This window comes from Natator depressus, chromosome 21, assembly GCF_965152275.1.
Source record: "Natator depressus isolate rNatDep1 chromosome 21, rNatDep2.hap1, whole genome shotgun sequence".
In the NCBI taxonomy this organism is placed as follows: domain Eukaryota; kingdom Metazoa; phylum Chordata; order Testudines; family Cheloniidae; genus Natator; species Natator depressus.
In genome coordinates, this window is record NC_134254.1 from 8,490,806 (window position 1) to 8,544,631 (window position 53,826).

A 53,826-nucleotide genomic window follows, 5' to 3' on the forward strand; every position below is an offset into this window, starting at 1 on the left:
TGTGTGAAAACTACAACTGCCTTGTTTTCATTAGGATTTCACCTTACGTTAGCTAATTCAAGTTAAGAACACATCTTTTTTCCTAATGAAGCTAATGCCTTAGTTTCTCGGTGCCTCAGTTTCCCATCTGTAAAGTGGGCATAATAGCATTTGCCCAACTCATAACTGTGTTGTGAGGATAAATATATTAAAGATTGCATGGTGCTCAGATCCTATCAGAATGAGGGGTCTTGTATGTACCTCAGCATATGTCCATGCTTGAAAGTTGTTTGGGGTTATGTCGATCTGCGTTAAGTGTTCCTGAACAACTGTATGCGAGCAGCATATCCACACTGCATGATCCCAGGTTAATGTACTTCTCTTTGGGATCATCATGCCCACACACCCCTGCATTGCTCCAAATAAGCACTCAGCCTTCAGGGCAGCAGACATCCCCCAGTGCAATATTCCTCCACTAGGCTTTATGCATTCTGGTATTTTTTTCCACGGTGCCTTGTGGGATAGCTACCCCAAAGCACTGGGATTCTGGAACTCGGGGTCAAACGAATTCATTCCCAACCAATTAGTTCCTCTCACTACATCCCATCATTCTTCTGGCGTTTATGAGCCAGCTCCCTTTTCCAAGCACTGTCACACAGCGTAGCGGAAACACTACTGAGGGCTGTGCCCCTGACGGTCATCACTACAGACAGGTTGCTTCCCATGTGTCTCAAACTGTGGGCAACGGTTTCTGGGGCAGCACAATACAGGCACCTGGAGAGGAGGCGGCTGAAATCAAGCTGTCGCTTCTGCATGAATTTTTCCTGGAGCGGCTTCCCATGGTGGGCTGCTGTTTTGGGGCATGGCCAACGAGCTGTGATGGGCGGGGCAGGACAGAGATGCAGACCTGGGAGACCAGCAGAGGTGGCTCACCCCACAGCTGCAGCGCTGGACCCAGGTACGTGGTGAGTGGTATCTGGAAGCTTGCCCCACCCTGATTGCTACCGGTCAGCAACTGCCCAGTGCGGTGTTGCTGGATCAGCCGTTGGGGCTATTGTCATGGAGGTGCAGTGGTGCTATCCGGAATGTGCTGTTGCCCTAGGTCATAAAGCTTGGAGATGCTCAGGGGTTTATTGCTGGAGTTGCATAGTTGGGGTTCTCAAATTGTATATGGGCTAGTGATGGGAACCACATGCTTCTTTTTGTCCCACCCCCAGGACTCAGAATTCATCAACAGTAAGGGGTATCTCTGCACGGTGCTGCAAGGTCTGGCTGATCACCATAGAAGGTTCATCGGTATTAATGGAGGGTGGTCTGAGAAGGTCCATGATGACAAGACCACTAGAAACTCTGCACCTCATTCTGCAATAATAAATGGAACTGTTGCTTGGAGGACCACGATGGACCTTAATGGTGTTGGATTCCTCATGTCATGTCTGCAACTGCTCAGTGAATGCCAACGACAACCTTGAATTGGTTCTTACTGTGTCCCACAGCACGCTAACCTCCAAGGAACTTCCATGTTCCCCGCGGCTCATCTGGCGGCTCTGCAAATACTGCAGGGTCAGGCGCTCTGTGCTCGCAACGCTCGTCACAGTAGTGCACAGCTGTGCAAGATCCATGCTTACAGAGATGGCGGATGTGTGGGTTGGAGGGGCTTTTGAAAAGAGGCATGAAACATTATTGGTTGCAGATAAAATTATGGGCTGGAGAAAACTGCATCATGAGACATAGAAATCATGTTCCCAGTCCTCCTGTACAACGCATTTGCTCCCATGAGGCATTGCAAACCCTTCCCCAAACAGCCTGCGCTCGATGGTGGCAAGTTGCACAGTGGCATAGCTACCCACGGTGCACTGCTTTCCGCATCAGTGCAAGTGCTAGTAGTGAGGACGTGCACCACCAACCCATGGAGCATAGTGTGGACATGCAAAAGCGATTTAATTACTGTGGCGCCTGTATGTCGACATAACTTAGGTCGACATAATTTTGTGATGTAAACTTGCCTCAATGACGGGTGGAAGGAAAAGGTGGACAGGCAAGCTGAACATTATGAACAGCCAGAGAGGTGGCTTCTATGAAATGCTTCAACTGGTCAAGGACACAGGGTCAGGGATGTGTTATGCCCCTGCTGTGAGGCCAAGGTAGTCTTGCGGACAACCCATCTACTTTAGTGTAAGGCTATGTCAACACTATGAAATTAGGTTGATTTTATAGAAGGCTTTTCTCATGATTGCGTGCAGGGACCAGTGATGCATGGTGCAAGGCTCATAGCAAGCTTCACGTGGGGATTTTATCCTGCTTCGGGCAAGGCTTTCGTGAAATTTCTCAACAACCTCATGACATTTCCAATGACATTCCATGTAATAAGAAATCCTCCACCCAGTTGTGTGTTAAACACTATTGCCTAGGCATTACACAGAGCCAACTTACAAGCCCGTGCCAAAAACCACGGGGCTGGGGGAGCACAAGTTTGTGCTTTCAAGATCACCAATTTGCACACGTGGGGGAAATGCTCTCTGCATCTTGTGGGCTAGGATGCGGGGGAGAGAGAAAGGCCTGTCCCTTGTGGGTGTGGGAGTTGAAGGATTCTCCTGCTCTCCACTGTTCTCCACGTTGTCTTGGGGGGTGGATGGTTGAGGAACGGGGTTGGGGGAGTGAAGGCCGTAGCCCGGTTTGCAGAGTTCTCAAAAGCAGAGGGCTTCAGGACATGGCTACGTTGGGGCGGATAGTGCCACTGATCTGCAATATCCACCTGGGGTTCACGGGGAGCCCGGGAATCCGTCAATGGTTGGGCCTTGGGGTTTAGAGGGTTGACAAGAACCTGAATTTCAGGGAGTTGTCTGTGGTGGAGTTGACAACATGCCATGAGGCAGTGGGGGCATCTCTGCCAAAAATACGGTCCAGCTTCTCACAGTAGCTGCAGACCAGGCCAGCTCTTTCAGGATATGAGTACACTGCAGTTAAACACCCGTGGCTGGCTGGGTCAACTCACTCAGGCTCATGGGGCTCGGGCTATGGGGCTGATTAATTGCTGTGTAGACCTTTAGGCTCAGGCTGGAGTCCAACTCTGGGATCTTCTGCCCTCCCAGAGCCTGGGCTCCAGCCTGAGCCCGGACGCCTACACTGAAATTGGATAGCCCCGCAGCCCGGGCTCTGCGAACCCAAATCAGCTAACTCAGGCCAGCTGCAGGTGTTTTACTGCGGTGTGGAGAAAGCTGTAGCAGGCAGGACGCTGCTCCGAACAGCATTCATATTGCTACAGAAAGCGTGACCCTTTGATCTCTCCAGCCATACCCTGCCCAAATAAATAGCAGCTGCTCTGTAGGACAATGATTCCATACAACCAGCCCCTTTCCTAATAACTTCCATGAATCCGCCTCCCATTCTTTCCAGCTACAAAGAGAGCTCCTACTAGCAATTCGTTACAAGTTATTAGGGTCACTGCAAGCATCCCAAAAAGCAGTGATAGTTTAGGCTGGGATTTTCAAAGGAATCTACATAAAGACAACCCCCTAAGGGAGTTTGGCATCCATTGCCTGTTGAATTTAACTAATTTACTCCAGGCTCCTTCAGAAACCCTAGCCCCGGTGCCCTGACTGCTGCTGTACTTAGGGGTTATTAGCGGCTGGATGAGGATCTATTGGTTGTTCTTTTGTGAGGGGAGCGGGAGGAAATGTTTGAATAACTAATAATTATGTCTTGAAGTTTGAAAAATACCATGTGTGTCGAGAGCTGGTGAAAGCGGATAGCCCCGGAATTACAAAGGCCTCTTGCTTCTCCAGAGGCAAGTTGGCAGGGAATAATGTGGAATCTGGAAGCAGCTTGGACTGCCCTGGCCCGTGTGGTGGATAAATAATAATATTTAAGCCCTTGTATAGGCCTATTTGATCTCGAAGCGCTTTACAAAGCTGGGTCAGTAGCGTTAGCTTCATAACACAGATGGGGAAGCTGGCACTGAGACGCGAAGCGACTTGCATAAGTTGAGCGACTAGCTGTGGCAGAACTGGGAGCAGAGCCCCCAAGGCAGGAAGGCTGGGGCTGTAGATAGCATGTGACTCTGGAAGGCTCCGGTCCAATTCCTTTGGCTGTGTGAATCTTGGCAAGTGCCTTCGGGCTTGTCTACAGGGGAGTTATTCCACTTTGCACGTGGAATAAGGGCATCCACATGTGGAGTTAATCAAGAACAGTGAATCCACTTTAAATTAGCAGCTTACCTTGTTCCAGATTAATGTTCAAGTGGAGACAAGTCCTAAATGTCTCTGGGCCTCAGGTCCCCCATCTGTAAAATGGGGACGGTAGCGCGGCCCTGCTGCACAGGCATGTGATAAAGATTAAAGATGGTAAGATGCCCAGATATTACAGTAATGGGATCATAAAAGGATGGATAGAAACCCAGGACTCCCAAGTCCTGGTCTATGTGCTGTGTGTCTTAGATACTTCTCGGGCATCCTTCCCCACAGTATCTAAGCAAGAAACTATGTTGCTTCTCATGTGGCTTGACAGAGGACTCCAGCTAGCAGGACTGTCAACCTGGCACCTTTCAGCAGCAGGTGAAAACAAATTCTTAGGGTTACATTAGGTTTTTGGTATGGAGCTTATGTACCTTGGATGCTGCTTCATTAGAATAAATATTTCTATGATACATTCCTATTTAATAGTAGAAAAATAAAATATCAAGGTTCGCTGGTGACCCAGAGCCAAGGGATGCAGCCTGTGTGCCATTCTGCCAGCTCTCCCCACCCGCAGTGAAAACGTGAAAGATGCTTTGTTTCGAAGCCGTTCATCCTCAGCGTCTCCCCCCACCCAAAGCCCGTTTTTTTTTTAAAGCGGCCTCATCGTCTCTGTTTGATGAGAAATGCAGGAGACCTAGGAAAAGTCTTTTACAAAACAACACCCACAGTTCCACTAACTTGTTAAACAGAGAGAGGCTGGAAACTGCCAACGCCTCTCCAAGGAAAGACACGAGAGTGAGAGAGAGGAGAGAGAAAAAGCAGGTTATTTATAAAGTCAGGCAGTGGTAGGGTATCTTCACTCGAGTCTGCAAACTGTCTGCTGCTGGGAGGTCACTCCAGAAGAAAAACCTTGCAGTGCCCATGACCTGCAAGCACACTATTTGATCAGGACTGCGGGGCGGGCACCAACCCTGGCAAATTGAGACACACACATGCTCTTTAATACACAGGAGATCAGGCAGACGAACACTGAGGCTTTGGAAAAGGGACTCTGGGTCTGGTAAGTTGATTTCTGTATTTATCATGGGTTATGCTGCCTTTTTTTTTTTATTATTTGTTTGCATACCTGCACCGCAGAGGGAATGCAACCCCCTCGCCATGCCGGTGGCACGATGCTGACACAGGGAGCCCTGTGAATCACACGCCAATGACATGGATGGCACAGGTCTGAGCCTCAAGGGCTGCTTTGGTTACTACTGGGGGAGCTTTCGCCCTTATTAACAATGCCATTTTTCATTGGTGACTTGTTAGGGAGGGGTGAGACAAGCTAGACAGACAGATTCATGCCAGACTCCAGCCTCCAGACCCCCAACCACCACCTACTCCACCCAGCACAACATCTACCTGGCTCTGCATTGGGTTCTAGATGAAGGATATTACCGGGTTAACAGGGTGAGAAGGTGGCAATGATGGGGATGGATGAAGCTCATGCTGTCCGACTCTGGTTGTTCCAGCAAGGTGCCCTATGCAGCACAATCCCAGTTAGACTAGCAGTCAGTGGAATGGGACCAGCTTATTCATGCTGACAGATGAAGATGTTAAACTTGTTTTATCCTACACATGAAAGGGATACAGACCCCACTGTAGAAATGGAGTTGGACAGTGGAAAGCTCCCTAAAGGAAGGGGGCTGTAGGTTGAGAGCCAAACTCTGTGGACTTGGCATTGGACAGAGGGAAACTGTGCTGTATATGCAAGAGAGACTCCTTAGGAGCGGGTAGATTGGGGAAAAGACCATCTCAGAATGGTGTGTACTTGCAGGAAGGTACCCCTAGGAACAATAGTGTATAGTGGAGATTCCCCCTTAGGAAAAGTTCCACATAGTGGGAGAGACCTAGGAATTGGGGCAGACCCCCTAGGAATTGTGCCAAATAAGGGGGGACAGAACCCCTAGGAATTGTGCCAAATAGGGGGGACAGACCCCCGAGGAATGGTGCTGTACAGTGGGAAAGATGGCCTTTATTGGGGGTGGAGGAAGCCCATTTATTGGGAAGCAGGAGTAGTATTTTACCAGTCAAGGTACCCCTGGAATGGGAGGAGGAGGAGAGCTGCTCTCTGAAGCAGCCTGCATGCCAAGCTCCTGCACCGCACACAGACTCAGTAATGCACCACGTTTCACTGGCCCCATCGGCTGCAGGAACTCCTGTAGGTATGGAAAATGGAAGAAACCCAAGAGCCCAGCCACGGAGTGTTTCAATCCCTCTTTTCTTCCCACACGAGCAGCCTGCCAGCCAGCAGTGTGCCTAGGTGGCGATGCGCAGTCTGGCTCAGAGCAGGACTGTACCCTCTTTGTCTGGAGTGCCGGGATTCCTCATTAGGGCTGGAGCTATAAATATCCCCCCCTTCCTGTAGCTCTGTTCTGTATGTATGTCTGAGTCAGGGCTATGGATGCTGTGAGGCCTGCTACAAGTAACCCAGAGGCCTCCTGTGATAATTAGTCTGGGGACGCCCCTGCCAAAGCCGCAGTTTGGACAGGCTGTCTGCACTGCAGGGGCAGCAAATCCAGATCAGAATGTCCAGCAGGCACCAATTTCACAGCTTTGCAAGGGCCTGGGCATGCCTGCAAGGGGACCTCTGATCTTCCACCCTTACTTGGATTATAGTAGCACCGGCCAAGAGCGCAGCCCAATTGCGCTAGGTGCTGTACATACGGGCAGTGACGGTCCTTGTCCCACAAAGCTTACAGTCTAAATACTCCAGACAGAGAAAGAATGGGAAGTGTTATTGCTATCCCCATTTCCAGATAGGGAACTGAGGCCCAGAGCGAGATAAGGTGACGCAGGAAGACGGTGGCAGAGATGGGAGTTGAAGCCCGGTCTCCTAAAGCCCAGGCCAGTGCTGTAAGCAAAAGGGCAGCCTTCTCCCTCCGCAGAACAGACCTTAACATTAAGTTGGACTCCCAATGCTCAGAGTAGCTGGAAGCCTCTGGGAGCAGCCCACTCTCCATCACGCTGGTCACTCTGAGACAATAAGGCCAGGCCGTTGAGTGTTGATGAAGTGGTACGTACTGGAAGATGCCTCCGTCTCCAGGGTCATTCTCCCCTCCCCTCTGGGTGGGTGAGCCCAGTCCTGCCCCCACTGGGAGTTTGCTCGCTGATTTGAGGGACTCAGCCTGCTCCCATTGTGTTACCACTGCCCCGAGGTCCTGGCGTGTAAGAGAAGGAGGTGAAGGACTGAACCTGCTCTCATCCCTTTAACCTCCCCTGCTCAGTGCAGCCTGGGGTATTTCCCAGATGCTTTCCAAACTCTTCCTTGCATGCTGTTCTATGCATGCAGAATTAAGGAAAGAGTGTAAATCACTGTGTGGGTGGTTATATGGCCCTCATGGCCATGGTGTGCCAAAACCTACTGTCGTTAATGGCAAGGTAGGGCAGTATTATGTAGGTAGGGCTTGTTTAGTTTGCAGAAGAGAAGAGTGAGGGAGGATTTGATAGCAGCCTTCAACTACCTGAGGGGGGGTTGCAAAGAGGATGGAGCTTGGCTGTTCTCAGTAGTGGTAGCAGATGACAGAACAAGGAGCAATGGTCTCAAGTTGCAGTGGGGGAGCTCTAGGTTGGATATTGGGAAACACTGTTTCACGAGGAGGGTGGTGAAGCACTGGAATGGGTTATCTAGGGAGGTGGTGGAATCTCCATCCTTAGAGGTTTTTAAGGCCCGGCTTGACAAAGCTCTGGCTGGGACGATTTAGTAGGGGTTGGTCCTGCTCTGAGCAGGGGGTGGGACTAGATGACCTCCTGAGGCCTCTTCCAACCCTAATCTTCTAGGAATCTATGATTCCATTAACCCCATTTTACAGATGTGGAACTGAGGCACGGGACAGATTAAGTCACTTCCCCAAGTCACGAAAGTCGCCTGTGACAAAGCCAGGAATGCCAGGTTTCCTGAGTCTCGATCCAAAGCCCTCTCCAGTAGGTCACCCCTCCTCCCCAGCCAAACAGGCTTTGTCTCATTGCGTCCAGGTGCCTGGGTCTGTGACTGCAGCCTGATGAAATATTAAGAGCAACAATTTCATGCCACTAATTTAGCCCCTTTTCTTCTGCTTGTAAATTATCCATGAATAGACTTTGATCTTAGTAAATGTGTTTGCGATGCAAAAGTCGATGATGAATGGTTACTTCAGCCTCTGGGTTTCATCGTGACTATTTGTCACTTCAGACAATTGCTATTCATGGGGTCTAATTGGTCACTTAAGTCACAAGGTATTGTTTCTGCTTCCTGAGTGGGTGACGCCTAAAGAGCTTCCAAGCAACCACTCATAATGCAAATCTTTATACAGGTCCATGTGCATTAAATATATTTGCAATGTCAGGAGACTTGGGTTCTCTTCTCAGCTCCTCACTGACCTGCTGTCTCTGTCTCTCCTCCGTCCTGTGTACTTCTTGTCTATATATACTAGGATCAGGAACTCTTACAATGTACAGCTCTGAGCACAATGGGGCTCCAATCTCATTTGTAGCATCTATAGACACTATTGTAATAATAAAATAATAATAATAATAATAATTAATAATAAATAAGTTATCATGATCAAAATGTCACTGGCATGAATGTTCACAAAAAGCAAATGAAAGGGTGGTGAATTGGATCCAGCTCTCTCTATTACTGCCGCTCAAGGGCCCCCACCCACAATGGTATGATAATAACACCTGGCTCTTATACAGCACTTGTCATTAGCAGACCTCAAAGCACTTTACAAAGGAGGTCAGTGTCATTATCCCCATTTGTACTGAAATGCCAAGAAGGGAAGTGACTTGTCCAAGGTCACTCAGAAAACCAGTGACAGAGTCAGGAATAGAACCCAGGTCGCCTTGTTCCCTCTCCAATGCTCCAGGCCCCATGATAAACACCCGCCTGCTTCCTATTTCTAGTCACTTGTGCCTGACCTAAAGTTGCTCATATTTTTCCCACTTCTATACAGGTTCCATGAGGTTCTGCACAATGCACTGGGCTTCTGTCCTGATAGTAGCTGGGCTGTGTGGGGTCTCCCTGGGCCAGTATGAAGACGAAGAAGATATGTACTGGATGCATCAGTACCGTCGCAGCCAGGCGTTGTCCTATAACTACATGCCGTACTACGAGGATGAGGTCCCCCCTTACTCTTATGTCCCGCCTGGGTCCTCCTTTGCGGAGCCCAACCCTGAACCCATTTCCCGGGAATGCCCCCAGGAGTGCGACTGCCCCCCCAACTTCTCCACAGCATTGTACTGCGACAGCCGCAACCTGAGGTACCTTCCCTTTGTGCCTTCCAGAATGAAGTACGTCTACTTCCAGAGCAACCAGATCACCACCGTCCAAGAGGGGGCTTTCGACAACGCCACGACGCTGGAATGGATTGCGCTGCATGGCAACCAGATAACCAGTGAGAAGATGGGCAAGAAGGTCTTTGCCAAGCTCAAGAACCTGGAGAGGCTGTATCTGGATAACAACAACCTGACTAAGATGCCCAGCCCCCTGCCCAGGTCCCTGAGAGAACTCCACCTGGCTTACAATCAGATCACCAGGATCCCATCCAATGCTCTGGAGGGGTTGGAGAACCTCACTGCCCTGTATCTCAGCCACAACCAGATCCATGATATAGGAGCATCTTTCAAAGGGTTAAAGTCCTTGATCCTTGTTGACCTGAGCTACAATCACCTCAGGAAGCTCCCTGATGGCCTCCCAAGCTCTCTTGAGCAGCTCTACCTAGAGCACAACTACATCTACACCATCCCCGATGAGTATTTCAAGGTGTCCCCCAAGCTGCTCTATATCAGGCTGTCCCATAACAGCCTGACCAATGAAGGGCTCTCCTCCAACACCTTCAACACCAGCAGCATCCTAGAGCTCGATCTGTCTTATAACAGGCTCCAGAAGATCCCCCGGGTTAGCACCAACCTCGAGAACCTCTATCTCCAAGGGAACCAAATCAATGGTGAGCAGCATCCCAACCGCAACCTCTTGATGCTAGGGGGTCCCATTGTCAATGGTCAGGACAAGGGGTAGGGAGATGGGGAGCCAGGTTCTGGCACTATTTGTTGGACGCGGCCTGGTCTAATGGCCTGAGCAGAGGGACCAGAACTCAGAAAACCTGAATTCCATTGCGGTCTATACCACTGATTTCTTATGTGGCCTTAGGACAGTCACTTCCCTACTCTGTGCCCCTGTTTGCCCCATCTACATGGTACTTTTGTGAAGTGCTCTGAGATGCTGGGATGCACGGTGCTCTGGTAAGTGCAAGGTGTTATCCTTTTGCTCAGTGGAAGTCTTTCTCATGTCTGTGAGATTATCTTTTTAAATTCTGCAAGATGAGGTAGAACTCCACAGGGAATTTAAAGGTGAAGAACTAACGAGATTGAGATACATTAATGATTAAAAAAAAATACTAGCTGAATTAAATTATCAGAGATCAGGTGACAAAGGTCATTTTAGGTACAAATGATGTGGCTGCACGGAGGATGGGGGATGCCACCGAGAGAAGAGGACACCAGAAAGTATAGTGTATCCGAATAGGATCGTATCACTTTAAATGTTTTGAGAACCCTGTCCTGGCACTCACTGTGTCCTCCATATTAGAAGCCAGTGAGAGCAGCAGCGTGTAGGTGGCTAAGACTGGCGTGTTTGTGTATATCGAGTAAACACAGTTATTTGGGACCCAGCTGTGCGCCCATGTGGTTTCTTTATATGAACTTTTGTTGTGAAAAGAGTAAAAAAGCACAACAGAAAAGTTGTGAAAAGAAGAGAAAGAAACTCATCCTTTGTATGGCAGGTGAAAGACAATATTCTGTCCTCCCCCCTCACGCTGGTGCACAGATGAATAACCCTAGAGACCTACATTTGGTTCCCTGCACTGGGATGTAACTGTGGTGCAAGTGATGCACCTGATTCCATTCTCACTTACGTGGGTGTAAATGGGGAGTGACTCCACTGAAGTCAATGGTGTGGGTGGGAGCAGAATTGGGTCCAGAGGACATAGATTTGATCAGGAAGGAGGGGTAAGTGGCAAAGTGGTGTAACTTATGCCACGCTTTGGCACTCAGTGGGCGTGCAAGTCTGCAGGGCCCAGATTCAGACCAGAAGAGTAAGCACAACTCCTATTAAACCTAATGGAGACTGTGTCTGCTTACACCAGACCTGAAGCTAACTCTGGGAATATGGGTAATGGTATAGGTGCACCTACCCATTTACGTGCATGGGCAAAGGCTGCTTTCTGAATGCCAGATCAGCGCAAGGTTTGCTACTTTGCACTTACATGCACCTCGTAACATACTCTGTCATTTACACCAAGACTGATTTGACCCATGGGAGTTGCACCAACTCACTCCAGCTTGCATTTGGCCCATGCAGTCCACTTGTGTCTATGCATTTGGGCTTCTGCCTAACTTAATCCTGTATCCATTCCTGGCCTGGAGCACTGGCTTCTTGACATTACTGGCTCGGAAGCCAAAAATAGTGATGCTCCTCTCCCTGGGGTGCTAAAGCACCACAGTGCATCTCTTCCGCCCTGCTGCTCCGAGCATGCATCATCATTACAATTAGTGAGAGCTGCTGCCTGGCCTTTCCGGCAGCCTCCTCGGCACAGGGACTAAATCCATCTGCACTGTCCAAGAAACTCCAGTGTGGATTTAGCTGGGGGGGGCCTGGGTAATACTGACACGAAAGCCTGAGCAAATGTCTGAGGGAGGGTCTCCATCAGGGTGGGATGATGGGGTTCGTGCTGGGGTCAGTTGGGGCTGGGGGTAACAGGGTCTGTGTTGTCACAGGGATTCTTGTATCTGCTCACATTGGCAGTCCCTGAGCCATCCTAGATCAGAGATTTGTGCACAGGATAAATAGTCTTTCTTGACCAGCAGTTCTCCAGCAGGACCAGCATCGCCAGGCTTTGATGACTGCTGCTGTAGGCTCCCCCTGCCCTGCTCAATGCTGAGCTTCTGTCTGCTTCCTCTTTACTGGTGCACATTACATTCGAAGGCAGGGGTTCTCAATGTTTTTCTTTCTGAGGCCCCCCTCAACACGCTATAAAAATTCCACGGCCCATCTGTGCCACAGTAACTGGTTTTCTGCATATAAAAGCCAGGGCCAGAGTTAGGGGCAATTTCCTGGGGCCCCACGCCATAGAGGGCCCTGTGAAGCTAAGTTGGTCAGACTTTGGCTTCAGCCCCAGATGGTGGAGCTTTGGCTTTCTACCTCGGGCCCCAGCACGTCTAATGGCGGCCCTGCTTGGCAGACCCCCTGAAACCTGCTCGTGGCCCTGAGGGGGCTCTGGGCCCCTGGTTAAGAACCACTGTTCTAAGGGGCTATGGAGTTTCCAGACACCACTGCAATGTAGCATGGACACAGCTGAATGGGAAGTGACGGAGCCAAGGAATTAGTCTGGTTCACTGGGACAGTGGTGTACCATGTTGCAAGAGACACCAGGTGCTGTGTGAGGTCTCATTCAGAGGACTCCCTCGCACGTGCTGTCTGTGACTTTGATACGGCCATTACACCACTTGTCACTAGCCGCAGCAGAAGTCCCATCTGTAGGGGCAGCATCTCCTGGTTGGAAAGTTGTTGGCCACCTCTCCTTTTCCATTCCTAAAGTCACTTCTTGGTCCCCAGAAACCAACTGCCATTAATGGAAGCTCTGCGGGTCCAGACTGGAGAGGGGATGCAACCCTAAACTGTAGCTTGCATGCTGGCCACTTAGTTAATAATATCTCCAGCTATTCCCAACACACATGGAACAAATACGGGAAGGAGGAAGCCTTCAGTCCGTGACAGCATGTTACTGAAGCAACCCATATCATGGGCTCCAGTAACCAGTACACAAAGGTTACCGTGTTCCACAGATGACTCTTCATTCAGAGGGATCCCAAGAAGACACATAGAAAGGACCAGACAAAACCAAGCATCTTTCTTCTTTCAGTCTGCCTCTCTCTCTCTCCCTCCTTACTGGGATCCACTAAACTTCTGCCATCAGCAGCTCTTTAAAATTTCTCCAATTTGGCAGCACCGGGGAATTCAGCTTTGGGCCTGTTTATTCTAAAACCTTGGATTACCCAAAGCAGCTTGGATGTAATAGGCAGATACTTTCACGTCGGAAAGTCTCATGTCAGCATCTAGATTTCTCTCCAAAATATCCAAGTCACAGGAGCAACGTTCCTGTTCAAAATTTGGTTCCCCCCTAAAAGGCAACTGGAAAAATCTTGTCTGAGATTCTAAATGTGCTATTTTGGGGGGTTCCGGAACCTTTAACCTGACAGTCACCACTTTGAATCCAGCCTAGGTCCGTTGCTGACCATAAGTCATGAATGTTATTTTCTGAAGGATGTTCAGTACACTGAAGAGGTTTCATCTTATTATTTATTATTGTCTTGCTTATAGACCCAACCGAGATCGGGACCCTATTGTACTAGGGGCTGCATAGACTCATGGTAAGAGACAGCCCTGCCCCAAAGAGCTTGCACGCAGATCCTCAAAGATATTTAGGTGCCTAACTCCTATTTATTTCAGTTTACCTCCAAGGTGGATTACGCTAATTCAGAATAAGGCATTCCTATTCCGAAATAAGAACATCCACACATGGAGTGAATCAGGAATAGTTAATCTGCTTTAAATTCATATCCTAACTTTTTCTGGATTATTTTTCATGTCAACAAGCCCTTGGTCTCTTTTGCCTTGCTTTGCCAACTGTTTGATGCAGATAAGAGCATGGCCCTACCTCACGGCAGTGTTGTGAGGGTAAATCCATTTTTTAAGAAATTGGGGGGTTCCAAAGCACTTAAGGCAGGCACCCCAAAAGAGGCCCCACCAGGTTAGTGGAAGCATCATGTGTGGGAAGCTTGCCCTGTCATTTCCTGTGCTGCTGAGGTTCTGTGGTTAAACAGAAGCCTTTCATCTCCAGAACCAATCTGGCATCTTTCACCAGGGCGAAATTCACTGAAATAAGAAAACAAATGGAACATATATTTTTTTAAGCTGAATGCCTGGAAAAATCCATTCCTGCTTCGCTCCCCTGACAAGCCCTGCGATCCGGATGCTCTGTAATATCAGAGAAACCTGAGCAACAAGCCGTGGCTGCCTGGATCACTTACTTAAATTAAGTGTTCGTGATGCCATCAACTGTTTTAAGGGACATGCGTAGCCCTGCACTGGGGAACTGACAGAGATGCAAAACGAGAACAGACTCCCAAATGTTTGCTTTCAACGTGTGCAGTTGTTGAGTCTGCACATAGATGGTGTTAAATCGTGCTGGCGCTCAACCCCTTCTGTTTATTTAGTCATGCATTTTTACGGCTGTTTTTGCAGCTGAACTTGAAAATATTCAGTGGGGTTCTCTGAAGACCTTTATTTCCCTGTAGTGAATGAGGAATGCTGAAGATCGACAGAATCGAGAGGCAGTGTTTTGTTTTAACACAGACCTGGCCTCTGCTGAGCTTTTAAGATAATGATGTTATGATCTCCTGGATGGAAGACGTTCTCCCTGTGACTCATCTCCGATGGACAATATCACTTTGTCTTTAGTGTCATCATCCAAGGATCTCAAAGAACTTTACAAATCCTAATGACTGAAGCTGAGGCAGTGTGGTCCAGTGGATGGGGCATTGAACTAGGTTTCGGGAGAGATTGGTTTGACCCCTGGCTTTGCCACGGACAAGCTGTGTGACTTTTGGGCAAGTCATTTAACCTTCTCACCCACTGACTGTCTTGTCTTCTGAAGCTCTTTAGGGCAAGGGCTGTCTCTCACTATGTGTATGTACGGCACTTAACACAATGGGGCTTGGATCTTGGTTGGAGCCTTTAGATGCTACTGCAGTGTTCCCATGTAGGTAAGTATGTCGGGGTACTCTACATACTAGTACTTAAGTACTTTAACTTTTCTGTACTTAGTACTTGAATTTAAATACATTTTAAAGGTACTTAAAGAATAAATAACTTTTTTTATCTGCAAATACTTTTTCAAAATAGCTGTTTGAAACCATCACATCCCTCCCAACTGTCCCAGAATCTGGCTGGCCCCCAGAACCCATTGTCCCAGCTTAGGGGTTTCAAGCCTTGAGTGCCGGCTACCAGGGCTTTTTTCCGTTGGCCCCGCTGTTGCACTAGCCAGGGAGGGTGGCAGCCTTGCCCCCGCCCCCAACCTTCGTTTCTGATTGGTCAATGCAACCGGCAGCGGGAGACCCGCTCCCCGGCCCAGCTGCAATGGGGAGATTTGTTCGCAGCCCCTGGGGAAACCCCCTTGTATGGATACTTTTCTGCAGCAACAACTCTGTGATGGATCAGCGTCCAAAGAAAAAACAGATAAGCTATTATAAGCTTAATTCTTATAATACGGGGATTGAAAGAACTTGTACATGTACTTACAAATACATCAGTTCTATTTCCACAGCATATTTGTACTTCTTGTAAAGTTCTCTGTAATGGTGTGCTTGGCACTTATATGCAAGTCCATTTTATCAGTACGTGCGGCAACACTGTGCTGCTGTAACAGAAATAACAGGGTGTCACAACAGGGAAATGGAGGCAGTGAGAGATGAAGTGACTTGACCAAAGACACATAGTGAAACAGTAGCAGAGGCAGGAATAAAACTCACGTTTCCCATCTCCCTGCTCTTACCATTAGTCAGGGCTACTCCCCCTGTGAAAGAGCGACAGAGGGCCAGCGGACGGCTCAATGCCTATTCCCTGTCCCGCTGCCCCTGGGTGGTGCTGGAGAGATGGAGTCTCACTGTTCTCCCAAGTCTGCGTGTGAGCAGTGCGGTCACCTCCCCGGCTTTAATCAAGGAACATCTGTGCTAACAAATTCTCTCTCCCCGGCTAGGTATTTGTTAAGTCTTCACCAAGTCCTGGAGCTTTGCTGCCCCCTGGTTGCTCTCTTCCTTCCCAAAGGCTGCACGGAAAGCTGGAGCATGCCCCTCTCCAAAACACACCCTCGCCCGCAATACAACAGGGGGCTTTCAAGGTTTGCTGTGGCTCAGTAGTGACCCATTGGGATCACAGCAGCCCCCTTCACTGTTAGCAGACAGATCTTGCTAGAAGTAAGGATAACAGACCCAGCCCTGCTCTGCAATCTACTTCCCTTCCCCATGTTAACAGGAGGGCAGGGTCTGAACCCTCCCTCAGCTACACGAGTGAAATTCCATTGACTTCAGTGGGGTGACTCCTGATTTACACAGGAATGAATGAGAGGAGAATCAGGGCCAGGGCATTTTCTGCCCTTTCAGACATGGCTAGTGATTTTGGTAGCCTCCGTTTGTTGGGTGCCCAACTTTAAGGGTCCTGATTTGCAGAGAGAAGGCGCTCAGCGCTGTCTGAAAATCAGGCCTCCTGAAGGTGTCTCAAAATCGTTACTCAGTTCTGAAAGTCTTGGCCCTTGTCCAATATATGTTCCAAACCCCACTGAGACAGCCCAAGTGTGGTTTTTAGGTATGGGAGGGATTTTTTTGTGTGTGTGGGGGACAACAAAGGGGGCACAGTGGTTCTCAACTGAATTCCAAAGGCCCTGCGTCTGCACTATGGAGCAAAACATTGCAATAAAATGCACTGTATAAAAAAGTGTATTCCCATGGTGCCTAGGTGTTCTAGTCATGTCCACTTGTTATGACTATTATTACCCATGGTGCTGTTAGTACTGATCGAGCCTAGGCATGGCTCTTTCCCGTCAGGACTGTATGAACACTAGCTAGAGAGTTCTGGGCTCCAGCTGTCTCTTAGTGCTCTGTCTCCTTTTCCCCCTGCAGAATTCTCCATCAGCAGCTTCTGCACACTCGTCGACGTCATGAACTTTTCCAAGCTCCAGGTCTTGCGGCTGGATGGGAATGAGATCCAAAGGAACGCGGTGCCCCCAGATGCCCCCCTCTGCCTGAGACGTGCTGCCGTCATTGAGATTTAACCCCGACCGACCCCCCCCCTCCCCCCGTGCTCTCCCCCTGTCCTCAGGGCAGCACCACACCCGTTCCAGTAATCCAGGCTGGGGGAGGCCTCCACTCTCATTTTAACGCAGCTTGATGGTTTGATTTGGCTTCTGCAATAGCGTAATATGGGTGGCACAATAGCAGCCAGAGTAGAAGGGATATGTCATTAACTCCACCCACTAGCTGCTATCCCTTTTAGCTTATCAGGTCACACCAGTATGGAGGCAGGTCTCTGCTTTGTCCTATAAAAACCCTACTTTTCTCTCTCTAACCAGCCAATCAGTTCTCTTGATGATTCCCCACCATTGTCTTGCTGCCCGCATGTCCATGCAGCTCCCACCAGCATGGGTGGGTTGCCTGGAGGGGACTCAAGTTGTCTCCGTTCAGATGCATTGGATTTGAAAGTTTGATGCCAGCTGGGATAGTTTTGGGGTTCATGTTCTGTGTAGGAGGAACTGTGGTAAAGGGATCAGAGACAGGGGAGGAGGAGAATTCAAGTTTTTAAAAGGTGATGTGGAAAAACAGAACAGGCCATGGGACAGGATGGGGATCATTTGAAGAGAGACTGTGGAAGAGAGGAGCAGAGAGGAAGGGTGAGAGGAAAATTTGAATGGAAAAATTGCAATAATCTATGGGTCAGAACTTCACCAGGTGTAAATGGGTGTAGCCACATTGACTTCAGGCAGCAGGTTTAAAACAAACAAAAGGGAGTATTTTTTCACAAAATGCACAGTCAACCTGTGGAACTCCTTGCCAGAGGATGTTGTGAAGTCCAAGACTATAACAGGGTTCAAAAAAGAACTAGATAAATTCATGGAGGATATGTCCATCAATGGCTATTAGCCAGGATGGGCAGGGATGGTGTCCCTAGCCTTTGTTTGCCAGAAGCTGGAAACAGGCGACAGGGGATGGATCACTTGATGATTCCCTGTTCTGTTCATTCCCTCTGGGGCACCTGGCACTGGCCACTGTCGGAAGACAGGATACTGGGCTGGATGGACCTTTGGTCTGACCCAGTCTGGCCGTTCTTATGTGCTTATGTTCTTATGAATGATGCTGATTTACACCAGCTGAGGATCTGCAACTTTACATCCTGTATGTACTGGTCTCCTCTTACTTGAGACTGCTGAACTTTCAGGGGACTATCTTCCTAGGACACACTGCAGGCTTCTGTGCAGCTAGCAAAATGTAGGCGCTGGTTTATAAAGGGGAATTGCTGGGGTGGGCGGGGGGCGGGGGGGCAGATTTGTTTGGTTCAAAGGTTTGCAGGCTAGTTTTTGAGCCCCGCACTTCCCTTCCCTCCTCAGAATGTGGGCAAACCAACACGGCCTATTGCCCGATATGTGGCCAGGTGTCACCATCTAGCTGGAATTTGCCACTAGGATGTTTCAAGCTGAATTGGTCCAAAAAAAAAAAATACCAATAGATACATAAAGCCTGGTTCCCATTTATCCTATGGCCCTTTTGAACTGCAAGAGGGTGGCAGAGCGGCTTTAGCGTGAGGGCAATTATCTTAGTGCCAGCGAGACGCTGTGCTGTGGGTTTTTAAATTGATAGACCGTGGGCCAGATTCTGATCTCTGTAACAGTGGTGTCAAACCCGGAACAACTCCATTAGATAAACTATAAGGGTTACAAACCCTCTTGCTTCTAGGTACCGGCTAACCAGCAACTGCTGGAGTTAGGGTGAAACTACTGCTAAGGGAAACTCGTCCAAGAATTGTCCATGAAGGAATTTCTTGAACATTGCTGTGAAGCCGCTGATACTGGTCACTGTCAGAGACAAGATACCAGACAGATGGCCTCCTGGTCTGAGCTCGTATGACCATTCCTATTGTATGCTAGCCTTCATCTTTCTCTGTAACATTTATAGCGTGCCTGCCACCGAAGTGGCTGCCAATGGAAGTCAGTGAGGTGTTACTCTGGATTTTTGCCGGAGATCCAAACCTAACCTCTCCTCTTTGTATTAACTCTTAATTCATAGACACAAACACCCTCGGTGGGCAAAGCAAAAGGCACATACGTGGCTGAGCAACAGAGATGGATCGACAGGCGCCTGAAACAAAGTTAGCCACGTGAACGTGACACATTTACCAGGCAGCAGCGCTCACAGGTGGGGGGTGCGGTGGGGGGGGTTGTCCCTGACCTGTCAGCCAGCCATGCCAAAGTACCTATAGGTGCTGGAACTAGGAGTGCGGGGGGATGCTGCCGCACCCCCAGGCTTGAAGTGGTTTCCACTATATACAGGGTTTACAGTTTAAATTTCCACCTTTTTCTGCAGGGTGTTTGCATTGGATAACTGAGTTCCTGCCAAACTTTGTCCCCTTCGGGTGGGACGAGTGGAATTTCAAGGCTGCAAGAGCATTAAGTTTCCCAGTTGCACTGAGTTGAAAGTTATAAACTTCTGGCACGACGTAGCAACCTTTTCCAGTCCAGGGAGCAGAAGGGCAGATCTTGGGTGGCAGCTTCCTTGGGGTAGTATCATTCTCTGAGCGACCTTTCCTGCGTCAGCTCCTCCAAACGAATTTGCAGGTGACCAGGAGGAGACAGTGCAGCAGCCATAGCTGGTGAGGAAAAGCGTTCTTGTTACTTTCAGCTCCTGTGGAATCCAGCTTTGCTAATCACTGCTCGTAACATAGGGATCATACCTTTCTTTCCAGGTGCTGCTTGGCTGCAGATGAAGAATGCTACAGTTTAACAAAGTGGCATTCAGAGTCAATGGTAACTATAATGCGACCCGCCTTGACATTACAATACCAGGCAGGATTCACTCTGGTTCAGTGAGCTTTTGCTTCAAGGCAGACAATCTGATTCTGGAAAGCTGGTTTCATGGTTGTGTGTGAGCCCAGTCAGATGTCGCAATCAAACGAAAGGAGCTGCCCAGACTCACCCTTATTGCAAATTCCCACTGTGCCTTCCCGTTGTGGTTAATTGCGTTTGTTAAGTGTGGCACTCTCTGGCTGTACAATTGTTTGCTCTTTTCTCTTGAGGAACTCACAGGGTAGCAAGGCTCGGTCTGCGCTAAGCATCAATCCCCTTGGGCTGTTTTGGTCTGAAACACCCCTTTTCCCCAGCCCAGATTGGGGTCCCATTTAAAAAAAATCTTGGCGGTGAATTTGAATTCCACAAAAGCCAAAATACCAGCTAGGTTCACTGGACAAGGCAGAGAACAAGGGTCAGGTGACCTTCTGGGGTACTTGGGAAGCTCAAGAGGCCATCTAAACCCTCCACATTTAAACTGCATGCTAACAATATAAAGGAATCTGTACTCTCACCAAAGCATGAATTGTAGATATCATACCAATCAATAAAACCCTTTTTATAATTGCATGGATTGTGTTTCAGGAATGCAAAAAAGAGAGGCCAAGTTCTGAATGTCTGGATGGCAATTAGAGATGGGCCTGAAACAAACACTCCAGAACTTTATAAAGGTTTAAGCCTAAATTTTCAAAAGTGACTAGTGATTTTGGGTACCGAACATGAGATGTTAACCTTCAAGGGGCGTGTTTTTTCAGAGGGCAGGACCCTCAACGCTTGCTGAAAATCAGGAAGTCTCCTAAGAATCTCAAGTTGGGGTTCTAACAACGGAGGTGACCAAGATCACTCGTCATTGTTGAAAAGGGAGACCACAGAGTCCAAACCCAGATCCTAAGTTTACAGTCAATACCATGCTCCAAACACTCCTGAGCTTCAGGAGTTTTGAAAATGCATCTCTGGATGCAAATTTTGCAGCTTGGATCCCTCTTCCGTGATGACTGGCAAGCTCTCATCTTAATTCTTGTCTATTCTGAAAGGTTCTGGAAGGGGGCTTCTGGGAGGAGGGGGTTGTTACTTTAAACAAACAAACCAGCAGCTACCCCAAAATTACGAGAAGCCTGCTGACACAATCACACCAGGTACCAGATCTGCCACTGGGCTAAAAGGTCAGATAGTCAATTAATGCAAATCATGTAGCACCACTGACCTGTCTGGAAAGTGAGCCATGGACAGCGCCCTGGTAAAGGCTTTCTGCCAGAAGCCCCATTAGCCAGTAATTTTACTACAATAGCTCTTACAGGCCCCAATGCACAATTGCTCTCGGTGCTGCATGCCCATATAGTAAACAGAGTCCTTGCGCTAACGAGTTTAGGGGGGGTGGCATCACCCTCTCTGGATACCGCTAAAACATCCATGCACCCAGGGCTTAAATTCAGCCAGAACTGTCTGGAGCAGAGCTCTGGCAAATAGTTTCAAACCCATGAGGCAGAAGCCCTGAGCCCTGGCATGCCCCATGGGGCTGAAGCCCTCAGACCCCACCCAGCAGCTGAAGCATGGAGCCCCGAGTGGGACGGGGCATGGGGGGGCGTGCTGGGAAATACTGTATGGGAATTTAAGTCTTGCCTGCACCCCTCACTATAGCCATTGGCTGAGGGGTGTTGCTTTCAAGCAAGGCATCAGAGAGGCAGTGTGATTCACAGGCTAAGGCCCACCTTGATTTTAAATGCGTATTTACTGTGATGAGTAAAATCTTTTTAGGCACCACTGTATTTCTGACGCTAGGTGTCAGTGCTGCATGTCAGTTGCATTCAACTTCCTCTGTTTTTAAAGCCTAAGCTGAGTTGGGAATGTTCTGCCCAAGTTTTTCAGTCCCAAATACCCACCCATCTGGCACCTCTCCGAAGCCCTGATGAAGAACACCATCCGCACCCTGCAGGATGGGGTAGGTTAAGGCCAGACCTGTGGGAGCTGAGTCTGCAGTCTGAAGTTCCTCCAACTCAACAAGAAGTCGATGGCAGAACAGTGACAACTGGGCACAAACCCCCAGCTGATTGCTCCATGCTTGGGAGGGTTGGAGTGGGCTAGAACGGGAGGGCCATCAAGCACTCAGGAGGAGGAGAAAGGAAGAAAGATGTATCTAGTAGAATCTAGTCTGGGGACAAGGCATGTGTCTCCAGGGATTCTCCAGAATATTCATGAATCCGGGCTCCCTGACAGCCTTCATCGGCCCCATCCCATGGGAAGGCAGGAGGCAGATAGGGAGGTCTGAGGCACACCCACTGTCAGTGCCTGTTAAAATGAAAAAGGACCTTGGACCCTGCAAGGTTAGAGCAGATCAGAGGCCAGCTATGAGCTACAAGCCCATGAGCAATCCAGGCATCTAGTGATATAGACAGCTCCTCTCTTTTTCAGAGGAGAAGCAGATGGGGTGAGGCGAATGGTGCTTCAGACCAGGCTCACCTAAGAAACAGGCTCTTCCTGGGGGGGGTAGGACGAGCCTGAGATAAAGAGTCAATAGATTCCCAGAGATTTCTAGGTTGGTCTCCCTAATGTACAGCCACTGGCTGGATGCTGGCACACCACTATCTGGATCAGCTGCCTCCAAATGGGATGCCTTTCCGTGCCCGGCATCTCTCCATCCTTCCTACCTGCACCCAAAATCCATTGCCTTCAGGTGGGGGCAACCCCATGGCCCACACTGCCTCTTCACATGGCTTCCCAGGACCAGCTAGAGATGAGGCCCACAGGCACTTGGGTACTCCCCACTCTGCTCTTGGGAACTGCTAGCACTTTGAGCTAGCCCGCATGGTATTCCAGCAACCCCTTGGGAAGAACGGAAGCCCCTGGAGGTGGAAAATGATGGGGTAAGGGACTGAGAAGTGAGTCTCACCCACCAATGGGACCACTGAGCAAACACAATATGAGTACATCGGCCATCACAAAAGCCAAGATAATCCCTTCTGCACAGAATCTGGGTCACGGCCAGTGAAGTCAAAGGATTTCAGCCAGCGCTGGGAGTGGTCCAGGTGTGGAGAACTCCTGAGCCTGTGGGTACCCAGCGTGGGCCTAGGTAGGAGCGCAGCTGTTGCAGCTGGAATAGTCAGGTCAGCCAGGCAGGAGGCTGCCTGGCAGAGAAACTGGGGCAGCGAAAGCTGTAAGGAAATGCTGAGTACCAATTGCGTTGACACATGTGCGCAGAGCCCCGGTTACACAAACAGCAGATGGGAGATAATGGCAGTCTCTCTCCTGCAGCTTGCGCCACGAGGGGCTGACAGTACCGGCTCCATGGTGCAGGAAGAAGGGAACAGCTTGCAGCCTGACCCAGATAAGGAGAGAGACCTTTAAACAGGCCAGTGCCTGACCACACCGGAGCTCAATATACTCCTCTCTCTCTCTCTGTCTAGGAGTTGGAAGGAAATGTGTTCATCAGGCAGCACATGTGAAATTCGAGGCTGGGGTTGGCCGCTCATATTCGGAAATTTATGAGCGCCATGTCCAGCGATCCGTGTCTTCCTCATGTCAACTGATTTTGGCTAGCCTTGACTCTTCTTTGCACACCCCGTTACCATATGAGTTTCCTCCCCACCAACTACACTGCTCTGTTGCTTCCCTTCTTATCGGCTTGATCATCTACTCTGGTTGAATTCCCATCCCAATCTCCAGGCATCTGCTGTTGTCAGGGTCAGATTAAGTCATAGGCACTATAGGCCAGTGCCTAGGGCCCCAGTGCTTGGATCAGTGTCAGAATCACAATTTTCATTAAAAGCGAAACAAAACGTTTCTAGCCTTCGTTGTTGCAAAGAACATCCCGAAAATATGAACCCAATGCCTGAGTATGCAGACAGCCTGCAACAATAGCTCTGAGAGGTGCGAACTGCCTCATGCATCTCAGTGGGGTGTTAGCTCCAAGACCCACTACACTGGGGGCTTCCTCAATGGAGGACTCACTGCAGTCAAGCCAGACCTTATGTTAAATCTCTAGCAAAGAGAAGACCAGTGTGTGGGAGGAGAAAAGTGCAGCCGGCCTAGACCACCCACACACCTCAGTTGCTGGGGTAAATACTGAAAGGTCCCTCTGCCTCTCTTGGGTTTGGAGAGGAGTTCCTGGTACACGATGCATGAGTGAATATGACGTGCCGTGAACCCCTTTCTGTTAGGGGGTCATGCTGGATTATGGAGCTAACGGAGCCAAAGCAACAAGGGAACCCCACAGCAGGAACAGTCCGGGAATCCGAAAGGCTCGGATTTTCACTAGCATGGGAGTTTCAGGGAGCACACTGGGTGTGGTTAAATGGGATCAGTCCCAGACAGTCCCTCTCCAGCAGATGCAGCCCTCCATGCACAGTTGTTCACATACAGTGTGAAGAAGTGAGGTTTTTACCCACGAAAGCTTACGCTCCAATACGTCTGTTAGTCCATAAGGGGCCACAGGACTCTTTGCCAGTGAACATACAGTTCACATACAGTGACTGCTGGATTTCCAGACAAGTGGGAAGTATCAGTGACTCTCATCAGGTGCATGGTCCCTCCTCAGCTGGTGTTAGCCCAATGGGTCTCCCTGCTGACCCCCAACCATGTCTTATAATGCCCACTAAATGCACACATCTGTCTTTCCTCACGATCGTTGGGAAGCAGACAGTTAACAGTGGCTGTGTCCATGGCTTTGATGCAGGTATACACCAGCTGCAGTGAATGTGTCTGCACGCCCTGGGATTGACTAAACTCCCAACATCCTGCCACATGCTCAGGGTCAGCCCAGAGATGGATTCTTTGTGGAGAGGATCAGGCTCAGCATAAGCCCAGGGATGAAGTGTTTGTGAGGAGGGCTCTAGCGTTCTCTTCAGTTGTCCCAGAGTCCTAGCCAGGACATTACAGCACACGCCAGGCTGTGCATATCTGGTCCTGGCGTTCGGCAAGTGACCCGACACCCATCTGCCTTCAGTCTCAAAGCCCTGCCAGAGGCAGCCTGCAATCAACCAGAAACATACCATGGCTCACTACCCATCCTCCTTCCTCCATAATAACATCCATTCATCCAGATCAATGGGAGTAGGGGGACTAGGAATGGGAAACACACCCCCTGAAGCAGTGCGGGGAGCCCCACTGTCGTGCGGGGCACGAGCATTTGTGGGACAGTTTTTCTCTTGCAAGGAGGGCTGCAAATTCCTTCCCTTTCAGCTGCTCAGCACCCCCCTCCCCTTCCTGTGCTCAAAAGCTGCCCAAGTGCCCTGTACACACAGCTCTTTGTTCCCGGGTCAGATTTTTGCCTTGGAGCACCAAGCTGCCCTCCCAAAAACAACAGCCTGGCACCCTGGGACATCTGCATTGGAGGCCCCTGTCTGCTGACCCATCCCACACCCCCAAAGCCATCGAATTTGGCCTGGGGTGAAAAAGAGGGGGAAGAAAACAAAAATTAAGAGGCACTGGGGTGGTTCTCGTAGACAGTGGGGTTGAGTCACAGGCAGGTGGGGACTCTGCATATTCTGCTTTTAGGACCAGATCCTCAGGTGGTGTAAATTGGTATAGCACCACGGCATGCCACAAAGCCTTGCAGATTCACACCCAGCTGAGAACCTGGCCCGTTAACACCAACGGAGTGATGCTGATTTGCACCAGCTGGGGATCTGACCCACTGATACTAACAGAGCTCTGCAGCTTTATACCAACTGAAAATCCACTGGAACTTGGCAGATTTACCCCAGCCAGAGATCTGGCCCGTCGGCTCCAGTGGAGTGATGCCAAGTTACACCAGCTGGGAATCTGGCCCTGAATATTCAGCTTCACAAAGAGCTCAAGGACTGGGAGAGGGGCAACCCCCACGCCCCTGGATGGCCCGTCCCCAAGGCAGCCTCAGAAACATCACTGTGCATTTCCAGCTCCATGCATGTTGTCTGGACAAAAATCTCCATGCAGGGGGGAGATCCCAGCTTGGCTGGGGCTACTGTCCTGCCTAATCCACCCCGCGTCAGCAAGACTGGCAAGGGGGGGCTTGACTATCCCGCTTCCTTAATAAAACAGGATCAGGGCTTGCAAAGCAGGTCAGCGCTGGGAAAACACCCTGCAAACAGACTTTGCCCGGCGGGCAGCCCTGGCGAACACAAGCAGCTGCCAACTCCCCCTTCTTCTGTCCCCCCCCCCCGCCCCACCAAAGGCCACGGCTGCTACAAGGATTGTTGATTTCTAAGGGGCCTCTCCCGCACCACCCTCCCTCTGCAGTGGGCACCGACCCTTTAACAGCACCCCAAGTCACGCCCCCCCTTTTTATCTCCCAAAGGGGAAGGCCCCCATTGGGCCACCAGGCTGCCCAATCAGAAGTCTGTTGTCATGGGGGGGTGGAGTAAGCCCTTGGCGGTGGGGGGAAGATTTTTCACTCTGTTGCTGGGAGAAGGAGGCAGAGGCTGGTACGACAGGCTGCCCTGTGGGGATGGGAGCAGGCAAAGCTCCATCTATCCAGGGCAGGCTGTTCCCACCCACTGCAGGAAGAGGGCTGGGGGAGGCGACCTTTGTCTTTGCCTGGTTTCCTCGATCACCAAAAATAAAAATCCTGCAGTGCTTTTCCCTGCCATGGTGACGCAGCGTGCTATGGGGAGTGGGGGGTCCGTCTTGGGGAACACAGCAGGGGGATTGTTAGAGGCCTGAGCAAGACACAGTTTCCCAATTGACCTCGGGTTTCGGACACCTCCCTTTTAGGGCACTCACTTTGAGCCAGGTTTTTCAAAGGTGCTGATCCCATTAACCCCGAGCAGTGCTGCAGTTACTCCACTCCCTTGCAACTCAGCCCCTCAGAACCAGATTTTCAGAAGCACCCACCGCGGTAGCCAGATTTTCAGAAGCACCCACCGCGGTAGCCAGATTTTCAGAAGAGCGCAATCCCTGTGTAGGCACCTAAATAAGGCCCAAGTTTTGCAAAGTTCTCAGCACCCTGCAACTCCCCCTGTGACACAGATGGACAGATTTTTCCCAAGAACTCAGCACCCAACCTGCATCTAGTGTGCTGAGCTCCTGTGAAAATCTGGGAAATATCTTAAAAGCTGGACTCCCTAAAAATCAGTGCTTACGTCTCAAAATCTTGACCCTGGCGGTCAGCTGTTTTATTCTGGTCTTAAACACCCCCCAGTTACAACTTTAGACACCTCCTGGGTGCTCCAGGTTATTTGGGTTTGTTGTTTCAGCACATGCCATTTTTTGTTTATATCTATATTTCCCCCCAAGAAAAGTGCAAAAGACACAAGGAAAATCACAATGCAATGAGTAATCCATTTAAGATGATTAACACTACTGCTCCGATAGAAAAAATCAGAGAGAGAGAGAGAGAGAGAGAGAGAGTCTCTGTCTATTTATCTAAGGCCTTGATTCCACAAAGTTATTGTGAGACTACTCACATAACATTAAGCATGTGTGTAAATATTTGCATAATCAGAGTCTGAGTCATAACAAAGGGAAGTGTACACACATACACACACACTGTCTATTGCTTTGTGTTTTTCCCTTCTAGGTTGGGTTTCTCCCCCGTTGAAGTTATCATACATATTTGTCACTTCTATCAGCCACAGGCAAAATTCTGCTCTTTGTTATGTTAGTGACTCTACTGAGGGGAGTTTGTTTGGACTGATACTTGTGTAGCTAAAATCAAAATTTGCAAACACGCAGGCCTGCCATCTGTAAAACTGGGAAAATAATCCTCACCTCACAAGGGTATTGTGAGGCTTAGTTGCTTACTCTTTGCAAAAGGCTCTGAGATCTTTAGCGGGAAGGTGCTAGAGATGAGCAAATTATTAATTGTTTATTATTATTAATAAGCTGTTGGTTGTTTGAATGTTGGGCGCCAGCAGTTCCTGTGGTTCTGGAAGAGGTAACAAACAGCGCAGACAACTTCCCTTAATAACAAGGAAATAAATAATAAATACTTTGCTCTGGTGACGCGCTTTTCGTTTAAGGCCTTCAAAGTTCTTCACCAACTTTCTCTCATTTTCGCAACACTTTTGGGAGGTAGGGGAAATATTATCCCCATTTTACAGAAGGGAAAGCTGAGTCATGGAGAAAGTAGATTATTTATCCTAGGTCACGCAGCCAAGTCAGGAAACCAACGCAGGAGTACTGATTCCCAGTCCCCTGCTCTAACAGTTATACCCCCGCCCTAAGACAGGAATAGAACCCAGGAGCCCTGACTCCCAGTGTTCTAACCATTAGACAACCCAGCCTCACCAATGTATTTGGAGACTGCACCTGTACCTCCCTACTCCTTCCTGTACACAAATAAGTCTTCAATCAGTATTTTTGGAGAGAAGGGAGGCCGAAGGAAGGGGGAAGGAAATTCCCAATCTGTTCAGCTCTCTTTCTTGTCTCCCCTTTTGTTGAATCTGCCATCTGTCTCGCAGTACAGTACTCCCCGCACCATTCTACGGTAACAGCGCGCGTGCCATAAATATCAAGGCAGGCTTTGTTTCTGCTTCAAAGACACATCAAGACCCTCGCTACTGAGCCGTGCCGTGCGACCAAAGCGTTTCCCAAACGGGGGCTGCCGCCACCTCGGAAGGCATGGTGGGCCGCAGAGCTCGCTGTGCTGTTCTGGCTTTCCCCTGTCCGTGCTTGCGTTGGGGAAGTCAGGAATCGGGTGGGGAGGGTTTGCTTTTCATTGTTTCCTCTTTCTAACCTGGCAGTGTTTCACTCTGACCCCAGACGAAAGGTAGTCGCTCACTGTGTGTCCCTGCTCCAGCCTGGGGTTTTGTCCACTCCATGATACTAGCCCTGCTGCTGCCTTGCTGAGGGAGAACTGTATTCAAGAATGGGGCTGGGGGGGGGGGAAGGGGCGGAAGAGTCCCACTGCCTGAAAGTGTGTGTGTGTGTGCGTGTTGCCCCTGGAGATGGTGCTCCAGCTAACATCTGCCATGCCGTGCTTGCAGAGTTCAGGAGGAGAACGAGACCCACAGAAGGACCTTCTCCTTTTCCTTTTGTCTCTGCTGCAAACAGAAATGTAAATAAGACACAGGGGTCCTGCTCCCCCAACGAGCACCAGAGAAAGGCTCCTGGTAACCCCCATTTCCAAGGGCTCATTTTCAAGGCAGGCAAAGGGTATTGTAGAGATAAAGGAAACTCTAGGGTTTTTCTCCTAGCACCTTTCACCCGAGGATCTCAAAGCACTTAACAAACCATGAATTAAGCTTCAAAATCCCCTTGTGAAGTAGGGAAATATTATCCCCCATTTTACAGATGGGCAAACTCAGGCAGAGAGAGAGTCAATGAGCTGCCGAAGGTCATACAGCAAGTCAGTGGCAAAGAACCCAGGAGGCCTGACTCTAACCACTAGTACAAACTCCCCTGCCTAGCAAGCCTTTGAAACGATCAGGGTGCAAGAAGTGGCATCTTGCCCCAGGCTCTGGTGTGGTAGCTCCTAGAGCCACTACCATGGTGCTTTTAACACGCTAGGGGTGGGCATAAGGGACGAAGAATGGATACCGGCCCTAAAATCGCTGGTCTGAGTGCCCAAACCCTGAGTGCCGAGAGGAGTGGGGGACAAACATACGGTGAAAGCACTCGCCAGGAAGGACCTGGGAGGCTGCTCTCAGGATGCTGATGTGACATGATGGCCCCTGAGCTGCTGACCCCAATATGGTGGCGCTGGTGCAGCTTAAGGCAGGGGAGGAAAGGTACATGCTGGAGCTCAGTGGGATAATGCAGGACAGAGAGACACAGGGGAATAAACAGCGACCAAGAAGGTAGGAGGCAGTGTGCTCCAGAGAGTACAACCTGACCTGCGGTGCGACCTTAGGTAAGTCATTTCACTTTTCTGTGCCTGTTCCCCCTCGCGTCCTTTGTCTGTTTTGATGATCAGCTCTTCAGGGATTTTCTCACGTATGGACAAGGCTTAGCACAACAGGCCCTGACCTTGGGTACTCGTGGTGCTACGGTAAAGCACATTATACCACCAAGCAAAGGCCTGGAAAGCGAATAGATGCTGACGGTCACAGGGACACAGAGACAGATAGCTTGGGAGGTCCCTAGACATGGGAGCAACAGGCTAACTGCCCCATTGGTTGTTGCTGTCTGACGGTCCCTCTGTTCCAGCACTTAGACTCTCCATGGTGTGATGGATTCTGCAGATGTCCTCTCTCCTCCCGAGCGGCCCTCGCTTCAGTAAGCTGTGCAAATAGACCCTTTATTGCGGAGAAGGTAAATTCCTATTGAAATAACAGCCTACAGCTCACCCAGGGCATCTGGCAGCTCATTCGCTGGAGCTTTGATCCTGGCTCCTCTGTGCCAGCCAGTGTCAGGGATGCTCTGGGCTGGCTGCAGGGCTCCTAGTTACATGGTTTCATTTGAAATGCGGGAAGGAGGCATTAAGTCAGCTCGCACTGGGCTTTGAGTAAACAGAGAGGGGACCAGGCCTTGCACTCCAGATCCAGGATTTGGAGCCCTGCAACATTCGGGGGGGGGTTCAACTCAGGCGCATCTCTTAAAAAAAGAAAGTGATGGGGTGGGAACAAGATCTTCCTTCCTAACTGCTTCTCCCCCAGCCATGCCTCTTGTTTCCCTCTACCCCCTGCATTTATGTCATGTCTCCTTGGCTCCCAGCTTGTCTTTTCCCCTCTTTATCCAGGGAGCTCCAACTCACCGGAGGGGAATCAGATCTCAAATGATCCTCTCTGCCAGATGGGTGGGGGGGAAATTGTCCTGGCCTGTGAAGCTGCTGAGTCAGAACAGGGCAGCAAGGACTTTGTAAGCAGCCAATTGCACGGCTTGCCGGTAAGGGATCAGTTACACAGTGAAAGTGACAGAATTGTAACAGGGGCCCTGTCTGGGTCCTGTCCACCTAGGAGTTCGAACTGGGTTATAAGACCATTTCCCAGCGCGGTTTGCTGTGTTCCGCCATACGCTGGCCTTCCTCTCTTGTGCATATCTGTTGTTTTCTCCTTTTTCTCTTTCTTACTTATCCCAACTGCTCTGTTTTCCTGCTTCTCCCCTTAGTAGTCTCAAGTGCTAGAACAGTACGTGCTGGAGGACAATCCTGTGAGCCAACGCCAGTTATTATAGTTTATACCGACAGAGCGCTCAGCAGAGTACAATACACAAAACAAAGACAGCCTCTGCCCCAGAGAGTTTACAGGTTCAAGGATAGACACACAGGGGATGTCGTAGTGTCTGAGCACCAGGGAACAGACAGCTTAGATCTGGGAGGGGCATTTATTTGGCTTTCCCTCGCTACTTATAAGTCATGTGTGATGAACGGCAAAGATGAGGTTCCTCTTTTAGAAAGGTAGCATGGCCCAGTGGATAGGACCGCAGAGAAGAACACAGGAGACCTAGGGTCTATTTGCAGCTCTACCACTGATCTTGGGGAAGTCACTTCCCTCCTCTGTTCTCCCTTCCACCTTTGGTCACCCTTGTCTGTTTAGATCGTAAGTTCTATAGGGCAGGGGCTGTCTTGCACTCTTGTTCTGATCCAAAGCCCATTGAAAGACTCCCACTGACTCCAATCGGCTTCAGATCTCACTTATATGTTTGTAGACAACGGTGTGCCTAGGCTCTATTGTAATACTACCAATAATAGTTTCTGATATCACTGAAAATGAGTGTCACTGGTCATTGGCCTTTGAGTGCCAAACGTCCAAGCCACCAGATAGCAAAGATAGCCACCGTAGCACTTCATGCGAGTGATTATATAATGAGGGAGTATGACACAGTGGTCAGAGTGTGGGAGTGTGAATCAAGTGTCCTGCTGTGTGACCTTGAATAAATCACTTCAACTCTTCATGCCTCAGTTTCTCCATCTTTAAAATAGGGATAATACTGCGGCGGGTTTGGGAGGGTTGATTAATCAATGATTGCAGAGTGCTTTGACATCCTTGGGTGAAAGATGCTCTAGAAGTGCAGCATACCAGTAAAGAAAGGGGGGCAAACAGTGTTTCTAACAAGCTAAGATTCCAGTGGGTTTTTCTGAATGAGCCCCCAGCTGCAGAACCCAGAGGTTAATAGAAAATGTAGGCATGCTGAGCTGTAAAAATAGCGACACTGTTTCACACCAAATCGAAATGCAAGCCCAACACTTCCGCCCCGCAGGTCCCATTCCCGCAATCAAAGGCCTGAAGGTAGAAAGTATCTGTTTGCTTTGGCTGTCTGTACTGCACAAATAAAGGGATATTCTGAATACACCCATGCACAAGGGCGTGGGGCTTTATTTTTGCTGGCAACAGATCTCTTCTTAGAATCAGTGCCCGCCACCACCTTTCCTCCAAAAATGTCATTTATTCCTCCCCCTGCCAAAAAATCACCTGACATGATGTGCATCATACGCCAGCCTCTGTCAGGCGCACTGTGTTGCATGAAGCATGATTACTGTAGACAGTACACTCCAGAATGACTCAACCTGGGTGTAAGTGGGCAGAACATGCCCTATAATACACTAATGTGCTCTAAACTGGCATCTCCTAACCTGATCCTGCCTATTCTGGCTGCCTCTAATCTAATGAGTCATGTCCTGACCTGATCCGTCATGCCCTAGAATGTCCTAACATGATCTAGCATGCCCTATAACATTCTAACTCTGCATGTCCAGACCTGATGCCCTATAAACCATACTGTACTAACATGTTCCAGCACGCCCTAAGATTTCCCAGTTTGAGACATCAGCTGAGTTGTTGAAAGTTTGTTCTCTCTGGGTGACAACAAGCGTACGTGAGTCTGTGGGCTGGACAGCTTATTCCGTTCCTTCTCCTATTTAAAATTACCCTGAACTTTTTTGTTGGCTTCTACCCAACCTAGAGGAGAAGTGAGCTTGTGGAAAGGCTGATACAAGGAGGATGTTCTCTCACCTGGTCAGAAGACCAGCTCAGTGGGGAAGATTTATTTCTGAGCGCTAATCCCCTCCTCCGCCTTCTGTATTCCCAAATTCTCTTCCTTCTGTCTGTCTTTGAATAGCTGCAGTTCAGGACCCAATAAAAAAAAAGAAGTAAACGAGAGCTGGGTGACTAGACCCACTGCACAGCTGGGAGTGAGCGTGCAGGTGCATGTTCACATTTCCTCATGTTGGCATGTGAACGTGTGTACGGGTTTGTGTGCATGCGTGCGAGAGAGAGGTGTGTGTCACAGGCAGGGATGCAGGGACAGGAGATTGGATGGTCTAGGAATTCCACAGAAAAGAGTGTTTGTCAATCAATATATAAAGGAAAAACAAACAATCTGTGAACTAACAGCTGACGGACTGAAATCAGTATTAGTCATTTGGACGGGTGGGTGGCGCTCAGGTACTACGTTGACGGAGGCCATACAAGTATCTAGACAGATCGACCTTTATTTCACCATTTCTGCTGTTAATAGTAAATACTTTCAATATCAGCAGCACCGTCACCCGGAGCATTTCAATGCACTTTTCAAACATTCATAAATTAAACCTTAAATGAGTAGACAGGGGAAAAGTTAACCCTGTTTTACAGATGGATAAAGTGAGGCCCGGAGCGCGTGAATAACTAGCATGTGTGTGGGAGAGTTAAGAATAGAACCTAAGCATTTTCAACGCCGGTCACCTACTCTAATCACTAGGTCAGTGCTTCATCTCCGATAAAACGTCAACAAAACTTTGTTCACAATCACACGGGGTCAAATTCAAGCTAATCCCCTTGAAGATTTTCCCTGTTGGAACAGGAGGAAATTGGCCCTTTCAATAAGCAAGGTAGTCTATTTTCTGGCTCGACCAAAGCCTATTAATTAACAATGCCATGAATGAATCAGTAAGACCAGCTGCTCTGCTTTAGGTTCGTGCTTTCACTTTTTTATTTAATCATTTGATAGAATAGAAATAAACTTCTGGGGGAAAAGAGCATTGTCAGAGGAGAAATGTTCCCAGCACTAAAATAAAAACATCTCAGCTGTGCCTTGGCCTTTATCTGCCAGCTGGAGATGCCCTGGCACATAATACGCATTTGTTGACATTGTTGCATATTAAATATTCCCAGGGACACATTTTCTAGACGTCCCTAAAGGAGTGTTTGTATTCATACAATAGGAAAGCCAAAGGGAGCCTCAGTCCCTGCAGAGCTGAGTTATTACAGTGCTGGGCGCCATCATAAACACAAAGAGGACTGGCATTAGCACGAGTTTGTTGGACTCTCACCTCCAGGACATTTTTAAACAGCTGGGCTGGGTGTTCTGGGCATCAGGAATGGTCTGCAAAGCCTACTGCCTCCAGTCCATCCATTCAGACCTTAGCAGTGACCCGAGAGTTGTTTCCACCTGGTGGCTTGTCTGTGAAGAATGAACGGCTGGATCGTGGTCCCACCCCCTGCCCACAGGGGTGAGTATCACAAAATCCACCACTGCATTTGCACCCACCAGAGATGTTAAGGATTCAATGGTGCTAGAACTCCAACGTCACTCTTAAGGTCCACCCCATTGTATGCAGGTGAAAGGGGCCTGTCTGTTGGGAACCCCTGAGTAGCATGAGCATGGAGGAGGGGATAGCACCCAGACATGATGTGCCGAGAGATGTCAGGCAGCCGCCTGAACGCTGAATTCTCTGGCGTTGCTTGGCCTGCGTATGTGAATTCTAGATGTTCTCTGGCTGAGGCCCCAGTTCACTCCCAGGGTTGGTGTCAGTCCGTCTGCCACACGTGAGCCTGCTCTCTGAAGCAATCAGCATAGACCATGACATTCATATCTGCCTGTTGGGGGAAACCTGAACCACTCCTTTGCCTTTCCAGAGGACTTGGGAGGGACGGGACGCCACCAGTGACACTGCGTACAGGGCAAATTGGGAACCTTATCTTCCCAAAGAGGCCCCTGCTAAGCTGTGAGGAATGCACAAGGTAGCAAGGCCAATGTATTCTTAGTCACAGCCATCTCCAGAGGCTGCATACAAGCTGGGTTTAGACCCAGAGTGGTAACTGTCTCAGGATGAGTAGGACAGGAGGACAAAGGCACCAACAGAAAGTCCTTGCCACCAGGATGCACATAGCACTCAGTGTCCCCATCTTGAGTCAAAGCTCCTGACATGTGTGGCTGTGAATACCCAGCACCTGGTTCATTCATCCCAGTCCCTGGCAATTTGTCTGTCCAGTTCTTAGCCTGAAACTCACTGGAACAGCAGATCAGGGCCCAGAGCGGTGGCTCAGTAGAGCCTGACAGGTTAAGGGCCTGACAGCTACACCTCAGAGTGCAAGAACCAGGCAAGAAACAAAAAAAACCCAACAATTCCCATGAGATTCACATTCTACTTGACACCCGCCTCATAGAGGAGCACCACTGTAAGAGTGGTAGATATAAAACACCCTGTGGGGTGAATGCAGGCTACTTATGCTTCAGCCACTTCCCCTGCGCTATCACCACTGGCCAGCCCACCTCTGAGCTCTCTGAATGATTAGCTGTGCCTGTGATCCTGCACAGCCCAGGAGAATTAAAGCCTTGGGCTGATCTGTGCAGGTCTCCTGTATGTCCTGTCCCCTAGACATTCCCCGCCAGGAGAGAAAGCCGCCAGCATGATCAGGGCTGGCCTAGTCCAGCAATGTGATGTGCAATGCAGCTGTTTGGGCTACATTTCTCCCCTTCCCCCTATCCTATCCCACTCCCTCCCAACCATGAAAGAGGGCAGGGCGGGAGGGGGGGAGAAGAATAACTCCATAAACACAACACTCCTCATGGGAGGGGAGGTGCTGAGGTCATCCATCATTGGCAGCCCCCACAGCCACAATCACTGCAGGAAAGACACTGAGATAGGATCAGAGAGCTGCTTTCCCTACTATCAGGCTGGCTCAGTGTGGGACATGCCCGGACTACTCCCTCTCCCAAAGAGGGCTATTTGGGGTAGGATACGGGATGGGGGGCGGGGGAGGGGTTGCCATTAGCTTGTTCAGCTTTGACAGATTCCTCCGAATAGGGAATCAGCATGCAAATCCCCCTGGCTAGAGATGCAAGTTCTGCCCTGACCTGTGTAATGAACAAACAAAGAGAGGCCACTTTTCTCCCAAGCTCCCCCAGCCCCGCGAGAGACAAAAGGTGCAAGCTTAGCATTGCCTGAAAGGAGACACAAAACACAACCTCCCCCTCCCTGCCGCCGCCACCTTTCCCAGTTCCCCCCACCCCTCGCAACGTCCCCCACTAGACAGATGGCAACAGTCGCCCCCAAACACCGGTTGCGTGCCGCAGGGAACGAGCCCCTTTTATCCCACAACAGGTCGTAAATGAGAATGCCGCAGACAGGCCCCGAAGGAGCGCCTGGGGAGGGGGAAGGGGGAGTGCTGTCAGGCCACTCGGAGGGAGACAAAAAAGCAACTGAGAGTCACTCCCAAGGGAGCCCATCTGTCGGTCTTTTGGGACTCCCTTGACCACGTGCTCGCAGTGTTCGTGCACTCTGCCAGTCTGCCGGCGCAAGCCCGTCACCCTCCGAACGTTCTAGGGATAACACTCTGGGCCTATCCAAGTGTTTCGTTTCCATGGATCTCAAATACTCACTTTACAGGATCTCCCCCAAACCTACATGTGCCTATTTTCTGGTGGAGAATAGAAGGATTATTGTTTATTATATGTATTACGGTAGCAACAAGAGACCTCAGCTGAGATCAGGGCCCCACTGAGCAAGGCGCTGTACAGGCACATAGGGAGAGACAGTCGCTGCCCCAGAGAGCTTACAATCTAAATAGGAGAAAAGGGTGGGGAGGGAAAGACACAGTCCCATATATGATAGATGTGTGTCACTAGCCTCTATTGTCCGTATTACAAAAGCACCGAGAGGCCCGCCCCAAGATCAGGGCCTCAAGCTAGGCGCTTTATGTACACAAAGTAAGAGACACTTTCCGCCCCAGAGAGCCCTCCTAGCCTGAGCAGGAACACTGCTCTCTGAGCCCAGCCCTAGCCCACCTCTGTCATTGGCTGTTTGAGCGCGTCCCTCTGTTTGGAGGGGGAACGCCACTTAGTGCCATTCAGCCTCCTTCACACAGGCCGAGGCATCGAGTGACGCAAGGGAGAAGGACGCCTCCCGGCTCCATTGTTCTCTGTGGGAAGTGCCCATGTTTCAGGAAGCGTAATGGAGACAGTCGCCTACTTTCTTCCAACCCGGGGACATTTATTATATTTTTTCCTCCCCGTTTTTTAATTTTTTTAATAAACAAGAGAGAATTTGCACATCTCAGAGCCTCCGGCCACAGCGCGTGTTTTGTGCTCTCCACCCCGTGTGGCTGTGTGAAAGGAAGCGAGCAGACAATGAGCTGAAGGAAGGTGCTGTGTTGTTCAGTGGCTGGAAGGTTTTGCGGTTGTTCAGGGGGGACTTTTTGTTAGCATTAAACAGCGCTTCAGTCTGCTCGGTTCTGATCTTGGAATTCTTCCAGCTAGACCAAGCCAAAGGAAAGAACCGAGAAAGAACACAAAGCATTTACATTAGCATTAGCATGTAGAAGAGAACAGGGTGCGTGGGTGTGTATCTCTGGTGTATATGTGTACACATATGCTTGTATCTGCATAAATATAGCTGACCCTCTTAAAGTCATATTTTCCACAGCTCAACTTCACTCATAGCAAGGTTTCTCTAGAGCCAAAACTAAAAACTGGAAACAAATTAGTTATTTTGCGTGTCACAGTACCACCTAGCAGCCCTAGTCATGTGCCAGGACCCCACTGTGCCTAGGTGCTATACAAACACAGAACAAAATGACAGTCCCTGCCCCAAAGAGCTTACAATATGGATTGGCCATTTGGCTTTGACCGACTCAAGCTCACTGTGTGTACACACACTAGAGTAGGCACCCAGCTGCTAGCTTACAAAGTGGCACTGAATGGAGGATCACTTAGGGAGAGGTGCAGCGGGAGACCGGGGCCAAGGGAGCCTTTGTAATGACTGTAAAACTCAAAGGATTTGTAAGAACAATAGACAGGGCCCCAAGTGCCAAGTCAACACCTGGATCTGGACTTCTGTCAATGTTCAAGCGAGTGAGGGATTTGGTTAGGTCCATTGTAGACACAGGACCAGATGCAAAGTCTGGGTCACAGTCCAAGCTTGTCCCAACTGTGATGAAATTTGGTTCAGGACCCATCTCTAGAGAAAATACCAGACATGGGGGGCTCAATTTGCCCTCAACGCTGAGCGTATTTGGTCCCTTCAAGGAAACTGGGGGAAGACAGCACTATATGTATGCATGGTACAGGAACTACCCGGTGGTCTGTGATGTTCAGGAGGTCAGGCTAGCTGATCCCTTCCCTCCATGAACTCTCTGACTATGACACAGTCCTTGACCGCCCTTGGCATTTGCCCTGATTCCAGTCACTCCTACTGGAATTAGACAAACCTGCTGTGTGCACCAGTCGACACCTCCGTTTCCAGTCGGAGAAAGCTCTCTTGGTGCAAACAGGGGCTTTGCCCACCTATGCTAGTGGCAGAAGGCACAGCACACGCACTGGGATTCTGCTGATCTGGGTGAGTCGACGCCTCTCTGTCAGATTCTGGAATCTGTTCTCGAGGAGACAGGCAGTGTGATTCATGCACTTTTGTGATCCTGGAATCTCCCGGTAAAACACCGCCCACTCTTGAGCACCTGTGGGCAAATGAGGAGCGCTGAGCCTGCACCAGGCTTCCTCTCCTCTCCGCCCCCATGCCTTGAGGAGGCAGGTGTTGCAAGCCGGCTTCAGGCCGCAGCCCCGTCTCCCCAGATACAAGAGCTCACAGCTTCACCCACGCTGCTGCCTGATTGGCCTCTGCAGCGCCAAAATAGAGAGCTCCCTTCCCCCCTAACCCCAATCAGAAAACAAAGTGCAGGAAGCACCTGGAGGCTGAGTGCCTTCTCCGGGAAACAGCCCGGCTAGGGCAGAGGGCCCTGAAGCTCTTAGTTTCACTTCTGTGTCCCCCCCCCCCGCCCCCCGCCAGCTGCTGGAGGGGAAAAAACAGAACAAAACAGCTGACGCCTTCGCCAGCAGCCTGCCTGGGAGGATTAAACCCCCAGCAACAACGGCGAAACATTCCCAGCCCAAACGTGCTTCCTAGGGCCAGAAGCCAGGCTATGCGCCCAACTGGAACCCCCCAGGCCAATACCACAGTCACGGGGAAAAGCTGGTTACTGCACTACCTCCCCAAAGACGGCCAGATCTGCAATCCTTTCACTCCCTGTATTCATAGCCCAGGAGAGTCCTGTTCAGTTCTTCATCTTTCCAAAGGAGCAGAGCAGTGGAGGAAAGATAGTCCTGTGGTTAAGGCATTGGACTGCAGACTTGAGAGAGCTACGTTTAGTTCCTTGCTTTACCACAAGCTCCCTCTGCGTGACCTTGGGCAAGTCACTTATCCCCATTTTACAGATGGGGAATTGAGGCACAGAGAGGTTGTTTCCCTTCCTCACAGAGGAATTTATGAGAATAAACGAATTGGCATTTTGTGAGGCACTCAGATACTATGTATTGTGCATGGACAGTGTGTTAGGGCAACGGGACCCTGAATGCAGCTGCTAGGTGTTTCTGTAGTGTAAATAAGCCATGGGAGCCACAGAAGTACATAGATATCAATAAAATCTTAAAATCTACATTAAAAGCCCATTACAAGAGAGAGACAGAAGGAATTTACCCTTGTGCTTTTGAATGCTAGTTTTATCTTCCTCATTGCGTGCTAGCTGCTGTCCTCCGCACCAGAGGTGGCTGCATTTCAGCGCTGAAGTGATTCCTATGTGGAGATCACACACAGAGAGCTCCTCTATGTTTGAGCCCTGAATTTGTCCTGAAGCGCTTAACCTTATCCCCCTCTCTGCTGAGCTGAGAGATGCCAGGGAATTAGCAGCATGTACCCAGCTAGCAAGAGTTATGAACTGGCCTTCCTCATTGGAGGAAGAAGTTTACAGCCTGGTTTATAAGGCAAAAGGCTTAGCTCTCCAGTGTCAACGCAGAGGCGGGCATACGCCCTTGTTTATGGAAAAATCCCTCTGTACAAAAAAAAACAGACGCAGGAAGCGTTATTGTGGATTTACAGTGACACCCACCCCAATAAGCTTTGGTAAAAGCTGAGTCCAGATTTCTGCAGGGAAAAGATTGCCCTGATTAAACAGTGCCTTTCTTATTTACTTAAGATCTTTTATACAGGCTGCTTCAATCTGGCAGGGGAGGAGAGAGCTGGTTAACAAGGCCCTGTTGGTGCTATTGAAAGATGGTGCTATTGTAAGATGTGCAAAAAGCACTGTTCCAGCGGAGACAGGTTCAGCACAGCTCCTGCCAGCCTTTTCCGGCTCACCCGGCAGAGCTATATGGCCTGCACAGGGCCATGTGGGTGCTTGTTCAAGCCTGGTCTATAGATACAAACCGCATCCAGCCACCCACCCAGAAAAACAGGGAGATCCCCACAATAGTTTAGTCTGACAAACTTCTGCTATAGAATGGGCAAAATTCTCTTCTCAGATCTCCTCTGTCTGTCTTCCTAACTGCAAGGATCTCTCAATAGTGTCAATGAAAAAATAAGAATAATATTGATTCAATTTAAAAGAAACTCCACACCAAAGGGGGACATACATTTAAACACACAATTTCAGCTAGCACTTACACACGGCTTTTCATCCACAGACCTAACGGTGCTCTACAAAGGTGAGTTGTAGAGAGAGGTTAAGTCACTGAAATGAACCCAAGTTTCCTGACTCTCAGAGCAGTGCCCTAGCCCTGGGACATGAAAGAATTCTGTTAATGAGGGAGACAGGTTTGGTCTAGTAGATATGGAGACCTGGTTTCAATTTCCAGCTCTGCCCCTGGTTTGCTAGTGACCCTGGAAAAGTCACTTCCCTTCTCTGTGCCTTGGTTTCCCCTTCTGTAAAATGGGGGTAATTATACTGACCTCCTTTGTCAAGTGCTTTGAGATCTCCTGATGGAAAGCGCTGTATAAGAGGTGGTATAGTGGGACTGAAATGCTTTCCTGAGTCTCAAAAGGCCCTGGGGTAGGTGAACACATACACAGTTCATCTTTGCCCAAGTTCAGTTTCAATTGCTAAACTCCATCAAAACATCCTTTAGATGGTCCCAATTTTAACAATTCTACCAAAAGGAGAACTGCAAAGCAGATACAAATATTTGAGATGAATATACTGACTTTTTAAAGGGCAAGTGTTCCCATGTGAAGTCAGGTTGCTGTGGAAGTATCAGCCACGGCTTACTAACACTCTGCAGCGTAAAGGTGTATTTTTATCTTGATTGCAACATAAAATGGAGTGAGTCACCATGTCACCTGAAAACTCAGAATACGACCTTGTATAATGGTGATGAATGCAGTTAAGTCATTAAGAGGGCGGACATCTCGCTCTAAATAGAGCCCTTGAACCTACATACTCTTAGGAAATCAGCAACTGAATAGGGCAGCCATTCTTCTTTAAAACCCCTGTTTCATAAGCAGTGGGCAATTAAAGGTTTAGTCTACACTGCAAACTTAGCTGCAGCACTTGGGGGAGGGGATGTGTGTGAAAACTTCACACGTGTGTATGCCCTACCTATGCTGACCTAACCCCCAGTATAGACACAGCTAGGTTGACTAAAGGACTCTTCCCTTGACCTAGCACCTGTCGATCAGGAGGGGGGAGTGGCTACAGCAATGGAAAAACACCACTGTAGTTTGGGCCTGTGCTCCAGGGTTACAGCAGCAGAGCTATGGCCCAGCAGTGCCTGTTGTGGAGATATGGCATAAGTGTTTATTGAGGGGTGACTTTCAAGGGAAGCAGTGTCCGTCACAGCACCTATGCTGACCTAACTTCTGTATCATGGATGCAAAGAGGTATTGAGGTAGTAAAAAACAAATGGGAAGAATCCACTTTATCTTCCCTTGTGGGGGCCTTATTTATACTGATCTGAGGCAGGTGCTATTTTGTGTTGGTGCTTTGTCATTACCTTAACTTTTTAGGGCAGCAATGATCTTTTGATCTGTTTGTACAGTGCCTAGCACAATGGGGTGTGGGTTTATGACCTGTAGTCCTAGGTGTTACCACAATACAAGTAAATAACAGGATCCCATTCAAAGCCCACTGGTGTTAGAGACTTCAGTGGGTTTGAGATCAAAGTCAACGGGAGTGTCTTATTCGATTTCAATGGGCTTCAGATTCCGTCCTGTAACAGGGGCAATTTTAACCACACCACAACCAGCCTCTTCAGCATTCCAGCTTGACTCTCCTCCCTAAATACCACTTTTACGGTTCCTTGCAGGAACCATTCCTTGAAAATGATGCGCTGAAGAGCCACCTCTCAAAAGGTGAATGAATTGATAGTATATACTGGAGACAAGTACCGTAGGCCCTGAATCAACTCTAACTGCCATTTTCATGACAGCTGCAGATCCTTCAGTGGACTGGAGTCATTGGATCAAAGGTTTTTCTGGCCAATGATCTCTCTCAAGGACTTCTGTCAGAAAGCATCTACTGGCTTGTCCATTTGGAAGGACGACAGCGAGCTTTAGGGATACTGATTTATGGAACATTGTTTACTTGGGATTGCGCAGGTACTCTGTAGGCACCATGTAGTTTGGGATCCTCCATAGCAAAGGGAGGGCCATCATTAGACGTTTCACAGTGGCAAGGGGACAGATGTAAGAGGACACCTCATCTCTCATTCTATAATTCCATATTTTTTAACCATAGTGGAAGCATCAAAACAGAGGTTGAGGAAGCTATTCCACCTCCATGTTCTTTATGACCCCTTTCCTCCAGCAATGGAAGGATACCCAATTGACACTACAGTGCACTCTGGATGGGAACTGGTGCCCAATTCAAAACCTCACTGATATCTTGTCACGGACTTCAGCATGCTGTAGGTCAGCCCTGCTCCTTTTTCCCCCTAGAGTTTTCATTTTTTGATTTTTAAGATCAGAGCTCAGCACATTGAGGGTGAAGCTCATCTTTTTCAAATGTGGATTTTATGTCTGTGCACACAGTCTTTAGCGGTCAGTGTTTAGGTAAGACCATAACGCCCTTTTGTGAACAATCCACCAGCACAGATGAGTTTCTCAGCACAACGTAGTTCATCTGAATTGCTACATTTTTATTAAAGTAACAAAAGTGTACATTGGTCAGTGAATCTGTACATTTTGTATATAAAAACACTACTGTACAATTAGTATTATTCCCTCCCCTTCTCAAAAAATAGCTTACAAACGTCCTACCATTTTCACCAGATACAAAGCAGGTCCCGCTCAACGGTCCAGCTCGGTTTTTAAAAAAAAAAAAAAAAAAAAATGAAAGAGGAGAAAACCCAACAGACACTACGGTACAGTTCTTCAGCTCTGCAACAGGCTTGAGAAGGCAACAGAGAACACACTTCATTCACAGCTTTTACGTGTAACAAGCTACAAAAAACTGATTCTGTCTGAATTTGGTTGGTTTGAAAGCAAACAAAACTTAATACTAAATTCCTGGCATAGAGTTAACAGCATGAAATTTGGTAGGATTTTCTTAAAGAAAAAAACCAAACCAAAAAAAACAGAGAAGAAGGGGCTTGATTGGAACAATGGTAGTGTAGGAATTTGTTTTTTTCAAAAGCACTGTTTTTAATAGGAGAGAGGGCGTGGAGCATATAAAGATAAGATTTGCATTCATCACACCAAATTGATAAACAAACCAAGTACCAGTATTTGGGAAGGGAGTGTAGAAAAGCGAACGCTGGTTTGTTCGGGAAACTTGATGAAAACGTATGAGTGAGAACTATCAAGACACCAGATAAGAAAGAAGGATCCCACACAGCACTTTGAACCGATACTTTTCTTGGAAGGGAAATTTACAGTACAGAAGCATCCACGTATTTCCCTTCATGGTGATGAAAAATATTGCACAATTCAACTCACTGTCAGCTCACAAAAGGCTCTAGAGTGCTTCATTCTAACTTCTGCTTTGCTGACGAGAGAAGTTACAGCTGGTGTGATGTAACTTCAGCTTTACAAGTCAGATCTCTTTAGTGAGAATTAAAACTGCGTGGGGGATAAGCACAGGCCATTGGGCCTCTTTAAACGATATGTTGAGTTTTCCAGTTCAGGAGTTCAAATGCTGGTAAAAACCCTACAAAAGCCTGAACCCAAGTTTGCACATAGGAAGCGATCAAAAACAGTTAATTATCTTTTTTAAAAGGGGGTCGGAGGGGGTGGGGGAAAGAATTGTGGCAAAGAGGAATCCCCTTCCTTCTCCAGAGTGCCCAAGATCTGGAAATATATTGCACAGTGTCTGAGAACTTGAGTCATAAAAGGCTAGGAAGGAACAGCTCTAGTTAGGCAAATCATTTGCCAGTTCAAAACAGGAAGGCAAAAAAACCCAGTGTGCTTTGAAACTAATCTGAGGAAGTTTCATTGAAAATAAAGAGTCTTAAGTGCCTTGTGTTTTTAAGTCACCTCTTAAAGGGTCACTGGCAGGGGCTTCAGTTGGTCAGTAACAAGGCAGTGAACAGACAAAGTCCTGGTAAAGACGTGTTCCCCAGCAGGTAGATCAATTCACATTGGTCTGGCACTTTGGCGAATTACAAATGTGCGTTGGGAACTACCAAACCGTTTCAGGGCCAAATCCTGAACATTGGGCTCAGTCAAAACTGATTAAGGATCAGAAACTTTAGGCCACAAATTGCTCAGGCTTGCTGGGGGAATGGGGGGGCAGAGAGGTGATGAAATTGCAACCCCTTATCAGTGTAATGGAGTAGGCGATTTTTTTTTTTTTATCGCCAACAATCAAGGCTAGAATAGACTTCTCAGGGGGTCATGACACTCCAGTCAACTTGGGGGCGAGAGGGGGGTAAGTTGTTTATACAATCTTTAAAAGCCCCACCTGCTAGGTATTCTAGCCTTTTCATTCACAGTTGCTCAGCGCTTACTCCATAGTTAAAAATACTCTTTAGAAATGCTGTATTTCCCTCTACCCCATTTGGCTCCTCCACCCCAAGCTGCCCAGACAGGCAAGCCCACCCACCCAAATTGTCATTCAACACTAATTAGGTAGATATTGGCTTCATAATAAAAACTCATAAGCTTGCAACAGCTTTAAAAAAGAAAAAAGGCACCTAACACTGCTTTGCTACAGAGCAGTGTCTGATATTTAAATTTGGGATTTTCTTGCTTTTTTTAAAAAATATAAATAGCTCTTCATTTAAAAATAGATCCTCCAGTGAGGTATACAGTAGCCTAGGTCTTCGCAGTGTAAGAGCGCTAGGAGCATTTAGCTGGAGACAGTCATCATGTAGTTTTTGGAAGGGCTCGTGCGACCCATCATCATCTGGTTTTTACAGGTGAGCATCCCATAGGAGCTCACAGGTGTTGCTGCCGCTGCTTCATACAAAACACAGATGGAGCCATCTTCACCGATCCGGTAAGACACCTCGTACGGGTCCACCCAGAGCGTGAGCTCACTGGGCAGGAGCTGATACAGCTGCTGGAGGTTGAGTCCGATCTGGCAAGCTGCTTTGCTGATAATGGGGTCCATTTTATGATTGATTCGGATGCAGCGATACCCAGAGCCTTTGAAGGGTTTCTCAGGAAACCAGTGATGTTTGTAATGCTCTGTAAGAAGAGAAGAAATTTCTAAGTGGACATGCACACCCTGCTGGAGCGAACTGGACAACAAGCAGCACTTGCAGGACACCCTTCGTATAAAATAGTCTCCCCAAAAAACATGGAGGCCCTTCTTAAGTACTTCAGTTGTTTACACATGAGCTGTTTGCTCTTACATTCAGAGCTAGGATTCTCCAGGCACCAGCAGAAGGAGCTTGTTTTAACCTTAACTATAATAATCCCGTCAGTCTGCTCTATTACTATAGGGAATGAAACTACAACGGACTACACAAACGGGACCCAGCAGATATTTTCCATCTCCTGATTTGTGATTGTGGGGCAGTACAGCAACAGCCTGCCTTGGAGCCCAGTCCATATGCATGCAGAGCTCTGGCTTGGTAGGGCTGGGGCAGTATTCCCAAACTCAAACACCAGGGTACATGAGCAATGTTTAGTTCCTCCGCAAGAAGCATCATGCATTTAGTTTTGATAAACCACAAAGCCAGCTCCCATGTGGGTTTGTATTTGTTATCCTGACGTGTCTTAGTCCGGGAGACATTATCTAGTCCAATATCAGCGTGCAACAAAGACTAGAGAGGAACAAACTTCTAGAGGGGGTTGTTAGCAACAAGTTGAAGACACATTGATGTTCAACTGGAAATGGCAGAGCTGAGCCCTAATGTCTCATAGCCCAAGAGCAAAGTTAGGAAACATTTCCCCTGCCCACAAAGTTGGCCTGATCCAAAGCCCACTGAAATCAAAGGGACCCTTTCAGTTTACTGCAATGTAACTAAACAAGATCCTAGACACCAGTTGCTGAAACAAAGGGGTCCAACTCCCAGCAGCACAGAAAGATCAAGATCCTGTTTCCATCTGATCCCCTTACCCCAGCGAAGCAAGGAGCCACTTCCAGACCTGCCTTCTCCTGATGTAACAATGCAGCTGCCCCCCCACCCAAAGTACTTTCTTATGTTATAGGGACACAGACGGTGGGGAGAAGGACTGTGTTTATAGAGCTGTATTTGTGCCAAGGTGACGACACTCCTTTAACATATGAGTTTAACCGTTCACTCGTTAATTTCTTTAAAAAGAAAAAAAAAAAAGAGATAGCCACAGTAATCCCTGTACTGTGTTACATCTTTACACCAGCTGAAAGGGGGGGAAGGGAGGGGTGTGAAGAAGCAAATGGCTAATAAATTCCTACAGCACCGTAAGCTTACGTGGCACAGAATGAACACTGGGGAGAAGGGGACCCTAAAGGCTGGGATATGGTGAATAAGCCCCCCCCACCACACACAACAGGGCACATGAGGGGGAGCCCCAAGCACCCAAGGGGGTGCCCCCCACTCTCTCTAGGGGGGCAATGAGCGTGTCCCCCCCCCTCACCTGTGAGCGCCTCCTGCAGGGCCCCGCTGAAGACCTGCAGCTGATGCTCGCTGACGCAGCCCCGGGTCCGGAGCAGGCTGGACACGAAGCCCACGGCGGCGGCGATCTCGGGCACCATGTCCGCCCGGCTGCTGCTGACCCCGCTCCAGCGCTGGCTCATGGTTGGGCTCAGAGGGCGGCGCGGCCCCTTTAAGGCTCTGGTGTAGGAGGGGGGCGGGGGGCGTCGCTCCACCGACCGCTCTCAGGCTCTGCGCCGGTCTCGGAGGGGAAACAGCGAAGCGGGACCCTTTATACCCCTTCCCCGACAGGCGTCAGCAGCGGCCCGGCCTCTGATTGGCTGAGTCTCTGCTTTGCTATGCTAATGAGGTGTGACCTCAGCAGGGTGGAAGGAGTGACGTGAGTGCGGGGAAAGCCAGGCTCTCTGCGAGCCGGGCTGGGGGAGGTCCAGGAGGGGCTATTTTTAGGGTCTGTCCTGGGGGGGGGCTGCAGGAGGAGGGGAAAGAACGGCACATGGCATGCCTGGGCACCGCAGCGTCTAGGGTGACCAGACAGCAAGTGTGAAAAATCAAGACGGGGGGGGGGGTGTAATAGGAGCCTATATAAGAAGACGACCCAAAAATCGGGACTGTCCCTATAAAATCGGGACAGCTGGTCACCCTAGCAGTGTCACACAGCTGCCTTTGCATTGTTACGAAGCCCTTTAGACCAGTGGCTCTCAACCTTTCCAGACGACTGCACCCCTTTTTCAGGAGTCCGATTTGTCTTGTGTACCCCCAAGTTACACCTCACTTCAAAACTACTCGCTTACAAAAGCAGACATAAAAAACCAAAAGTGCCACAGCCCGCTAGTACTGAAACATTGCTGGCGTTCCCTTTTTACCGTGTAATGACAAAATCAATCAGTTGGAATATAAACATTGCTGTGTATAGTATACAGAGTGGGATAAACAAGTCATTGTTTGTATGAAATTTTAGTTTGTATTGACTTTGCTAGGGCTTTTTATGTAGCCTGTTGTGAAACTAGGCAACTCTCTAGATGAGTTGCTGTACCCCTGGAAGACCGCTGCCTACCCCCAGGGGTACGTGTGTACCCCGGTTGAGAATCGCTAATTTATACAAGCGACCATTATATGAAATTGACTCCCAGTCTTCTGTACTAGCAACTCTGTTGGCTTTTTGTCTGAGTTGTTGGACTTGCTGGTAGTGGGTTATTTTGCTCTGGACTCCTGAACTTTGCTTGTTAATTTTCAACTAATGTCAAAGATGCCAGGAGCATATGGATAGAGGTGCTTTTTAGTATTTGCATAAATTTAAATAAATGGTAATCCTCTCCATGGGGAAAGGCATTTAGATGTTACAGAGATGGCTGTGGGCAAAAGCAGCGTTTTCTGGGAGGGTCTCAGAGCATTTAACAAATATTCTTCATTCAACTAAGCTTCTCAGACATCCCTGTGAGATACCAGTGTTACGGACTATGGGTGGATTGGGCTGGCATATGTGAAGAGTTGGTCTTTTCCCCAATGACTGCTCCAGAATCTAAACTTGCATTAAGAATAATATTAAATCCAACATTTTCAACCGTGACTAGTTATTTGGGGTTTCATTTTTTAAGGAGCCCAACCTGACACAACTTCAGGCCTTCTCTCCTTCCTCGCCTGCTTTGATCAGCCACAGAGAGTTAACAAATTGACTGATATTTCAAAGGCTCCAGAGTTAATACTGCACAGAGTCAAGTTCCTTGTGTGTAAGTATCACATAAGACATTATGATCCCTAACACTTCATATTGGCATTCTCAGCAGAGAGGATTTGAGGCACCAGGTGGGACAAATCAAAAGTGTTTTTATATTTTTCTTGTTAAAATTGATGTAAAAAAACCCAACACATTTTCTATGCAATCCGATCTGCATGAGACCTCCATTGCAGAATCTGTGTGTGTTTGTGTGGAATCAGACCATTGTAGGATCAGGAGATACACTCTTTGCCTGCCACTGAAATGCAGCCATTTCTGAAGGGTAACACTATGGTAATTAAACAGCACACAGCAACATTCTACACAACAAATCAGGATGGGGGGAAAGCTTTAAAATCTTGTTTCGGTTTAGAACAAGTTTATTTTAAGAAATTGATCTCCTATAGTTTTGTGCAAACCCAAGGTTGGTGCTTGCCCTAGCTTAAGAAAGGTTTGGGATCCGCATGTAAAAATGATCACTGTTCACCCAATTGAGTATCAAGCTAGCCTGAAAGTGGAGCAAAGTAACAGCCGTGTCCTACCCTCCCCCACCCATCTGCCATTGCATTCATCAGTGGGTACAAGGAAGCCGGCAAATCTCTTGCTACAAACCAGATTTGTCCTTGTAGGCTTTGAAATAAATCAAGAGATTAAAGTCATTTAAAGGACTATTTTTTTAAATCGGTGACGCTTAAAGAAGCACATGGATGCAAGTGAGATAGAAGTAAGGATAGTGCAGGATGAGGTTATTTATATGACTTCAATGCCTAGAGGGCCCCACTGGGATCAGGTTCAGGACCCCCTTCGTGACTGTATAATGCCTAACACCCACACAATATAAGGGCGCATCTATACAGGAGAGTTTTGCTGCTTTAACTATATTGGTGTAGTTAAAGCAGCAACCTCCTCTTCCCTCCCTCCCTCCCAGCCCCTGTGTGGACCTAGTTATATCAGTATTAAAAGTGCCTATCGTTTATTCCAGTTTGGAAAGCAAAATAAGCTATACCAGTATAAGGCCCTTTTATACCAACATACCTGCAATCCCACTCGGGCTTATATTGGCATAAATATATGGGATAAAAAAAAGTCATATTTCTAACTGGTGGCATTTTACTAATGTAACTTTTCTTGTGTAGACTAGCCCTGAGAGGCAGTTCCTGCTGCAGAGTTTACAAACTAACGAGACAAAAAAAGATAAAGGCCGGGAGAAAGGAAATATTAAAACCCACATTTTAGATAAGGACTTTTCTCTGTAGTATTTGTGGTGTTCAGAATCAGCGAAAGCTATCATGATCGTGTGAGAACATTAGCTGTCTTCAGTGCTGGGCTCCGTTGGGCCAATGGCTCTCTTTACCATGGGACGAGCAAATAGGTCTGGCACTTAAAACTCAACCCACCGCGGGATCAGAACTGTGCTAACTACAAATGGATGTTTTAATATAGTAGGTGTTAACAATGGTCTTACAACTGTTACCCTGATCATGGGGGACACGTTTTGGTTTTTGTCCTCCCCCTTCCTCACCAACTAGCCAAACTATGTGATGACACCGTTTCTCAGTTCAGACCTGCTAAACCCTCTCTGCTACATCCCTCCTTAATCCTCAGCTCTTCCAGCAACCTTCCTGACTCTGTCGTCAGCAATACACCTGCACGTCTCAGGCACTCGCTATTGTTCAGTGTGTCGCCTTGTGTGTTGGCCTTATCTAACTAAAGCCTGATCAACCCCCAAAATGTAGGTCACGCTAGCTGCATCACTCTGGGCAGTGAAATATTTCACATTCTCAACACCATAGTTAGGTCAACCTAACCTCCAGTCAAGACGCCGCTAAGTTGATGGAAGAATTCTTCTGTTGACCTAGCTACCGGCAGGTGAATTACCTACAATCAGCAGAGAAACCCCTTCCATTGATTTAGGAAGAGTCTATACTCCAGCGGCACACGAACCCTAACACCAACGCAAATTCCCACTGATACGAATGGGAATCTGTGTGGGAACAGGAGTCTGGCCCCCCTCTGACCCAGTTTCAGGATGCTCACTTTAGATTGTAATCTGTTCAGGGCAGTGTCCTATGTGTTTGCCAATTGCTTTGGAAGCGTACAGCAAAAACAACATTATTTTAAAATAATAATTGAAATCAGGAGTTTTAATTTGGTTTCAAAACCATTCCAGCTAAACCAGTTTCAGATGTGGGTTTGGCTGGCAAGTGGGTTCGGTTATTTAATCAAAACGTTTTTAAAATCGGGGTTTGTCCACACCGATTAGCCAAACTAGATTTAAAACCGGTCTGGCAGGAAACAAGTTCACACTTGTGTTTTCAGACAGTGTGTGGCCCTGCTTATCCCAGCCAGTCAAACCAGATTTCAAACCGGTTTTGCTGGAACCCATGTTTAAATAAAGGTTAACAGTTGGTTTTCAACCCACAGTCAAAGCCCGGCCTCAGCAGGCCAAGGCACCTACACAGGCCGACCATCTGCATGTAAAGGAAATCAAATACACTTTTTCCATAGTTCTTTAACGGGACAGCAACCCACTATGTATTATGTTGTCACTTTGTATCAGTACATAATCTTCTGTACTATTGTTGCTTGGAAACAGACCTTATCTCATCTTTATCTGCCCCAGACAACCCGGCCCATTTCACGCCCTAGTTAGTTTAGGCCTGCTCAGAACTGGTTTATCCATGATGGTTATAATGCCAGCAGCAACCTGTTAGCTGCCAACAACAAGGACAAATCAATGTAAATTTCCGGGTGGGGAGGACCGAGGTGGGCAAGGCCACTATGTTTAAACACAGCTGTAGGTCGTGAGCCAGTTCAGATCCTGAACACCAGAGACAGAGGTCACAACAAAATTCTGCCTATGTTGCAAACATCAAACCGCTTTTAAAACCACATGGTTGTGAAACCACATGGTAGCTGTCACCTAACTGTGATAAGTGCAAGGAAAAGTGTGGGGATGGAAAACAAAGCGCATCGTTGTCTCGCAGCTAGGGCCAGATTTTCAAGTACTCGCCCCCCTGTAGCTCAGTTCAGAACGCAGCATGCACCCAATGTGCTGAGCTCCTCTGAAGATCTAGCCGCTGGCTCTGGTGCCTAAATAGAAGCTCTTTCTCAAAAGCTGGTCCTTTGTGCTGTTGGCTTACTTAGATTTCGGAACATGATTCTATCACAGTGTTTGGCGTGTGGATAAGACATTTTAGCACATGTATTTCTAGGCATAGCACCAGCACAGTTAGACTTGGAATATATACAGGCCCATAAAACACGATTACAACATCTTTTTTCTCCCTGTCCACCCAGGCAAGAATGCATTTATATACAGTTGGGTGACAGCCATATTTCACAACCGTGTTTGGACGTGGTTGTTTCTGTAGTGCAAACAACATTCCCAGGGGAGCAACTTCCCAGGGTTGCCCCTCTGAACTCCACTTTTCTTATCACCAGGAATTTTTCCCTTTGTAAAACATGCCTGACTTTTTTTGAATGAGGGTCTAGGCTGAGATACTTTAAGCAATTGATATCACCTTCTTACTGTACTCAATGGAAGAATGGTGGTGATGGGGAACTGAATGAATTTTCTTCTAATTTTCTTAAGACTTCTGGGCTGATTTTCAAGGATGGTGGGCATCCACAGCTCCAGCTAACTTCAGGGAGAAAGAATTGTGGGTGAAAAATCACGTCCCGTGTGCTGATGGTACTCTCCCTCACCTCATTACAGTAACTTATCTTAGAAGAAGCTGTGTATTCAAAGAGTGACACTGCCAGTAGGAGAACAAGCCCAGGCAGAAACACCCCAATGCAGAAATCTTGCCAGAGAAGGTGAGCTGGTGATCTCACTGTCTGTTTCGGAGCTGGTTTCCTGTCCCTCGCATCTGGTTAAAGTTCCACATCCTCTTTTTAGAATGCAGCTCCTCCCACCCCACCTTGCTTGTGTCAATGATTCACGTTGCGGAGCAAAACCGAAGGAGGTGGCATGGGCAGAAAGAAATGAGAGATCAGCCTAAGCAGCAAAATTTGGATCCAGAGCTAAACATCACTGAGTTTGGGGCTTTGCAGATGTGGGGTTTTAGTTGGGCCCATTATAGAGAAAGCAGCTAGCTGCGAAGCCTGGACCTAGATTAATGACTCGGGAGATGAGGAGTGTTCAGATCCAGAGTCCTGGTTGAGGCCTTTCTCTAACAGAAGAGGAGCAAGCAAAAATTAGCATGACAGAGCTGGATGTAGCACTGGATGGAACAGAGGGAGGGCCAGGGGAGCAGAGGGAGAAAGGAAGCGCTGGGGAGATAGGTGAAGCAGGGAGCAATGCAGCAAGACTTGCCCCTCAACACTACTTCACCATCATGCTTGACGAACTCTGCAAATCAATATATCTCTCTCAAAAACATCTTCCCACAGTTCCAGCCTCCTGCAAGCAAGATAAACAGCACGTTTCGAAACACAGACACATGCAGAAGGCCAGCAGTCCCCCAGGCAACTCTACCTTATTACAATCACACTGAGGCTTGCCACGTCAGCTGGCCTGCTCCTTTCCTCTTTCTGTAGAAAAGTCCCCTAATAAGTAAATATCAGAGGCAACTCCAACTAGAACACAAGCTCCGATTTCCCCTGCCCACCCACTCGCCACAAAAAATTGGGGGACATTTGGATCCAGTACCCAGCTTCATTATTAGTATGACAGCAGTGCCTGGCTCAGGGTCCCAGTGTGCTAGGCATTATAAAGGCAGTCCCTATCCTAAAAAGTTTACAGTAGAAAAGACAGCCAACAGGTGGGAGGAGAAACTGAGGCACACAGCAGTGAAGTGGCTTGTCCAAAGTCTCATGGCAGCGCTAGGAACAGAACCCAGATCTCCTGACTCGCAGGACAGGTCCCTATCCATGGAATAACACTGCCCGTTATTTCAACCCAGCTTTAAAATGGGCTGAACCAGAACGTCCTGCAATTTCGTAAGAGTTCAGAGTTTAAATCCAAACCTCCCCACTCAGGTCCATCTCTTGTTTATATACTGATTGGCAGCACCTTTCCTTCTAAGGGATCGCAGAGTGCTATATATAGGAACCACTTCACACTTCCCTGAAATAAAGCCAGGCTACCTAAAGGTTGTTCTTTTCTTAGAAAAAGAGAAGTTAAGAAAAAAAAAAGAACACCTCCGACTGAAACTACAGGAGGGGAATTTGTAGGTGGTTAGAATGTAAACTACCTCCCCCAAACTGGAAGGTGGCCAGAGGACACCAGCGCGACTGAGTAGCTGCCAAAGAGGCAATAAACGTTGCTGGAGGATTCAGAGTATTAATGTGGAATAACATGTCGCTCAGCACCATAGCAACTCAATTGTCAGTGAAGAGTAAAATGGCAGGAGTCACAGTAGCAGCAGTTGAGCAAATTTACTAGCTAGCTCAGAAGTGTCTGACACCCTGGCTGGGATAGGGT

The 53,826-nt window shown here is 48.5% G+C and overlaps 2 protein-coding genes and 1 long non-coding RNA gene across 3 annotated transcripts; 2 read left to right on the top strand and 1 right to left on the bottom strand.

Moving 5' to 3' along the window:
* The first annotated feature begins 4,811 nt into the window (after window positions 1-4,811).
* On the top strand, window positions 4,812-17,071 carry FMOD (fibromodulin). The gene is made up of 3 exons (XM_074936075.1): window positions 4,812-5,214; window positions 9,131-10,123; window positions 16,911-17,071. The coding sequence occupies exons 2-3, from the start codon at window positions 9,136-9,138 to the stop codon at window positions 17,060-17,062; spliced, it is 1,140 nt and encodes a 379-aa protein (XP_074792176.1). The 5' UTR covers window positions 4,812-5,214; window positions 9,131-9,135; the 3' UTR covers window positions 17,063-17,071.
* A 1,305-nt stretch (window positions 17,072-18,376) lies between these two features.
* Window positions 18,377-23,266, top strand: LOC141975669 (uncharacterized). Its single transcript, XR_012635984.1, has 3 exons — window positions 18,377-19,650; window positions 19,744-19,804; window positions 23,245-23,266. It is a non-coding gene; the product is annotated as an uncharacterized LOC141975669 (long non-coding RNA).
* Window positions 23,267-42,778: 19,512 nt separating this feature from the next.
* On the bottom strand, window positions 42,779-46,948 carry BTG2 (BTG anti-proliferation factor 2). Its single transcript, XM_074936157.1, has 2 exons — window positions 46,668-46,948; window positions 42,779-45,290 (listed from the first exon to the last, which is right to left on the bottom strand). Exons 1-2 carry the CDS (start codon window positions 46,825-46,827, stop codon window positions 44,950-44,952), a joined length of 501 nt encoding a protein of 166 aa, XP_074792258.1. The 5' UTR covers window positions 46,828-46,948; the 3' UTR covers window positions 42,779-44,949.
* Between the last annotated feature and the right edge of the window lie 6,878 nt (window positions 46,949-53,826).

Coding starts and splice junctions, on each gene's coding strand:
- FMOD (XM_074936075.1), top strand. CDS start 9,136: ATGAGGTTCTGCACAATGCACTGGGCTTCTGTCCTGATAGTAGCTGGG. Junction 10,124..16,910: donor CCAAGGGAACCAAATCAATG/GTGAGCAGCATC, acceptor TTCCCCCTGCAG/AATTCTCCATCAGCAGCTTC.
- BTG2 (XM_074936157.1), bottom strand. CDS start 46,827: ATGAGCCAGCGCTGGAGCGGGGTCAGCAGCAGCCGGGCGGACATGGTG. Junction 45,291..46,667: donor CCTGCAGGAGGCGCTCACAG/GTGAGGGGGGGG, acceptor CTCTTCTTACAG/AGCATTACAAACATCACTGG.